This window comes from Bemisia tabaci, chromosome 8 (assembly GCF_918797505.1).
Source record: "Bemisia tabaci chromosome 8, PGI_BMITA_v3".
NCBI classification, from domain to species: domain Eukaryota; kingdom Metazoa; phylum Arthropoda; class Insecta; order Hemiptera; family Aleyrodidae; genus Bemisia; species Bemisia tabaci.
In genome coordinates, this window is record NC_092800.1 from 11,107,170 (window position 1) to 11,162,030 (window position 54,861).

General features: G+C 38.8%; 1 protein-coding gene and 3 non-coding genes across 4 annotated transcripts; 2 read left to right on the forward strand and 2 right to left on the reverse strand.

Moving 5' to 3' along the window:
• Positions 1 to 2,829: 2,829 nt before the first annotated feature.
• LOC140225261 (glucose dehydrogenase [FAD, quinone]-like) lies at positions 2,830 to 49,010 on the reverse strand. Its single transcript, XM_072303523.1, has 9 exons — positions 48,692 to 49,010; positions 35,831 to 36,102; positions 23,662 to 23,824; positions 17,811 to 18,149; positions 16,129 to 16,433; positions 14,612 to 14,859; positions 12,199 to 12,513; positions 10,582 to 10,858; positions 2,830 to 5,603 (listed from the first exon to the last, which is right to left on the reverse strand). The coding sequence occupies exons 1-8, from the start codon at positions 48,714 to 48,716 to the stop codon at positions 10,606 to 10,608; spliced, it is 1,920 nt and encodes a 639-aa protein (XP_072159624.1). The 5' UTR covers positions 48,717 to 49,010; the 3' UTR covers positions 2,830 to 5,603; positions 10,582 to 10,605.
• On the reverse strand, positions 11,547 to 11,619 carry TRNAV-AAC (transfer RNA valine (anticodon AAC)). Its single transcript has one exon. It is a non-coding gene; the product is annotated as a tRNA-Val (tRNA).
• On the forward strand, positions 25,370 to 25,442 carry TRNAA-AGC (transfer RNA alanine (anticodon AGC)). Its single transcript has one exon. It is a non-coding gene; the product is annotated as a tRNA-Ala (tRNA).
• Positions 31,196 to 31,268, forward strand: TRNAA-AGC (transfer RNA alanine (anticodon AGC)). Its single transcript has one exon. It is a non-coding gene; the product is annotated as a tRNA-Ala (tRNA).
• Positions 49,011 to 54,861: the final 5,851 nt, after the last annotated feature.

Here is a 54,861-nt window from a genome sequence, read left to right on the forward strand (position 1 = left end):
TTTTTTTTTCGCCAAGTGTTTCACATCTTCTTGTCATCCACATCTCATTATCATAACCATTGTAAGTTATCATTTTTCATTACAATATGCGGAAAAATATTGCAATGTATCGAGTGAAAGACTTGAGAAGAACCGGAAGGACTCGCTTTTCTCCGCGAAGCTCGCGACCCGCTGGTTCACCCACATTCCCGTTCCTTCAAGTCATCCAAATCGGAGCAGGGATGCAACAAGCTCCGTTCTATCATCTGAGGAACACGGTTTATCGGAGGAACAAGGAAGAAGACTTGGAGAGTATCGGAGATGACTCTGGATACAATAAGAATGACGGGACAAGATTTAGGTATAAACAGCTAGAAACAGATTATTTGCCTAATTTTTAAACTTAAATATTAGATTGTATATTCATATAATCGTTTTATTTTATTAGTTTTACTTTTTTCCGATTACGTATTAAAATAATTATACTTTAAAAAATGTCATTTATATAGCTTGCTTATTACAGTAACGGCTATGTTTTAACAATCTTTTTTTCGTGTACTTATTCGCAGGATTTTTCATAATGTTTATTCTTCGTGTTTTTTTTTCTTTTCTTTCTTTTTGCATTATTTGTCGTGATTCAATTTGAAATGATTATTCGCAATGTTTTTCGTGTAATCTGTTCGAAACGTCGATATTTTTCGGTGGAGAGGTATTTTACTGCGATTCAAAAGATTTATTCAACAAGGAACATTTTGTATAATTCTAACTGTATCCTCAGCCCTCTCCAGCAAAGGCAAGGGTGAGTTCCGAGCTGTCTTCTCCGCTGCTCCATGGACATACGTTACAAAATAGCCGTTCTCGCCTCCAGTCATCTCGAACATCTCCACCTCTGCCCTCCAGCGGGTCGATTGTTGAATCGTCCATCGAATGATCCTGATCGATAGATCCCTATCTTAGCAATGCTTTTTATCGATCATGGTCATTCGATATCGATTCCACAATCGAATCTTGATCGATACATCCCTATCCGAGCAATACTTTTTATCGATCATGGTCATTCGATATCGTTTCTACAATCGAATCTTGATCGATTCATCCCTATCTTAGCAATGCTTTTTATCGATCATGGTCATTCGACATCGATTCAACAATCGGGCCGCAGTCACGAAGCTTGTCGACGCTCACTTTCCAGACGATGGGTCTTTCTTCCTTCAATTTTATCATCTCATGCAACACGATCCTTGCCTTTTCTGCGTTGGTGCTAAGCGGCATATTCCTCTTCTATATATTAAAAATGACTGTAAATATATATTGGTACATTACATTGACAAATATCTGATACTCCTTGCCATATTTTGTTACTTTCCTCAGTTTTAGAACACCTCACAAAGTGTCTTCCTTCTTCTCTAATTTATGTAAATTTTCAAGGACTACACACCAAATTTTTATTGGTCTCACTGGAAAAAAAAAACACATTGGATCTAGAGTCACTAGAGATCACACTCTTGAAAACATTGACAAGAATAAGGACTCTTGATTCAATTAGATTTAAGTTTAAATCAAAAGGAAATCCGCTCAAATTAAGAGGCTTGGTTCTTGATTTAAGCTTAAATCTGATTGAATCAAGAGTATTTTTTCTTTTTGATGTTCTTGAGAGTCTGGACTCTAGATCCAATGTGCTTTTTTTTTTTTTCAGTCCTCTTTTCCCTGGAAAGTATTTTTCCTTTTGCAAAACGCATTCTCTTTATCTGATCCATGTTTGCTATATCGTGGCAAAACTGATGATATATTCGATCATTAAGTCATCAAAAGCAAAAGCAACAGGCAAAAGCTTTAAAGATTCAAATCGCCCATTCCTGATTCGTCGTATTCTGCAAGTCTCCTTTGTATTCTCAATTATGTAAAAAACCGTTGTTCTTAATCCTAAATAAACATTATATTTATGTATTTTAGAAAATACACTGCACATTCTATCTTAGGCGAGCGATTTGTTCATGTTTCTTCCCCTCGTTAACAAGTTTCGCTGTACAAACAGCTTGTGAAAATATTATGCGCCTCGTTAACGGTGCCATGCCACCAACACGCAAGAATGAAGTGTTGACTAGTGTGTGTATTGCAGGAGCTTTTTATGTCTCGTTGAATTTAACTCTCATCATGGCAGAATAAAAACCACCAAGCTTAGTGACCTATTGAAGAATAAAATGAACTCTAACGTTGAAAATTACTCTATAATGTGGATAGGGATTTATTTTTTAAGGGAATTATAAAAAGAACCCGCAAGTTTTTGCCTCTAGCGGCGTGGCGTGCTTTGCGATGTATAGATTGATCTGCCATAAGCGTACGGAAAAGGATCGATAAATACGGTGTTCCCAACGAACACCCTGTGTAATAATCGATACTTTACCATAGCTCAAGATGGGGAATATCGATAATCGATCATACATGCCTTGCCTCTAGTATTTCGCTTGAAAATGCCCCCCCCCCCCTTTGTACTCACTATGAACCAAAACGCACCGGTCATTCGAATGTTGTTTCAGATATTATTAACTGGCTATTTATCTGTATTTTCTTATTATTTAAATTAATTTTTTTACTTCCAATATCAGTAGGTAGGTCAGGCAACTGCGGTATATAACGGGACCTAAAAATGTCTTTGCATATTAACATTGGCCGCATCTTGTTGGTTGCTCTCAAATTATCTGATACGAAATAAAGGAAATTAGCATTAACGTTTCGATTACCATCACGATGACTTAATGGCAACACAAATATCTATGTAAACATGAACGTAAATTCAACTAACATCAGGATTGCATGCATAATTAATTTGAATTAAAGAATAGCACAAAGTTTCACAGTTTTTAATTTTTTTATTTATTTACATTTTACATAATACTTAAGAGCTACAACGAGATATTCTTATCTTTCCTACTTCGGGGAATTCGAGGATCCATGAGGTCTGGTGAGGGTTTAACCTAGAGCAAACAAGTCTCTTAGTTCTTTTGAATCGAAACTTCTGGATTTTCGATTAGAAAGCAGTAAAATATTATGTATAATTAGTCCATCGATTAATATTGTTTGTTCGAAATTCGTAGTTTTTTGACTGAATAAAACGTAATTAGAAGTGAATTTTATAAGAATGAAGAAACATTTACAGCTTTCTAGAAAACTTCCACTCTTTCAATTCTGCACGGAAAAAAAATTGCTGATTCAACAATTCAATTGCTAAAAACAGTGAGTGCAATGTTTCAACGCAGATTTTACAACAAAAACATGCTACTTTAACCACCCCCGTGGTTAAATTAGTTTACAATGTGGTTAAAGTAGCATTTATTTTGCTACTTTAACCAACCCCGTGGTTAAATTAGTTTACAATTTGGTTAAAGTAGCATTTTTTTGTTGTAAAATCTGCCTTGAAACATTGCACTCACTGTTTTTAGCAATTGAATTGTTGAATCAGCAATTTTTTTTCCGTGTGAATCATTTTGTTTTTAGTTGAGATACCTCTCCAGATGTCGTGATAATTGGACTCAATCAATCGAAAACATAATTAGTTTCAAATAAATTTGTATTAATTTACTATGAACTTTTTAAATTTGAGGATTTTTTCGTCAATTTTTTTGTGGATCACTTGATGAATGGTACCACTATTCACAAACTCAATGCAATTCCATCAAATACGTCACATTTTTAAATCGCACTCGTAAGTGACGCTAGTCTAAACTCAAAAATGGTTGCCCAAATTTTGAAACAAATTTCATAGGAATTGCCCTTAAGTATTATTTATCGTCAACCCAACTGGTTTCAAGCAGTAAAACTTTATTTATTGTAATAAGATCCGAACAAACGTGTACAAAAACAAATTCTTCACTACAGTTTACAATTAAATGACTAGATTACAATCTATTTGACTTTGGTTGTTTTCTACAGTGACTCCTCATTCAGCCGGTAAATAAGGTTTAAGGCACTGTTACTACCCATCGCAATCTCTCGCAGAAAAGCAGCGGCGAATGATTGATTATCGATATCTCCCCTTTTGAAGCTATGGTAAAGAATCGATTATTAAGGAGTTCGTCGTGAACACTTTGTCTATCGATCCTTTTCCATAGGCTTAAATGACAGATCAATCGATATATCGCAAAGCTCGCCACTGCAGAAAAGATACAACCAATCAGTAAAAATCAATCCAAGGGGTAGGGCAAACCCAAACCTTTTTCACAGGCTTCTTGAGGATCTGAAAAACCAACTGCACATTTCTTATGTTGATGCGTGCTTAAGGTGCCTTTCTGGGGTCAAACACCTGAATTTAGGGTTCGTACAACTATCGGCACATAACAGAGTACTATATAATGACTAATGACTAAATAATTGACTTCAGCGACCAAAATTGACGTACTTAACGTCGATAAATTCGTAGGAATTTTGAGGGAGGATTTTTGGACCCTATCTCAACATGATTGGGATTGTGGCATGAGTGTTCAAATGCGGGGTGATTTTTGCCCCAAATATTAAGGTGATATTTACTCCAAATTGTTCTGCCACGTCAGGAAAGAGAATCTTATCATCGTTACGGTGTTACTTCTCACGCAAAACATTTCCGAGCAGTGGCGAGTCGTACAGGATCGATCATCGATTTTTCCCCATTTGAAGCTGTGGTAAAGAATCGATTATTAAGGTGTTCATTGCGAACACCCTGTTTATCGATCCTTTACCTTGCGTTTAAATGGTAGATCAATCGATGTATCGAAAAAAACGCTACGCCACTGTTTCCAAGAAGAAAACCGGAGAACTTGTCGCATGTTAGGAATATTTTTCAATTTCATGATAAATTCCTAAATGTGTAGTAAAACAACTGATCAAAACTACTAACACAATAAAAAATATGTGTGTTGTCCTGAAAAATATTTTGTGCTCGAAGGAACTCTGAAACATTTTATGTAACTGACTTGTCTATTGCCTCTGTCTTTAGACTGAGGGGAAGAGAGACCAATAGCAATGGGTTTCGGGTCTTGGGAGGTAAGGAACTCTTCTTTGCCTTTATGATCATTTTCGTAGCGTGTCATTATCGATGAAATAATTGGACTTCATTTTGCAATTAGGAACTACAATTTCTGGCTCATCCGAATAAACACTTATGTGCATAAGGAAACTAATGGTCCATACGTTGTTTTTATACTGAGCACAATCTTATATTTTTTTATTGCAAAATGTAGCCCAATCGTGAGCCTGACCATGATTGCAGTCACCTGTTCCCATATAATACAAAATTAAACGCCATCTTAGTACTGGGATTTTCTAGGATTTTGCGAAAATTTTTCTTGTCCTATGTTTGTGTCAAAAATTTCATCTGAAAATATGAATAGCTTGGCGACTGTACATGGAGGCTCTTCATTTTAATGTTCTATATATATGATGGCATGAAGAATAATATCGCAAAATGCAAAAATTCTCCCGCTCTCTTCAAATGAATGACGACTAGAGTCCTAATTGTTCTTGTGCAAGATCGACTAGTAATTTTGATTTAATTATTCCTTCCATCGCCAAGGGCCCCCCACGTGTAGGCATTTTTTGATGTTCGGATCTCCGCAATCGGATCCCATGTTGATTTCTTCAATCAGCAGCATCTGAAAAAAAATAAAATAATTTAAAAGTCTTATGTTTCTAGATTGTAAGTGTAGGTGTTGAGTCTCTAAAATATATTGTTTCTGCTTTGAGTGAAAACTTTCATATTTTGTTGATTTTTTTCTTTTTTATCAGGATTTATGATAATTTTTACCTGCTTGCTATTTCTGATCTCCTTGTTTTGTCCCATTTTTTTATTATTGGACGATGACTATTTCGGAAGATGTGTTTCTCATCTTCAGGTCTTTCGTTTCTTTTTGATCACTCCTAGTGAGGTTGTTTTGTGCTTGAGCTTCATCCCTGGTTTTGTTGAGCCGCGATGAGCTTTGTCGAGAGAATAAAATACGATAAAACGAAAATAATCAAGCACGATCCTACACCTCAGACGAGTTTCATGTGTTCGCGACGATTCACTACCAGGAATGAAGCTCTAACACAAAGGACGTAACAAGGAGTGATCAAAAAGAAACTAAGGACCTGAAGATGAGAAAACCCTAAAACGAACATTAATATTAGCAAAGTAGGGGTATAGAAGAATATATTTAATAATTTTGAAGTGCTGTACTAATAAAACAGCACTTAAACATATTTATATTAAGGTGATTCGTCAAGTTCAAGTGACATGGTCGAACTGACATGTGATATATATATATCATCGATTAAGTCAAAAATATCGGCGGATTTTGGATTCTTAGCAAAAAAAAAAAGGACGATAGCCCTTGCGCATAAGCCTAAAGAATCATTCTAAACCCAAGAATCGGCAAAATTTAGAGAAATGAAAGCAGAATAGTGTGTGGAAAAAAACCTCGCATTCGAAACAGATATCGATAGCTGTATCGAATGCGAGGTTTTTTTCCAAACACTATTCTGCTTTCATTTCTCTGAATTTTACCGATTTTTGGGTTTAAATTGGACTACATTTTGCAATTCGGAACTGTAAATTCTAACCCGGTTTAAAAACAACGTATGTGCCATTAGTCTCCCTATGCGCATAAGTGTTTTTCCAGAAGAATCAGAATTTATAGTTCCAAATTGCAAAATGCAGTCCAATTGGTTCTTTATGCCTATGCGCAGGGGCTATCGTCCTTTTTTTGCCAAAAATTCAAAATCTGCCGAGATTTTTTACCTATTCGATGCGATGTATCGCATGTCAGTTCGACCACGTCACATGAGCTTGACGAATCACCTTAAGAAATGTAAAAAAATAAATTGCCAACTCCCGAATGGCCATCGTCCAATATTAAAAAATCGGACAAAACTAGATCAGGAACGACAAGCAGGTAACAATTCCAAAAGGAAACTTTCGTGTTGCACATTAGTCGAAGCTCTTTATCCATGAATAATTCAAGGAACTTGATTCAGGATTTTCTCCTATAAGTTAATTTTTTTCTACTGAACTTGTCATAGCATTGACCTTTAAAATTTCAAGTACTCGTCAAGCCATGCTCACGATTAAGGTTCGATGAATGTAAACATGGGAACTGTGGCAACAAGACAGGTAGGTACAAGTCAGCACACGGAAACATATGCGACTTATCGCATCGCGTTTTATTGCCCCAATTTCTCGCGAGTCTTAGTTTCCTACTGGTTTATTGTCCGCGTTATTAATTAACCTTAAACTCCTCTCGTAAAATGTTTTGCGTTGAATTGTTAAACTGGGACGGACCAGAAACAGTCCGCGGTGCCAACATCAGATATCCCGCTATGAGTTGATGCTTTACCCTCACTCTCAGAAATTTTTGGCGGTTTCGTTGGTTATTGTCAGTCTGTTTTTGGGGTGAATTTAAATTGTAGCTGCATAGTCGTCGAGTCAACCATACTTCTGATTGGGGCCGGTGCAACCGCACTTTGGACCAGTTGCGCTGGTCTTAGAATCCTGTTTTGATGCTTGATTCTCGCAGATCATCCAAAAATAATAAGATTTGTCCTAACAGCAACTCTCTACGTTGAATATTAACCGAGATATCGCGCCTTGACAAATTCGGTTTATGGTGTCATTCACCGCGGTATTGGCACCCTAGGTTTCTTCCACCTTGCTTTCATCAGTCAGGGAAACGCTTATTTTCAGTGGTTATTCAACGTGTAATTCGGATGAAAGCAAGGTAAAAGAAACCATGGGGTGTCAGTGGTGTCACTACCGCCGTGGATGACGTCATAAACCAAATTTTTCAAAGCGCGATATCTCGGTTAATATTGAACGTAGAAAATTGATGTTTGAACAGGTCTTAATATTTGCAGCTGATCGACAAGGATCAACAATCAAAAGACGATTCTGTGATCAGCGCGAATGACCTATTCTGAGTGGCGCAAAACTCAATCAGGAATATGGTTGAAATCATCCGAATTTTTTTCTGTGAGCTGATATATCCACCGTAAAGCATCTAAAGACGAAGGAGCATGCTGCGTTTCAATTGATTTTTCAGCCCGTTTTAACGCGATCGATTTGCATTCATGCAGGTGATAGGATCAGCATAGAATAAATGACTTCAATAATTTTTAGTGTCTCTAAACTTTTATCTCCGAAAAAGAAAAAAACTCTCAGGGGTCATTAATCGTAATCCATCATTAATCGTAATCCATCATTAATTGTCTTATACTTTTTTAAAATTTTGTCTAATATCTTTTTAAGAGCTCAATGTTGTTATTGGGCGGTTGACTTGCGTAATTTCCTCCCAAAATGGCAATGAAAAGTTCAGATCAATTCCATACAATGAATTCAATACCACCAAAAAAAGGTCATCCTCAACCTTACGCAGGAAGGTGAACTTATAAATGTATGAACCATAAAACTTTTAAAAGATGAAAAGATGAAGAGATATTACTACTTAAACTTCTGAACTTTTTGAGGCAAATTAGCCCATGGTTCCCTCCATAATGCACCTTTTGCATGAGTTGGCGGGGTGAGGGAGGGGGTAGTTAAACCCATCCCATGTAATTTTAAAGAGGGGTGATCGGTTGTTTTACAGGTCGCTTTTATGGGAGAGGAGGGTCGAAAAATTGCTAAGGAAGAACGCCGTATGAACATTCGAGAGTTGCCAAATTTTCTTCGATAAAATTGTTATTTTTTAGGAGAGTCATGAATATTTTTCCTTTGAATTTTCAGAATCTTTAGGTAAACCTGAGAACTAAATTATCTGAAAAACAGGAAGGAAAATATTCATAAATTTACTCTAGGAAATTCGCGTTTTATCAAAGGAAATTTGGCAACGCCTGAAAATTCATACGGCGTTCTTTCTCAGCACGGCCGCATTGACTCGATCCACCGTGCCACTGGAAAAAAAAACACATTGGATCTAGAGTCCAGACTCTTAATAACATGGACAAAAAAAAATACTCTTGATTCAATCAGATTTTAGCTTAAATCAAGAACCAAGCCTCTTAATTTGAGCGGATTTCCTTTTGATTTAAGCTTAAAACTGATTGAATCAAGAGTCCTTTTTCTTGTCAATGTTTTCAAGAGTCTGGACTCTAGATCCAATGTGTTTTTTTTCCCCCCAGTGCATGCGTCATTGCGGCAACCCTGCACACGCGGCTGGCGGACCAGTACTTCATAAAGTTTTTGAAGGTAAGCGACGGTCAATGCTGCTTTAAAGAGATCAAGCGGCTTCGATTCGGATTCCAGTGGAATTTTCAAGTGGATTTCAGGAAAACTGGAGCGAGCATCGAGTGTAGAAGTCACCAGTCGACCGGAGCAATTAAGAGCAGGACTAGTTGTGCTATGCTTTGAGATTTAAGCCTGTATGACGTGATTTAATTCAAAACTGATCGCAGCATTGGCGATCGCGTTGCGTCAGGCCAGTAAAGATTTCGGGTATTTTTACTCGGTGTTACATCATCGTGTCATGACCGTTGCATAACCATTCCGCCCAGTAGTCCGAAAATTCCCACCCTCTTTTCAACAGAGACGAGATATTTTAGAGACCCCACACTAATTGTGTGATGGTTCCCTGACTCCTCATATTATACATTATAATGATATTTGGATTGCATTCTGCAAAAAGGAACCACAAGCATCGCAATTTTGCTAAGATTGGTCAACTTCATCCTCTGCAATAAAATCACTGAAATCATGCAAAATTTGAATTTAGATGGTAATTTTTGTCTTAAATTTTTAGAGTTTAGGGTGTAACATATAGGAACTGTTTACAGATGATCATGTTTTTTCCAAGACAAAAGGAGTTGCATAATCTTGTCAACATTGTAATAATCTTGGTTCCTTTTTGCAAAATGCAATCCATTGAATCATAAGAGTATCGCGTAAGGTTTAAACCCCGGTTTCTGGAATAGGAACAGTAGCTGGAATCTCTCTGAATATTTGGCTGTAATAAGCTTTTGTGACAGGTTAGTGGGTAGGACATTATGTTTCCATTATCTGCACACAGAGGACAGAATTTTAAACCATCAGTAGTGTGTGTGCGTTTTTTTTATTAAATTTTTTATTAAATTTATACCATGCATTCGAAGTGACGAAGGTCGAATTTGGCCAATGAAAGTACCACCGGCATTTTGAATGCATGGTTTATTAATAAAGAACGCACACACACTACCGATGGTGAAAAATGCTGCCATCTAGTAGATAATGATCTAGCAGATAATGGGGACTTGATGCCCTGTCCACTAAACCTATCACATAGCCAAAAATTCAGAGAGATTCCAGCTACCGGTTCCATTCCAGAACCCGGGGTTCTTACCTTAACCCATAACGTATGAGGCGCAAAGCGCTTCGGAGGGTTGGATCGCGGAGCGGCCGGGGGGCGCACCCCCTCGTTCTCAAAAAGTCAGTACTGCCAATACTAATCAAAAAATCATCAAATTTGATCCGATAATTGGTCAAACTGGTGGAAAACCTCGAAATTCCGAGAAAAATTCCGGAAACAATTGGAAAATCCAGGAATTTCGAAAATTCCAAGTAAAGGTCCAAAATTTAGGATTAATTTTGGGAAATGGCAACACTGAAAAGTGCAAATCAAAGCAACTGACCTCTCATCGGCCGTAGTGGTGGGGTCATTGGAGCCTCATCCAGTCCTGTTTGATGAGATCGGAGGCCTTCTCGGCGATCATGATGGTGGGTGTGTTGGTGTGTCCCGTGACGACGTCAGGCATGATGGAGGCGTCGATGACGCGCAGCCCCTTGATTCCGTGCACCTTGAGTCGGGCGTCCACGACGGAACGGGGGTCCGACTCGGGACCCATCTTACACGTCCCCGACAAGTGGTAGATCGTCTGTGTCAAGTGCTTCGCCTGACATCCCCAATAGCTAGAAAGGAAATAGGTTGGTTGGTAGATACGTTTATTTAAATGTGCTTTTAACATCCGGGTCATTACCAACTTAGAGAAGAGATCAAATAGTGTAGTATAGAAATCTAAGAAATTTAAAAAGTAGGGGTCACAAAAGGGTATTACACAAAATTGAAAGACAGGACAAGGAAAGAATGCATTAAATTTTTTGAAAAAGAGAGGGATTTCATGAAAAAACTTTGAAAGTATGGTATTGAGATCTGAGAGTGAAGAGAAAATTTTGGATCTCAATTTTATATATAAGAAATGCGTGGATAAGTGTAAAATTATAACTCTCTTGCACCGCGGTAACAATATTTTTTTGCACTTACGAATCGTCGTCCCCCTGACCTGACGTAAGGGCGTATCCCTATCTCTACTTAAGCCCTGAAAAGTATGGAGTTATATGGAAAATAGGACTCTATCGAAAATTGCTATACGTCCTTACGTCAAGGGGACGACGAAATGTCGTTTAAATAAGGCTAAAATCAACTATCACCCGCAATTCCGTTAAATTTTTAAAGTTCATCTCTAAAATCCCATACTTTCCAATAATCGGAACAGAGCCGAAAATAAAATTTCTATTTTGTCGAACGGAATGGAGTTTATCATTTGAAACAGATTGTTGTTAACGAAAATTTTAAGTTGGGCCTTAGGTATAAAAAGTTTGTTTCCGCCCGGGATCGAACCGGGGACCTTCCGCGTGTTAGGCGGATGTGATAACCACTACACCACGGAAACTGAGTGAGCGGCGAGAATTCAACCGATATCCAACAGTATGCTCACTGTTGTTATGATGAGCGAGTGAAAAGTTCATTTTGTAATTGAGCGAAAGTTTCAAAACGCAAACCGTCTCTAACGATCTAGCGTGTTTTGCATCGCAGCAAAATTTTCGATTTTCCTCATGGAAAAATGTACGGTTTCATTTGAAAATGCTGGCAATCTCTCCAAAATAACATTTCGATTTAATCGAACGCGATTTTGTAAAATTGGGACAAGATCGAGAATAATCGCTCAAATCGTCATACCTACCGGCTGTAGGTTCACAAGTGCCATGCCATGTTTCAAAATTTCCGCCGCCATTTTATTTTTGTACAGAGAAATTGTTGTTTGAATCTATTCGAAAATTTCACTGAATTTTATCGGCAGCACAAAGAAATTTCAGTGAAACTTTCGGACAGGTTTGTTGAAAAATTTCTCTGTAAAAAAATAAAATGGCGACGGCAATTTTGGAACGTCGCATGGCGCATTTGATACTTTGGCCGGAAGGCGAAGGTGACGATGTAAGAATAAGTTTTAGATAGAAGGGTTGATACTTACTTGTCGGTGTCGAAGCCGAAGTGCTCGCACTGGGGGATGGGGATGGAGTGGATCTTGGCTCCGTACTTCTGCATGGCCGGGGTCTCGGCGACCCTCTGCATCCAGCGGACGCCGCGGACGAGGGTGTCGACGTCCTCCTGGACGGTGAGGTAGTTGGCGAAGAGCAGCGGCTTGGCCATCGGGTTTGCCGAGCGGAGCATCACCCGACCGGTGCTCTTGGGCCGCATCAGCATCGGGAACACCATGAACGCGTCCTGGTTCTGGATCGGCAGGAACACCTTGTTGTACAGCGTGTCTTCGATCCGGAATATGTACCTGTAGAAATCCATGTCGTCGGATATTAAGTGAAACGATAAATGATTGTTGGGCGTGCGGTATGAGAATGAATTAAAGGCGCTAACTCTGGTTTCAGCTTGCCGAGGAGAACCACTGCAGAGATTTTTCCGTATTCAGAGTATTCAGAGTCGTTCCCAAAGCAGTTCTTTCCCTCAGGAGATTCCAACACAGTGAGTAAGGAGGGTTGAAGAAAATCCTTTGAATACCCTCACTGGAAAAAGAAAAACTTATTGGACCTAGAGTCCAGACTCTTAAAAATATCGACGGTAAAAATACTCTTGATTCAATCGGATTTTTGCTTAAATGAAGAACCAAGCTTCTTAATTTGAGCGGATTTCCTTTTGATTTAAGCTTAAATCTGATTGAATCAAGAGTATTTTTTCTTGTCAATGTTTTCAAGAGTCTGGACTCTGGATCCAATGTGTTTTTTTCCAGTGCTTTTGTTGAAGAAGAAGAAAGAAAAAAAACTACAGTTTTTATAAAAAAAACTCTTGTAAAGAAATTCTCTCGGCATTTTCCCGAAATAGTGCTAAAGATACGTATGAATCTACGAAGTTGCCTCTCAAATTATGGCATGATCAGTTTGCAGAGCTGTTTCATCAATATTTTTCACAGATAATTAGGAAATATCTCGTTACACCATGAAATTACAGGCTGTCTTTTATCGGTGTGAGTGGCTCTAAGTGGAAGTCATCATACCTGGAAATTTTCAATCTGGAATTTTCCGAGACGAATTTTGGCGAGAACTCTTCTGGAGATCATAAATGCGGATTGATGATACTCACAGCCTCGCCTCACCATTAAAATTTATCGTGCGGGCTACTAATTCATGGCGATTGAGAATTAGCAATATTCGCACTTAACGATAACTGCCTATAATTTCATCGTACGAAGAGTGCCTTAATATTTGGTCTCTGATTTTCTCGGTAATCACAAATTTACAATCCAAATTCACGACCTCTTGAGCGACATTAGCAGGAGCAATTAAAGAGATTTTGCTCGAAAGTATGTATGGACTAGGAGTTTGAGTGCGAGGCACTTCAATTCGATTGAGTTATTGAGTAGTAGATTGAGTGCAAAGATCGATCCATTTCCATCTACACTTGAAATGCAGGAAAGTATTCCAGAGAAAATGTCCGTACATTTTCTCTGGAATACTTTCCTGAAACCTAAGTTCCCGAAGAACTTCGACCTAGAGGCAAGACACGTAAACATGGTAATGACTCGCACATTTTGAAGAGCCAACAGGAATGCTCTTGGAAATTTCCGTCATCATTTCTGACACTCGAGAAACTTTAATCCCTAATATAATTGAGCGGCTTGCAGTTAAACAGAATCGCCTCAAGTAGCATTTCAGATAGAAATGTTTTAGGAGTAGGTTCTAATTTAAGTAGTCGTTAATTTTATCCTGGAAAAACTCAAAGTTTAGAAAAATATGTTTTGAATGCGAATTTTGTCGTTAAAATTTGTTCATATTAACATGAAAGTCTTGTATTGCCGTTGATGTAAGTACGTATCTCGATCTCCGCATGAGCTCCAGAAAGCGTGGCTTTATACGTAAAACAGGGTTCAAGTAAGTGGAAATTGGACGTATTTCTATTAAACGGAACTAAGCGCCAATTTGAGTTCCTTTTGAGAAATTTAGAATCCCGGATAGCGCGTCCTGTCAAACGGACCTAAGCTCCATGGAAAAGAATTGCGAGTATAGGACGGAATAAGCCGGACGCCCGATTCCGCCGCCAATCCAAGCCCTCCTCTACCCTCCTCACCCTATGGCGCTTAGGTCCGTTTGATAGAAATACGTCCAATTGAGGTACGGCCTTAGGTCAGAGGAGCAAGAAGTTGTTGATAACTTTAAGACTCCTTATTTTGGTTAAACTCGTTGCGACTTGATGCGCGCCTGCTAAACTCAATCTATCCAAAGCTTTGAGTTCAGAGTGTTTTAAACTCAAAAAGCGACTCGATGATTTTTAAAATGCGCGACAGGTGCCAAATCGATCCCAAAAAATGGAAATAAAATTTGCCCGTTTTTAGACGTAGGGGCTTTGAAACAATACAAATATAAATTGAAAAATACCTGTGAAGAGGGTTTGAGGGGTAGCTTCCTCCAATGAAGAGGAACTCAATGTCGGGGTAACCGTCGGGGTCAAAAGGTCGTTTTGTGTCTATGAAGGCAATGGCCTCGGATCCACTGGGAACGGCCAACGGTCCGCGTTTGTATAAGGCATAGTCGTTCAGGGCCTTGGCACTCCGCAGTATCCTCTCCATCTTGATTGAGACAGTACTGTTCACCAGGAAAGTCAAGCCACCAAGAGCAATGTGGTCCTGTGGACAAGGAAGAAAGCGTCTTTAAGAATACCAAAATTAAAATGAATAAATCTTTCAAAGGAGGGGTATAGATGAGGACCTTTTTTGGATCCATCACTGAAGAAAAGTATCTCGATCCCAACCATTTTCCTGGCTGATTTCGCTAGCCAGAGGTATGGCTGACCCAACCACACTTTTGACGGACTCAATCTTACCCCTGACTGGTGCAGCTACTCTTACATCTGCCGCCAAAATCAGCCAGGAACATAGTTGGGATTGTGATACTTTTTTCCGTGGCACCCTCGCTGAATTTCCGCACTTCTGTAATGGAGATGTTGCATGTGTGAGGAATTTACGATTTAACCATTGATTCTATTGTAAAAGTTCGCGAGAAACACGATGGCACCAATGGTTTTCCCTGAAATCAACTCTCATGTTGGTGCCGCAGCAGTGATGCCGTGTTTTCAGTTTTAGAGTCCCCAAATATAGTGGCAGCCCTGTCAATGTATTTGCTGCCTATCTTTGCATGGAGAGTTTGCCTTGATGTAGACGTGGACTCTCAGGATAGCGTGGGGTATTCCCTCCTTTTTGGCCTCAACTTGAGAGCGTTTTTTTTGAGCTGGGGAGTTGATTTCAGAGAAAACCAGTGGCACAATCGTGTTTCTCGCGAATTTTTACATAAGAATCAATAGTCAAATCGCAAATTCTTCACACATGCAACATCTCCATTGTTTGCGAATGGAAGGTTTATATTTTACGAAATATATTATGATTTGGTCAGTTTTGGTCTCTTTTCGGGTCCAATCACGTCCTGAACATGTACCGAAGGTTTGATTTTTGCGAAATTTTACGTGGGGTATAGTATTTAAGTTGTCCATCTCCGTGGTATGCTACACGGAGAAAAAAACTTTGTGCTTGGGACCCGAAGTTTAGGTCATATGGATCTCTGAAGTTTTCGGATTGAGCATCTGAACACTTTAGATCTAGCTGTCGAGGTTCAGATCACACATCTGAAACTTCAGTTCTTACATCTGAAGTACTTCGGTTTTCACATCCGATAAACTTCGGTTTTCACATCTGAAGTACTTCAGATGTAAGAACTGAAGTTTCAGATGTGTGATCCGAACCTCGACAGCTAGACCTAAAGTGTGCAGATGCTCAATCTGAAAACTTTAGAGATCCATTTGACCTGAACTTCGGGTCCCACCCACGAGATTTTTTTTCTCCGTGTACAGCTCCATTCTTTGCCGCGTATTTTCTATCAATTCATAGGATTTCGATGCCTACCTGAAGGTTGTATCCGACCGGGAGGTCCTTAAGCAGGGGGATGCCGAGCTCCTTGAGGTGGTCCTGGGGCCCTACCCCGGAGAGCATGAGGAGCTGCGGGGAGTTGACGGCGCCGGCCGAGAGGATAACCTCGCGCGTGGCTTTGACGCGGAAGCGCTGCGAATTGCGCACGAACTCCACGCCGCGCACCTTCTTCGTCTCCTCGTCGATGATGATCTTCGTCACCAGCGTGTTCTTCAGCACGTGCAGGTTCGGCCGGTTCCGCACCGGGTGCAGGAAGGCCCGAGAGGCGCTCAGTCGTGTACCTAGAAGACAGATGTAGGGATTAGTTAGGAAGTCACAAATGGCTATCAGGGTGTTCTGGGCGCTACGCGATCCAACGTCAGTGGGCATTTTGTGCCTTTAGAAGGTCATTTTGAGGCAATGAGAAACGTGGATCTTGAAAAGTATTAGTTATATCGAAGAAACCTAAAACTTGGAAAATGGACGTCAGTGGTTTGCGCCTAACCCGATGGATGGTGTGGACCATTCCAATCAATTAATTGTGGTACCTAGTGCAATACTGGATTGCATTTTGCAAAAAGGAACCACTAGCATTGCAATGATGATAAGATTGTGCAACGTCCTCCTTTGCAATAAAATTGCGGAAATCGTGAAAAACTATAAAATTTAGATGGTAATTTTTGTCTTAAATTCACAGTTTTTAGCGAGTAAAATAGAAACTATTAAGGGATACTTGGGTTTTTCGTCCAAGACAAAAGAAGTTGCACAATCTTACCAACATTGCAATGCTAGTGGTTCCTTTTTGCAAAATGCAATCCATGTAACTTTCAGAAGTCAATGCTCAGATTTTCCTAATAGTGACTGATGACCAAGAAGTCGAGCAATTGGTTAAGTGAAGGCTCTTCTTCACGCACAAACTGGGGCTGTCAAGCTTGCACTAATTCTTTGATTTCATTTCTCAGCCAGTTTAAGCACAAAATACCTTGAAAATCTCAAGATCCGATCCAGGTTGCTTTTCTCAATTTGTTAAAAGATTACAGGGATGATGCCTGATGTTGGTAGTGAGGGACTTATGGATCACCCATTATGAACGCACTCTTGTTGTCATGTTGTCATCCTCCGGCCAAAGCATCACAAGCGCCACTCTACGTTTCGAAATTTAATTTTTTTACAGAAAAATTGTTGGTTTAATCTGTTCGAAAATTTCACTGAATTTTATCGGCAGCAGAGAGAAAAGTCGGTGAAATTTTCTATTTTCAATGTTTTTCTCAATTTCTGACAGAACGCGCTATCCGGGATTCTAAACTCCTCAAAGGAACTCAATTTGGCGCTTAGTTCCGTTTAACCAGGGTGTCTACAAGTCTGGAAATAGTACTGACTTTTTAAGGACAGTCTGGAAGTACTGAAAAAGTGTGGAAATTTCGCAAAAAGGTCCGGAATTTTTTAAATTTTTTGTCATTTTAGTCGCAATTTCAAATTTTGGAAATGTTTCTAATTTCGTCAAATGGAGGTACTGAAAAAGTACGGAATTTTTCTGTTGGAGGAGGTACTGAATGTCCTGAGAATATACTGAAAAAGAAACTGTAAAAGTACTTATTTTTGACCAGCCTGATTTAGTAGACACCCTGGTTTAACAGAAATACGCCCAAATGCTTTAGGGTCCTCGAAGGGCTTCTTACCGTTTCTGATGGTAGCCTGGATGTAGGAGAACCCAGAGATACTTTCTGCATTGTAGTCTGAGATGTTGAAGCCGGCCTGCTTGCCGCCGCGGACGAAGGCCTCCGCGAGTTTTGTGTGGTAGACGGGGTAGGTGATGGTGAAGTAGCCGCCGACGGAGTGGTACTTGGTGTCGCGCTGGAGCTCCGGGATCTGCATGTCCTCGGACTTCTTGAAGTAGGGCAGGAGCTCCTGGTAGGTCCAGCCCGGGTTCCCGGCGTTGGCCCACGCGTCATAGTCCCGCCGGTCGCCCCGGGTGTGGATCATCGAGTGCAGCACGCTGCTACCGCCCATCACTTTCCCTGCCAACAAACGGGGGAGCAGAGATTTCAGTTTCAACCCTCGGGATATCGAGGGGATGCACCACGGTAAAATAAATGGAGCTCTTGCATGTCAGCGGGCCGATTATTGAAATTGATAGACAAAGCCATAGACAAAGAAGACAAAAGAGATATGGAGGGATCCTATTGGTGGAAACATGTGGTTGCAATGGACAAAGGAGGAAGGTAATAGACTAACTAACGGCAACCCACGAGGGACCCGATAGTTAGCCCATCATTTTCTCCCTTAGTCCATAGGAACCACCCATTTCAACTATAATAGGATAGCTCCACACTCTCTATGTCTTCTTTGTCGATCGCCTTGTCTATCAATTTCAATAATCGGCCTGCAGGGTTGCCACAGTCAGGAAATGTCAGGGAATTTTAGAAAGTCGGGGAAAACCGGGAAATGTCAGGGAAAATGACGAAAATGTCAGGGAAAATTTCTTAAATCACCTTCATTTGCTTTCTGGAATGGGTTTGAGATTTTGAACAACAAACTTTGCCTGAAAATTATTTTCAATCATGTCTTTTTCAGGGTTGCCACAATCACAAGTTTGCCGCGAAATGTCAGGGAATCGTGAAAAGTCAGGGAAAACCGGGAAATGTCAGGGTAAATGACAAAAATGACGAAAATGTCAGGGAGAATGTGTTGAATCACCTTCATTTGCTCTCTAGAATTGGGTTCGAGTCAAAACAAATTTTGCCCGAAAAATATTTTCAATCATGCCTTCTTAACCATCTGTCACATCTTCAATTGTCAGGGAATTTCGCCAAAGTGTGTTAGGAAAAGCAGGGAAACGTCAGGGAATTTTATTTTCTAAATCCTGTGGCAACTCTGTACAGATTCAGTTTCAACCGTCGTGATATCGAGGGGATGCATCACGGTAAAATAAATGGAGCTCTTGCATATGTCAAGGCCTTTAAGAGCCCTGTTTTGGCGGACTGCAACGGGTGCGGCCATGACGGAACTCGGTTTTCCGAATCATGATGAAAAGTTCTGTCGATTTTGAAAACGTCATCCATTTCCAAGTTAGATACAAAAAAAACGGCAACCTCCCGGTCTATGACTTATCATGGGAAAAACTCAGGCATCAAGTCAAACTCAGTTTTGGGGCCGATGAAAGCCTGATCTTCACCTTCATATTTTGGCTTAAAGCCTGCTGTGCCTAATTTTTAAGTAGTACATTGCATTGAAGCCTCAATGTATTGTATTTTTGTCCATTACACAATTTTGTCTAACTTTGCCGTTTTCTCTCTTGTTTCAGGTATGAGATTAAGCGTACTTGTGCTGTAAATCTGTGAGTTTTCTTAATTGAACCCGCAAAAATTTGCATGCTCCTGATTTTAGTGAATTGAAAAATGTATTCTCACTTGGACGTATTCCTATCTAACGGAACTAAGCGACATAGGGGGAAGGTAGAGGGGGGCTTGGATTGGCGGCGGAAACGGGCATCGGCATTCTGCTAGTTCCGTCCTATACTTGCAATGTTTTAGGTAGATTTCGAAGAAATATCTACCTATTGCAGACGGTACGACCTCGTAATTTTCCGGAATTTTCGCTCAAGGAGCATCGATCCTGAAGCCCTGAGTTGAAAAATGTGGGTCATAAAAAAAGTAATTAATATATATATATATATATATATATATATATTATATATATATATATATATATATAAACTGGGATCTAACGAACCTTTGCGACCGTTTTTTTCCGGAACTATCCGTACGATCAAAACGAAACTATGCATGGTTCTTCACTGCTATGAGGTCTAGATCAAGTTTCCTTTTTCGTGAAAATCGGTCCACCCCTTATCCGGAAAATCTCGAGTCCCAAGGGGGATGATTTTTCAAACTCGTCCGATCTTGATCAAAGATACGTCAAAAAACTCGTCTCGTCGTGGCCTTCAAAACAACCTATCTTCACCTACCCTCTAAAACCACCCCTTATCCGGAAAATCTCAAGTCCAAAGGGGGATGATTTTTCAAACTCGTCCGATCTTGGTCGGTGATACGTCAAAAAACTCGTCTCGTCGTGGCCTTCAAAACAACCTATATTCACCTACCCTCTAAAACCACCCCTTATCCGGAAAATCTCAAGTCCAAAGGGGGATGATTTTTCAAACTCGTCCGATCTTGGTCGTCGATACGTCAAAAAACTCGTCTCGTCGTGGCCTTCAAAACGACCTATATTCACCTACCCTCTAAAACCACCCCTTATCCTGAAAATCTCAAGTCCAAAGGGGAATGATTTTTCAAACTCGTCCGATCTTGGTCGGTGATACGTCAAAAAACTCGTCTCGTCGTGGCCTTCAAAACGACCTATATTCACCTACCCTCTAAAATCACTCCTTATCCGGAAAATCTCAAGTTCAAGGGGGACGATTTTCCGACCTGTCAGGCTCATTAGGCGCTATTGTTTTCATAGAAACGATTAGTCGAAATCTACCTTTCGTTTCCACTGTGGCTGGAAAGCGTTTTTTTCCATGGCGCTTAGTTCCGTTCGACAGAACGCGCTATCCGGGATTCTAAATTCCTCCAAAGGAACTCGAATTGGCGCTTAGTTCCGTTTGACAGAAATACGTCCACTTGTGAAAGTTCTACTAATGTGACGTATGGCGACTTTGAAGCAAGTATTACATAAAAAACATAACTTCTACGATCCAAAGATTACTTGCCCGGTATCGATGCAGCGAAGCTCACTGAGAAATGTTGTTACATGTTATTTGGGGAAAAAACAAGAAACTCTGCTTTTTACGAATGAATGATGCTATATACTCTCAAGAAAGAATATAGCTACTTCCTTGCATAAGCAGAACGCGCCATTAATGTAATATGAATGTAGTGCATGTAATTCGATTTTGTTTTTTTTTCTCGATGCGATGTATCTTACGTCGTTCTGACGCAAAATATAGAGCGTCCGTCAGATTACCTTAAAAAGTACCTTATTGGTACACATAGAAGTGCTTTGCGAGTTCGTGCCTCGCGCCATCGCGCCTTCAATTTTGCAGATACAACTGGAACATCCATCAAACACGAATAGTGGTATCTCAGCGCCGTCATCAACGTGCATCCTCTTCTTGCTCTATTTCCATATTGTGTTGGTTCCGTTCGTCTTATTTGTAGTTGTGCTTCAAAGGCTAGTTGTGAGAAACACAGCCAATGATAGGAAATAATTTATCGAGCCTTGTTTTTCAACTTTCCTCTCAAATTTAAGCGACCCCTCACTAGCGGCATAGAGCAGAACATTGTGAGTTCACGTCTCGCGCTATCGCGCCTTCAATTTTGAGGACGCAACGCGGACATCCATAAAGCACGAATAGTTGTATCTCTACGCCGTCATCAACGCGCGACCTTTCTGTCATATCATTGACACGCGTTGAGGTGAATCTTATGTTTGAAAATTGAGAAAAGTTCAGCTTGAGTTTGCTTAAAATATGCTATGATGTGTTCGAATCAATAATCATTTGAAACAAAAAGTGAAAACTTGTTTAAATGTCTCTCAAGGGCTGTAAATGGCGCATCTCGGAAAATTGGTATTTTGGCGAGAGTTGTGTCGTGTCAGGGAAGTTTTTTTCTTCTTATTCTTTTTTTTCGACGACTATCCCTAAAAATTACAAGGTCTGATCGACCCGTAAGTAGATGCATCGATTTTGATAGTTTTCGAAATATTATCATAATATAACAGTATTATTATTATTTCGACTATCTCCTCTGAGGAAGTTACAGATGGCGGATTAAGATGGAGTGGGGGGGTGGAAAGCAGCAGTATGTAAAACTTCAAAGGTGAAAATTTTCAGAAAAGTATCTCTTACCGCCAAAAAAAAAACAGACAATACTTATGTAATACTTCGAAAAAATATCAAAATCAATGTACCTAATTACGGGTCACTTTGGCCCGACTTGGGACTTTGCGTATGATAAAAGTTTAATACATCTCAGGGTTATGCAATTGTTTTGTGATAATCGGCAACGCGGATTAGGGTAAATTAATCGGTGCATTATTTAATCTAGAGGAACGAAGTTGATAGGGGGGCGACTGGCGCCAGAAATTTCTGCCAAATATCTTCACACATGTAGAAACCCCTCCTAGGCACGTTGAAAATGTAATTAACTCCCAAAATTTAGTTATCACCCTTTTGGTCTAAGCCACATCCGGTAAGAAAAATTCGGATGGTCTTTTCCTGAGTACGTTGTGCAAGTTTAAGTTTCGATGGGTAGGTGTGAACTCCTAGACTGACCACACTTAAATGGTGAATTCCTAGACGGCTGAAATCATGGAATTGTAAATCACTTTTTCCATCAAAACGCGACAACTATCCCTGACTTTTTGATAAACTTTATCTTATTGTTTGTTTTTCTCAATTATATGACACTATCAAAGCGAGACACATGCGTAAAAAATACCGTTGAGATGAGACTCATCAAAAGATGAGAACAGAACAAGTCTCTCGAACTCACACGGCTCTTTGATACCACTATTCGTGCTTTATGGATGTGCTTGAAGTATCATAAAAATTGAAGGCGAAATGAGACGTTTTGTTTTGACTCCGGTTTTGTGCTGCGCTTAAGGCTTAAAGTCGACCTTTTATCATTACAACAAGACAATCATTCTGGTATGTGAGCATATCAACGGCAAAACTACAAAACTTTGCAACTCACTCTGCGATGTTGCTAATTTCCCGTCGTATTTTTATTTTCCGAAATATTACTAACCGTGCCAAATACAGTCCAGTCGTTAGGTGTTTTTATGCGGTTTGAAAAGCGGAACCTTTTTTCGACCGGATTTCTCACTCATGGAGGGTCCTAAACGATAATCCCCCCCACCCCAATTAAAAGACTCCCCCCGAAACCCCCAAAATCTAAAAAAGGGCAGACAATCGACGATTATTTTATGGGTTTGACCGATAGCTCGGAGTCGGTTAATATTCCGGGTATTTGGATGGTACTTACTTGAAAGGAGATAAAATTGCGGCTACTTTCAATTCGATTGCATTTTGCAGTAAGGAACCACTATCTCTGGCCCTTCCATAAAAGCACCTTTCTGCATAGGTAAACCAATGGCATTTATGTTCTTTCTAAAATGAGCCAAAAATCGTGGTTCCTTTTTGCAAAATGTGGTCAAATTCAACCCGAAATTTCTCGGTTGTAAAATGTGCTTAGAGCCCGATACCAGTTGGACTGCATTTTGCAATTTGGATTCTGGCTCATTTGAAAAAACACTTACGTGCAGAGGGAAACTAATGGCACATACGTTGTTTTTTAACCCGGCCGGAAGTTATAGCTCCTAATTGCAAAATGTAGTCCAATTCGGCAACCCTGTGCTCGTTTATTTCGGCTTTATGGAGGAATTCACACGGATGAGTCTAGGAATTTGTTTTTGAATATTCGCGTCTAGGAGTTTTTATGACCAGACTATGAATTTACCGGTCCCCTCCTGTGCCTGCGATATTGCGTATTGCGTATTTATAAGTGAAATTCGTTGAGTTCTCACCTCGGGGCCAGGCGCATCTGCCACCCTTCATACCCAAGCACCCGTTGGCCTGCGGCTCCGGCGTGTAATTCCAGTTGATGGCGTCTGTCAACTGGAGAAACGATGTCGCCAGCGGAATGTCGAACAAGTAGTTCTCGTTTCGTCCAGCCTCGATCAACAGTACCTGAAATCACACAACATATTCCTTGCTGTAAAATGTCATCCTCTGTTAGATTAGAAATTAATAGAACGCCTTGCCAAAAATTGCAACTTTTCACTAATATCATACCAAAGTATACGACACAAACTAATTGCGGTGGACGCACGGGTCGTAAGACGGTATGTTGGAGTTTTTTAGCCAACGTGCGTGAAATTCAGCCTAAAGCTGATATCTCACTACAGACGTGCTATCTGCGCTGCACTGAGGATTGGCCCAACAAGGCCAAAACGCGTTGCAGTTGCCTTCCTGAATGGTTGTTACTAGTGTTGCACCAAACAGCGTATCTCTTTGAGGGAAAATTGTGCATGTGTGTGAGCTTTTTTCCTCTGTAGTGAGATATCAGCTTTAAGCTGAACTTTTTACGCACGATGGCTAAAAACTCCAACAGAAACTATACGACGGAGAAGAAAAAGGGTTGAACTATTCTTCTTTCATAACATTTAAAATGAAAAATTAACTCCAGTTCATTTTTGGATCCCTGCATATAATTTGTTGGTCTTCATCTTTTGGCAAGAGAATGTGATGTGCTCATTGAGAGTAAGATTAGACTCGCTCATAATGGATGCGTGTTCGATACACCGCACCAATTAGACATTCCATCGCTGAGATAGTATCGATATCGATTGGTTCAAAATATAAAAATAGCCTCAAAAGTCAAATGAGTTATCTGTAGGAACCGGTTTTCGTGATTGATTTTTGATCCTTATGAATATTGCAAGGCAATGAACAGTGATATTTCAAGGAATTTATTCTTTTTCAGCTTCTAATATTGAACCATCATCGAATACGATCCATTCATTTGTACTTTCTCACTCCCCTCGCGGGCACAGTAAGTATTGTCATCTTCCAAGAAAAAGAAGGAAAAAAAAGTTGAAATTTCATCATTTCTACATATTTTAATTATTTTTGGCATTGTGATCTGGCTCCTCTCCAGGTAATTCGTTTAAAAAGAAGTTTGACTGACACTCCTTGTTAAAAGTAACTTCAAATCCATGTCCTGAACACCAATTGTATAGCTTTCAATTTGATTTGTTAGTGGAGGCAAGTGTGATGTGTACGAAGTACGAATCTTAAATCTTCCCAAATCTCTTTCCACTCCAAGATTTTTACGAGTGCAGTCAATTCGCTCTTGCATTCGGTGCATTCCGCGTGCACCGTTGCACCGCGCCACGCGTCATGACGTCACGGACCGCTCCGGCTCCGGAGGACCGAACCCTCACGGGTGCCCCCCCCCCCCTCCTCGGCCGCGCTCCTTGGCCCCGCCCCACTCCATTCATAACTCGGTTACTCGGTCATCAGCCGGCGCCCTTTTGCCGCCTTTTTTTCCGCGTCCGTTGACACGCTCGGCCCGGCGCTGACTCAGCTCGATCTGGTTTCGAACGAGTGAACTAAATATCAAGGTAACGTAAATGATTTTTGCCGCCAGCGGTGCAGCTCTCTTTGTGAGTCGCACTTTTACTTCTTGTGATCGGTGATTTTATATTGGTGTTTGCGTGTTTGATGCTAATTGGGGGCGTAGCTCAAATGGTAGAGCGCTCGCTTAGCATGCGAGAGGTACCGGGATCGATACCCGGCGCCTCCACTATCCAAATTTTGCGTCCCCATTATCAGGGAAGAAAAATGATTCCACGACCATAGCATTCCCCCCGAAATTAGGCAAGATTTTGTACAAAAAATTGTCGAATAGCATTCATAAAATGTTCTGACGAGATCTCCCGGCAAAATTTTTAGAGTTTAAAGTGAAAATATTTTCAAAATATATTGAAAATATTTTCAAATTATGTTGAAAATACTTTCAAAATATGTTGAAAATATTTTCAAAATAGGATGAAAATATTTTCAAAATATGTTGAAAATATTTTCGAAATATGTTGAACATATTCGGATAATGCAGACAAGATTTGGATACTCCCCGGGAAGAAATATCTAAATGTTTTGAAAATATTTTAGACCTTTTTTTTCAAAAATTGTAAGGAATATGTTTTTTAACAGTTTCAAAAATATTTCGGCGCACATTGGATGCGATTTTGCGGTATTCTCCTAAGCCTGCCTGCCCGCCCGCAGTTTTAAATTTTTTCATCCATTTCCACGTGGTTCTTTTTTATTTTATGCCTTTCGGATTAATACGTATTCTCGGTATTCTCTCTGTACGGTCAATTAAAAGTCTCAAAAAGGGAATGAATACCAACACCAAAGTAAAATTGTATTTTGAACTTATTTTTAAAGAGATTTGTATGTACGGGCTGGGCCCAGCCCAGCATCCTTTAAAATTGTTTGTAAGGGGCCTTTACCGTACAAAATAGATGGAATATTTTGTACTTTGTTGCTAATAAACAAGTATTAACAAGGAGGAAAAGCAAAGTAACAGAAAAAAAGACACGAGAAGAAGAAGAAGAAAATCCATGTATCAATTATATAAGCCTATTAAGTGTCATTTGTTCGGTCTCGGCCACTTTACGATAGCTGGACCAGTACATTAAATAATCAACTCTTCAATTAATAGTATCGTAATAGAATTCATGCGTGTATTTTGATAGCATGAATGCGAACTCAGCAGCGAAGTCTTGGCGCGGCGCGGCGTCTAGAGATAAAATGTTGCACACACGTCGTGTAGAAAGATCCATGAAAATTCTCTGATACAGAAAACTGAAAAGGAGATGAAGTGAAAGAAGAAAGACGAGGACAAATGAGGAGGGAGGAGAAGAAACAGGGACGAGTAAAATGGAAAAATCCGAATCTGCCGTTGATTGTGAGTCTTGTTCAATCATTATACGGAGTCAGAAGGTATGGAATGTGCAGAGAAGCAAAACAACCCACAGAACCTGATTGGGTAGTTTACGGAGACTTACATGCGTATAAAGTATTTTAACGGCACGCCCCAGCGCTCTGCGACACGAAATTGCCACTTTTGGTCATTTTACAAGAGAGAATGACATCTTATTTTATCTTGAGTGCGCTGAGAAAAAGCTATGACTTATAAACCATATGGAACACCACTAATAGTGGTAAAAAAACATATAGTAGTTGGTTGGTTACGCTGATTTTTTAAGGGCGGTCCGGAAGTACTGAAAAAATGCGGAAATTTCGAAAGAAAGTCCGGATTTTTTTCCATTACTGTTGCAATTTGAGCGAGAATTTCAAATTTTCGACATTTTTCGAATTTCGTCAAATGGAGGTACTGAGAAAGTACTGAAATTTTCTTTTGAGGAGGTACTGAATTTGATGGGAATGTACTGAAAAAGCACTGTAAAAGTAATGATTTTTGGCCAGCCTGTTTTAGTATACGCCCTGTATATTCCTCTTAAAATAATATTTTCTGTTTAAATAATATATTCCTTTTAAGGTAATCTTAATCCTAATCCGTCGGTTCACTATTTGTAATTTTATCTCACAGCGTGTCATAAATGGAACATCACTCATGATTTACTCCCGAGCTCAAATTGGAAAGAATGCGGCAGTAGCCGCTTATTAACGGACCACTGAAGTGTGTGTGGCACAAGTTCAGTGTGAACCACCTCCGTGTGAAATTTCAAGTATAATTAAAAGACAAACTAATTGGAGCTATAAAAAATTCGTCAGGTTGACCTAGGTTAGGTGTCAAGACGGTTGTCTGATCGCTCCGAATAAAGCAGCCATTAAAAATCGAGAGTTGTCAGGTTTTGTGTACGTGTAGAAGTCGAATGTAATCACATGGAGTGGCAACACAATTTTTTGTAGCCAACTTGATTTCGGTTGCCGAATATTTAATCAGAATCGATTTTTTAACCCATCAAAAATGGACGGTTCCTCTTTTAAGTTTTTTTCGATTTTAATTGATAATTTTTTCAATATAGACCGCGGAAAACCGAACTAATTGTTCTAATTTTTTTTTTTTTTTTTTTTTTTTTTTGCAAAATCAAACTAATATTAATGCCCTCATATATTTTATAGGAAGTTCCATTGCTGAATCAGGGTCTCCAGTGTGTGATACAAAATCGCGTTTTGATAAGTAAACATGCCAGGTCAGACGAAGAGAGAAAGTCTCGTAAAATTTTACACAGTACGGTCTGATAAAATTTATTTATATCTAACTTTATATTCTTTCTTATTTGAACGTGTATCTTACCTTCAACTGGTGGCTCCTGTTCATAATCAGTAATAAATAATATTAAGTAAAGTAAATTAGAATTAAATTCAAGGTATCGATCTCCATAGAGATTTATTGCAAAATTCACCATACATACAGTGAAACCACATTTTTAAAAAAGAAATTGATATCATTTGGATTGCTGTCACAATTAATTGTGCAACTGTGGGTATCTTGTGCAAAAAAATTCCTGAAAATTTGTTCAATTTCGATTTCTAAGCTAAGAAATGTTTTCTAAACCTGTTTTTACTATATGCCTCACCTAATATATTGTAAACAAAGAGGTTGCAAAATCTTGGTAAAATTTCAATGTTATTAGGTCCTTTCCGCAAAAAAACAGTCCAAGTATATAACGACTTAATCATTCTCGGTTCCAAAATGTTCTTGTTTAATTTAAAGACAATAATCACGTAATCGAGAATCCTCAATTCTTCACTCTTTCAATTACGGTTTACCTTAAACACCATTCATTGCCTGCATATATTTTCTCTCTGAATACAGAAATAAACTTCGCAATATAACGGAGTTTTTTTTCCAAAGTTTCCAAAATTCTTCGATAAGCGACCTACGGTAAATTAGATGGTATACTATTTGCTCTTTCAAATTCTTAGAAAAATTGGCAACTTGAAATTACTTTCAATAAACGTCAAGGCTGGTCGAAAACCGGCTAGTTGAGGAGACAAAAAAAACTATTTTTTACTCGATTATCAAAACAAATAACGTGTCGCCCTCAACCATAGACTGGATTTCTGAGAACCTCTAAATGCTTATTAGTCTTATAGGGTTCGGTCAGCAAGTTTGTAGCTCGATTTAAGGTTTAAGACATTCCGTGCACGATCGCAAGTTCCAATCCTCATTAATTTTATATCTTTTAAGATCGTTGCGAAAAATTCTCAATTCTGGAGGTGTATTCCACTATAAGTGTATATTGGACTACATATTGCAATAAGAAACGGCATATTTTTGGCATTTTGGCTCATTTACGGAACGTTGTCCGTGCCATTAATATCCCTAAAAAGATAGATGATCCAGAAATATTAGTTTCGTTTAGCAAAATGTAGTCCAATCGACCGTAAACTCATATCTATACAACCGTGCTAAGGGAAAACGCCGTATGAACATTCGAGAGTAGCCAAATTTCCCTGGATAAAGCCGTATTTTTAAGGAAAGTCGTGCATTTTTTTTCTCGAGGTGTACAGACATGTTAGATTAAATCGCGAACAAAATTGTTAGAAGAATTTGCAGGAACATATTCGCAATCTCCCAGTAATTCGGTTTTTATTTAAGGAAATATGGCAACGTCTAAAGGTTCATACGGCGTTTTTCTCCAGTACGGCAGTGTAGTAATAAGAACTTCGACTATTTCCTGGAGGGAACGTTCGGCAATGGAATCTTCTAAGAGCAATAGAGCTAGGTTCCACATTTTTTCTATCGATCAATGATGTACATCAATATATAGTTTCCAGAAAATGGAAATTTTAAGAAAGTAAAGTGCAATCAAATTACTAATCATCTAGTGTATTCTTATTTTTAAACTTTTTGGTGTTAGGTAGACACTTAGTAATATCGAGGCTTAAGCCGAAAACCGGCTTAAACGTGATCTCTGGCTTTTTTCGTAGAATTCGGCAACTTGAACGATTTTTACAGATGCCCTAAGGCGGAGGGTGTCAAAAAAATCCTTCTTTGCACTTTATTATTCTATGCATTATACGTTTTCTCACGATACGATTTGATTTAAGGCTGAGCCTTGTCGTCCGTCAAACTCTATGCTTTCCTCGGCTCAAGTAAAACATAAAAATGAGCTACATCCGGCACGCGGGACCATTCTCTCTGGCATATTTTAGGGAAAAAAAACTTATACGCCTCTCGTTTTCCTATGCAGATAGGTGCTGTGATGGAAAAGTGGGTCCTTCTTCTGAAATGAAGTTACGTCGATTAAGGCTACACTATGCACGATTGGGTATTAATATTTCTGGCTCATTTTAGAAACAACGTTTGTGCCATTACTTTCCTCACCCAGATAGGAGCTTTTATTGAGTACACCGAGAAAAAAGGGAAGTTGATTTAACATTCTGGATGTAAAAACAGTGTGAGAGAACTTATAGAATGCTGAATTACCCGCTACAGCAGTTACCTCAGCAATGCCAAGATGTAAAACTAACTACTGTGGCGGGTAATTCAGTATGTTATAAGTTCTCGCACACTTTTTTTACACCAAATATGTTAAATTAACCTCACTTTTTTGCGGTGTAACTTACGATACTACAAAGTTCCGTATTGCAAAATATAGTTCGTTTAGCCGATTGACGAAACAACGAAAAAGGAGAATTTAAAGAAGGGAAACACCGAAAAAAAAAGGGAAGTTGATTTAACATTCTGGATGTAAAAACAGTGTGAGAGAACTTATAAAATGCTGAATTACCCGCTACAGCAGTTACCTCAGCAATGCCAAGATGTAAAACTAACTACTGTGGCGGGTAATTCGGTATGATATAAGTTCTCGCACACTTTTTTTACAAATATGTTAAATTATTAACCTCACTTTTTTTGATTGATTTAACATTCTGGATGTAAAAACAGTGTGAGAGAACTTATAAATGCTGATTACCCGCTACAGCAGTTACCTCAGCAATGCCAAGATGTAAAACTACACTGTGGCGGGTAATTCAGTATGTTTATAAGTTCTCGCACACTTTTTTTACACCAAATATGTTAAATTATTAACCTCACTTTTTTTTCCGTATTCCAAAATACAGTTCGTTTAGCCGATTGACAAAACAACGAAAAAGGAGAATTTAAAGAAGGCAAACACCGAAAAAAAAGGGAAGTTGATTTAACATTCTGGATGTAAAAACAGTGTGAGAGAACTTATAAATGCTGAATTACCCGCTACAGCAGTTACCTCAGCAATGCCAAGATGTAAAACTAACTACTGTGGCGGGTAATTCGGTATGATATAAGTTCTCGCGCACTTTTTTTACACCAAATATGTTAAATTATTAACCTCACTTTTTTTTCCGTATTCCAAAATATAGTTCGTTTAGCCGATTGACGAAACAACGAAAAAGGAGAATTTGAAGAAGGGAAATCCGCACGTGCTTCGCACGTGTCAATGTTTACATGCCATCTATGCCTTCGTAGCTAGTGTTACTTGCTCTCGTATACAGCGGCGGCGCTAGCATCGCGTATTTCGGCCCCTTTCCTCAACCGGGGGCGTAGCTCAAATGGTAGAGCGCTCGCTTAGCATGCGAGAGGTACCGGGATCGATACCCGGCGCCTCCACTTACTTTTTACTCCGATTTTTCGACAATTTTCTTGAAATTTTTGTTCCTCTCATCAATAGACCCACTTTAGGATGAAACTAATGCAATCTATGAATTACTAATTACTATGAATTAAGTTAATTAAGTTAATTACTATGAAGTTATTTTATTTTTAAATTTATGCTGTTTCCTTATAGTATATTTTCATTTTTCCTTATTTTTTATCTTTTGCTTTGTTTGGTGATTATTTATGAAATTATTATAAAAATGTAGGATTTTATCTAGTGCACAAATCAGTATTTCGGTCCCCGTACTCACGATACCATTGCTTGTTTTTCTCTATTTTATAATTTAAGTTACTTTTTTTAAATGTATGATACACATTTGATTTTGTTAATAGTTCGTTTTTCACCTTGTCGCATCTCTCTTCCGTGAAGTTAATCATATTTAAAATTCTATTATACTTTTTTTTTATGTATTATTTTTTTTATATCACATAATTATCTCTTTTTGACCTACCAAACATTTCCATTCTTACTCTATCCGTTTCCCTTGTAGTATGAAAGCTTATTTGTGGATCTGTTCTGTTATTGGCACCCTATTTTTATTTTTTCAATTTTAATTTTTATTTTTTTGAATCCCTGGCAATATGCTTCTACTTTCCCAATAGTTCTCGTGAAAAATTAAACGATCTTAAGATTATAAACAAGGAAGGATTGATTAATAGACCATCTACTTCATTAAAGGGGAACCAAAGGTAACAGTGTGATCATAATATTTCAATAATACCCGCCCGGCAAAATTACGTTGTGGCAACGTTGCCAAAACGTTGCAATTTCGCCATTTACGTATTCGGGCAACGTTGTGGTAACGTTGCCACAACGTGTAATTTTGTCAGCTTGCATGAACGTAATTGGCAATGTGTCTGCAATGTGTTTTAGCAACATAATGGGAATGTTGCAAAAATACGTTTTAGCAACATAATGGGAATGTTGCAAAAATACGGTGAAAAAATTTCGGTGATTTATTTTAGGAGTACTCTGCATTTTTACTCCTAGAATTCAATGTGGACCGCAGAGAAGCGTTTCTTAGGCACCCGAAATTCACTCTAAGTCCGATAGTAGCCGCGCTCCGCCCGGGTTCCCAAGCGGGCTCCCATCGAAGTACCAACTACGCCCGACGTTGCTGAACTTCAGTGATCGCCCGTGTGTCGCTGCCACTCAGCTACGGACGCTCGCGTGATAGAGTTTGGTTATTTAGCATTAATAAACATCCCTAGATCTGGTTCAATGATAGAAAGCAATGATATTCTTGCATTTCTGTGCATAATTCTACAACGAAGGATACTGAACATAATATTAGGAAGATCAAGTTTTTAAAAAAAAAGGAGTATGAAAAAAAAATTAAAAAAGAATTGAATAAATATATTCATTTTATATAAATAAAATTATTATTATTTTAATTATTTATTTAATTATATTATAATTATTTTTTATTATTATAATTATTTGGTATTTTTATTTTGTATTAAATTATTTTCTAATTATTTATATTTATTTTTTTATTTTATTTTTTATTTTTAAATTATTTTTTTATTTTTTTAATTTTATCTTCATTTGTATATTTTTATTGTTAATTTTTTTATTTTTTGAATTATCTATCAATTAATTTTTGTTTATTTTTGTATATACATATACATATTTTTGCGACATTGTATGAGGGCGCATTCCCTTATATTGATTGGAGAAAATCATCTGTTGAGAAACAACAGAAAGGAGAACACCTGAAACAGTGGAAAAGTGTCCCCTCCGATTTGCAGCACAGCATCTGCTTGACCTCATATCTGAGTTCTACGACCAAAATTACACAGGGATTGATACCTCACATGACACTATATGCGCATTTTAAAAAACCGAAATCCCAGAGGCCTTATTATGGCCGCCATTTTGAAATTTAGGCATTTTGGGGGGTGTTCCGGGGTCGGACCGTGGTAAACTTTTGGTATGTTGTTCAGGAGGACCTACTGATGACGTTTACATAGGAAAAGTTTGTTAAGCAATTTGTTCCGGGTCAAATCGTGTTTCTCCCTGACTAATAATGTTTAACGACGTTGTCACAATATATCTAAGAAATATTTATTGAAACGTTTTTTAATAATGTTCCAGAAACATTTCTAAAAACGTTTTGAAAATATTGTCTAAAATATAATTTCAGGCAACATTGCTGAAACATTGCTTAAACGTTGCTGCTTTACCTTTACAAAGCAATATCATCAAAAATGTTGCCTTGCAACGTGGACGTACACATTGCTCCCTTGCCGGGCGGGTTAATAAGCTGAGCGCTAGAATGGCTCTTTCTGTTGGTAACGTGGGTGACATCGAGAAAACTTTAGACTAATCTTTCATGCGTACGTGTTGGTATCTTAAAGCGCCCCTCAGCGTATTTTGGGACATAAAATCGCCGTAAAGCATTTTAAATTTTGTCAGAAGTGCCAACTAACAGTCGAAATGAGAAGGGATGCCGTATGCATTATTTTTGAACGGATTCAACCATAATCAGACTCGATGCATTTCAAATCGCGTTTTTCCTTTCTTCCCTATTTTTTGGACGAAAACTGATCAACATAATGCCATAGAATTGTCTTTGAATTGAATATATTTCTGAAATTTCAAATTATATTAACGCTTGGTATTCTGAAAATGGGGGGGGATGTATCGAAAGATGAGAAATTGGGGGAAATTAGGTAACTACTGATGCTGTTTAGCTAATTCTAAATAAATCCGTATTTTTAATTGAGGACAACGCACTTTAATTCGCAGTTTATTTCAACATAGAGCAACTATTTTAGCTCCCAGAAGTTCAAATCTCATTTCAACCAAATCAAAAGAACTTCGAAAAAATTGCACTAATTCATGGCCTAGCTGGCAGTCTACTTGATCGCGCCGATTTCTCTTGATCGCCGTTCGTTTTGACTACAAGCAACTATTTTAACTCCCCGGAGATCAAATTGCATACCCACCGAACCGAAGGAACTCAGACAAACTACACCAATTCATAGTTTAGCTGCCAGTCTACTTGATCTCGCTGATTTTCTTTGGTCGCCGTTCGTTTTGACCACAAGCAACTATTTTAACTCCCCGGAGATCAAATTGCATACCCACCGAAGCGAAGGAACTCAGACAAATTACACCAATTCATAGCTTAGCTGCCAGTCTACTTGATCTCGCTGATTTTCTTTGATCGCCGTTCGTTTCGACTGCAAGCAACTATTTTAACTCCCCGAAGATCAAATTGCATACCCACCGAAGCGAAGGAAATATGACTTAACACGCTAATTCATGACCCAGTAATCTACTCGCGCCGACTTTCGGTGATCGCCGTTCGTTTCGATTTCGAGCAACTATTTTAACTCCCCGGAGATCAAATTACATATGCAAGGAATTGAAGGAACTTCGGAAGAATCCTGTAATTTTCAAAATTTGATTATCTGTTTCGGTTTCAAATTTTGACTATCTGCCTTTGTTTCGAAGTTTAACTATCTGCTGAGGCATGTGATTAAATGATTAATTCAACTAATTGGCTGCTATGTATTTGTATGATAACAATTTTTTTTCTTAAAAATGTCTCTTTCCTGCAACTATTTCAGGAGATGAAATTGCACATGCAACGGAATTAAGATAATTTCGGATGAATGCTGTAATGTTCAAATCTTGACTATCTGTTCCGGTTTCAAAGTTTGACTATCTGCCCTTGTTTCAAAGTTTGACTATCTACCCTTGTTTCAAAGTTTGATTATCTGCCCTTGTTTTGAACTTTTATTATCTGCTGAGACATGTAATTAATTGCGTAATGTAAATAATTGGCTGCCACCAGTGTTCGAAACTCACCTTCGAGTATTAGGAGCCATGTGCCGCACCAAGCCCGATTTTTAGGCGCCATTGAAGATTTTTAAGGGCCAAATTGACTTTTTGCCCATATTATTACGGCGCATTTAGTAATAAGTCAGACGCAAGATGTTTTCGTAACAGAACTAGTAAGTAGCTGTAACTTTGGGAAGACAAATGCACTAAAAGTGAAATCGTGAAGAATAGAGAAAGCTTTCACTTAATTGTAGTGCTGAAAATTCTGAGTTTTTTTTAATTCAAATAGATTTGTTTTTCTTTCTTTATGAGACTTCCTATAAAAATCCAGATTTTCAGGGGGCAATTTTTAGGGGCCACGTTGGCGCAGAGCCTTCATTTTTCAGGCGCCATGGCCGATTTTTTAGGCGAATTCGGCGCATTGGTGCCTGTGAATTTCGAACACTGGATAAAAAACACATGGGATCTAGAGTCCAGACTCTTAAAAACATCGACAAGAAAAAATACTCTTGATTCAATCAGATTTAAGCTTAAATCAAGAACCAAGCCTCTTAGTTTAGGCGGATTTCCTTTTGATTTAAGCTTAAATCTGATTGAATCAAGAGTATTTTTTCTTGTCAATGTTTTCAAGAGTCTGGACTCTAGATCCAATGTGTTTTTCCAGTGCATATTTTTACGATACCTTTATTTAAAAAAATGTTGAATATGAAATTGTACGCACCTTCCAATCGGGTATCTCGGAAAGCCGGCTAGCCATGACGCAGCCCGCGGATCCAGCCCCGATGATGATGAAATCGTAGGCGGATAAAATCCTCCTCGTCTCGGGGGGCTCGGAGCGGTAGAACCTCTCGCCGTCCAAAAACACGGCCCCGAGACCCTCGAACAGCCGCAGCTGTTCTTGCGACTCGTTCGGCCCGTACTGGCCCATCGAGAACCCATTCTCGAAGGAGCATAGTGTCAGGATCCCGAGGGCCACCTCCAGAAACAGTTTGCCTGTGGATGAACGGAACCATTATTATTATTATTCATTCAAAGTAGGGTATCCAGCAAATATAGCGGATCCAGAGATGAATATGTTGCATGTGTGAGGAATTTGCAGTTTGACTATTGATTTTTATGTGAAAGATCGCGAGAAACACGATGGAGCATTGCGCCAAATAGTGCGGTTAGCATGAATCTCGTATAAGCGCCTACAAGACGGCATGAATACTTCACGCATTGCGCAAACGCCACGGTGCGGTGCGGGGTGCGCGCTTCGCTTCAATCCTTCAATGTTCGTAATTTCTCGATGTCAGACCTGCCGCCCGCGGTGAACACAAATCTATAGATGACCCATTCTGCTGTGCTAGGGAAGAACGCCCTATGAGCCTCCAGGCGTTGCCAAATTTTCTTCTATAAAATACGAATTTCCTGGTAAACATAAGTATTTTTCCTCAAATTTTTCTGATAATTTTGCCCGCAATGGAGATGTTGCATGTGTGAGGAATTTGCGATTTGACTATAGATTCTTATGTAAAAGTTCGCGAGAAACACGATGGTGCCATCGGTTTTCTCTGAAATCAACTTCCAAGCTCAAAAAAAGCTCTCAAGTTAAGGCCAAAATACAGGGGATATCCCACGCTATCCTGAGAGTCTACCTCTACATCAAGACAAACTCTCCATGCAAAGATAGGGAGCAAATACATTGACAGGGCTGCCACTTTATTTGGGGACTCCAAAACTGAAAACACGGCAACCCTGCTAATGTATTTGCTCCCTATCTTTGCATGGAGAGTTTGTTTTGATGTAGAAGTGGACTCTCGGGATAGCGTGGGATATCCCCTCCATTTTGGCCTCAATGTGAGAGCTTTTATTGAGCTTGAGAGTTGATTTCAGAGAAAATCAGTGGCACCATCGTGTTTGTCGCGAACTTTTACATAAGAATCAACAGTCAAATCGCAAATTCCTCATACATGCAACACATCTCCATTGTCAATGGTGGATTCCTTCCATTGAAACCTATGATAAATAATCGATTCTCGTCGGAGCACCTGGCTCCTCCAAGAATCGATACATGTCCATAGGTTTAAATGGAGGAAAACAGTGTCGCCAGTTTGCTGGATCCGCCGATGTCCAATGGAGAATTTGCAGGAGCCTGAGCTTTGATGAGATTCGCGTTTGAGTAGAGCGACTGAGAGAACTAAACACGAGGATACCTTTGGTTCATAAATTGAACAATTATTGGAGGAGATATAAAAAAATGATAGAATTTGTTAGAACACAAAAACATTTCACATACATACGATACATACGCACATTAGGATACATTTTGTGTTTAAAGGGAAAATCCGTAACCGTCCGTATCCGTAAGCCATTTTCTATAAAAATAACCTTTTTTTTCTCTTGCTGAAGTTTGCAATAGGCCCATTGAAAACTCGGCAACTCGGAAAAATGAAAATTTTCAGGAGACACACGTGAAGGTGAAGGAGTTGGTATGCGAAAAAGCTTTCAACTTGTCAAGGATATTCATAAACAAGTATATTTATCTCAAATCAATAGTACTAGTTGAAATGCGCATCCTTTTAGAATCGGCTCATCCCATATTTAGCGTCTGATCAGCCGTAACTGTAACAATTATTATCGTGAGGTGGCGCGGAAATCGCTCTTGGCGCAGTCTAATGACGTCAGAAACAGAGCATGCGACTTCGCTTTAAATCCGAGCCTGCAATTAATTGAGAAATAAAAGCTCTAATCTTTCCCCGGTTGCCGAATGTCCTACTAATTAGTTTTCTTGTCCTCTCGGAGCGGAAATCCAAGGTGATCCTCCACAAACTGGCAACACCTCTCCTAAAGATCTGTATTACAGACGGCCAAAGTTCCGAGACCTTGACGAGTGTCAATTGGACGTCGTTTAAAAAAAGCGATCCATGTACTCGAGAATATTTGAATAAAATATGCGTCTCTTACGGCGGGAAAAAGGTTTTTCTAAAATTCAATTCTCCGAAAATACTCGTATTTCCTAGAATTACAATGAGCCTTACAAAGTTTTTGAAAAATCCGAGAGGGGTCTATTTTCAAAGGAAGTTTTAGAAAACCACGCATCTTTTGTAGCTATGTATTTTTTTTTGTGTGTTGCGCTATATGCGTAAAGAGACCGCATGACAAAACCTCGAAAATTTAGTCTTTTGACATATTTTCAAGAGGATCTCTGAGCTAAGTTTAAAAAAAAGACCCGAAAATGATTTTCTTAATCTTTTTTCTGTATCACGATGATCCAGGGTTCACTGAAAAAAAAAAAAAAAAAAAAACACATTGGATCTAGAGTCGAGACTCTTGAAAACATTGACAAGAAAAAATAGTCTTGATTCGATCGGATTTTTCCTTGAATCAAAACGAAATCCGCTCAAATTAAGAGGCTTGTCTCTTGATTTAAGCTCGAGTCTGATTGAATCAAGAGTACTTTTTCCTGTCGATGTTTTTAAGAGTCTAGACTCCAGATCCAATGTGTTTTTTTCCAGTGTTAGAATGCTTGATCACGTAGTTTGTGATTTATTTGTTAAAAAATGTTTAAGTTTCCGATGGTTATAGGCGCAGATAATCGGAAATTCTGGAGTATACACATATGCCGTTTTTTGTTGTTTTAAGACGTCTTGTGTCAGAGAGAAGTCTTAAATTTCAGAGGTTAGTCACATTGCTCTTGCTTCAGGCGGTATGAGGGTCGTCAATAGGACCTATTTTAGTAACTCATTTTCTCGCAGAAAAGCGTCTCCAAGAGGTCATCGCTTTTACCCCTTTCAATGTGATTTTGCGGGTCCCACTTAGCAAGAAATGGACGTATTTATGCTAAAAGGACGTATGTACATAGGTTTTTCTTATACGACATAGTTCCTTTTAGCATAAATACGTCCAAATGAGGGTGCGATTGTAAAAAAAACCAGTCCGCGCATTTCCTCAGGATATGGTGAATAATTGTTAGACCTGCGCTGCCAATTATAGAGAATTTTTTGTGTTGCTCAGGAAGCACGCGTGCCGCAAAATCTCGTCCAAGCAATGTGAATTTGGTGCCGTGTTGCCATGCTTGCGGACGCAAACAAATTATTTTAATTACCCCACGAAAATGAACATACTTTTGGCACAAATATTCGTGAGAATATATCTGCAAAAGCAGGAATAATGATTGTAAATAGGGTACTAAAAAAAATAATTTAACTCTCTTAACAGGCATCCTGCTAGCCAGGCTTGATTAGGGTACTTCATCGAACTACCCCTCAAGCGTTGAAAATTTGATATCTCTCCATAATGGCTGCGAAAAATTTATTCGAATGGGGCAATTTTTTGTTTGATTCATGAGGTGGTGGTTATTTCGAAGGTCTCATCGATTTCTTAATTTGTAGGAAGACATCTACAAAAGAAACTTTTCACCAAAAAATTAAAGCTCTCATGTATGATCAATGCAGAATTTTGATCCCACTTTAAAAACTTTCCAAAACTTTAACTTTCCGACGTTTGAAACAACGGTAGGTTGGGTTAAAAATCAATATAAAAATGATTTTTTAAATCCTGTTTTGATTTATATTTATCAAAATATGTAGAGGCTTTGCCACAGCAAGGAGAAACGTCGTATGAACGTTTAAATGGTGCCAAATCTCTGCCGATGCAATAGTTACTTTTTTTTAAGGAATTTTATTTTAATATAACGTAACTATTACAAGTCCAATAGCTACTATTGAGAAGATTTTTGGACTATTTTTTTTTTTTGAGTTTTCAAATATTTGAGATCGAACTGCGACTAAAAGTCCGTAAAAAATTTAAAGGCAAATATTTATAAGTTTCTTAGAAATTCTGTGACTTATCAAAGGAAATTCGGCAACTTCCGAAGGCTTATACAGCGTTCTTCCTTAGCACGGCAACACTGCTCTCTGAGAATATTTCATTGATTCATTCCCTTCTATTTTTGGACCCCCAAAACATTTTCCCATCAAAAAGAAGGGTGTCTCCTCAACTTTTTTACTTTCTCGCTCCCATAGGTAGAGAGGAAGTATTGTCATCCTCCAAAAAAAAAAAAAAAAAAAAAAAGTTGAAATTTCATCATTTCTAGACGTTTTAAGGTCCCAGGAGTAAAAATAACCATACTTGAAAAAATGTGTGTCCGTCCGTGTGGCGTCCCCCAAATCTGTCTACAGCGATATCTCAGAATCTATCTGTTCGATTTCATTCAAAATTGGCACAGGACACCATATCTATGGTCTCCTTATGCACGTCCAACGATTTTGAGGTACGCTAAAATTTGGGGGGGCTACGCTCAATTGTCCATTTTTAGCAAAATCACACGGAAAGCTCATTTTGAAAGACTGTAAATTTTGAAAAATGTCTTTAATTCTTTAACAATGGGCATCAAGCACATCACCTGGGTCATTAATTTAAGTTCCAAAAAGATCTTTGGACTAAACTCAAAATTCAAGAGATTACGAGGCCCAAAAGTAGGCACTTTGCTCCGCGAAACAGCTCATTTTCAAGGACTGTAAATTTTAAAAAAATAAAAAAAATAAAAAAAAATGCCTTCAATTCTTCAAAAGTTGGCATAAGAGCACCACCTGGTTCATTAATTTAAGTTCCTACGAGGTCTTTGGACTAAACTAAAAATTGAAGGGTTACGCGTCATATAGCGAGGAGAGCACTTCGGTCACACGGAGAGCTCATGGACTGTAGATTTTGAAAAAATGCCTTTAATTCTTTGAAAGTTGGCTCAAAAGCACCATCTGAGTCATTAATTTAAGTTCCTAAAGGATTCATGGACTAATCTCATAATTGCAGAGGGGCCGATAGGAAACGCTCAATTCTCTGATAAATGAGTCGGAGCGCTTCTAGATAATAGCAGCAAACGCTTTGAGTCAGGTGAAACCTAGGAATTCAAATGCATTATATAATGCATCATATACTATTTCCAAAATTACTCCGTAGGTAATCACAAAGCAAAATTAGACAACTAATTAGATACATACTCACATTACAAAGGTACTATGAATCATCAAGCTAACGCCAAGAACTGACACTTAGATCTTTATTAAAAACTAATATGTTTGTTGTTAATGAATTTAGAATCCCGGCAGATTCCATCTTTTGCGGTTCCTTTTTACGAGGTACTAAGCACAAATATAATGTAATAATTCGGCACAAATATAACTGATTTAATGCTTGTTAATGAAGGAGGTTATAATAGTTATAACGTGACGTTTGTTGACTTGTCTCTGGTTGACGTTTGTCGATGGCGCTCTCTATTGTTTTCGCTTTAAGTTACGGGGATACGCGGTAAGGAGATGGCGCTCCTGGCGGGCGTGTCGTGAACCTTCCAGCAGGTAGATTCGCCCGCCAAATTTAAAATTTGGGAGATGCTAAGCGAAAACCGTTTAGTTTTAAGACTATTTGAACATCGAATAGTCATTCTACCCATTCAAGTAGATATTTGATGGCTTTTGACCGTGCTTAAGGAGAGATTATAATATAAAATCGTATCTGAAGTATGATGTCAATGAATCTAATGGATCCTAATGAATCGTAGAAAAGCTAAGATTTTTACGGATCGCCATCTTTGACAGGAGACTTAGTTAATCAATTACATATTTAATTGAAGATGCCTCATAAAATCAACAAGTCGAGTCCGAATATATGAATTCACCACATATCGCGAAGACATTTACAATGAAGTTCAATGGTTTGAATAAAAATTTCATAACTATTATCCTGTGATCAAAATTCCAATCAAACTTTATGATTTTGTAAAATTGGCAGTATTTTTCTAAATATTCCAGTAAAAGTGTCTATGCCGGCGCGAAGCGCCGGCTCGAGCGAGAAAGTCCCGTGCGGTCCCCGCACCAATCCGCTAAGCGGATGGGGGGGCGAAGCCCCCCAAATGCCGGCGCGTAGCGCCGGTACGCGGCGCGAAGCGCCGCGCATAAATTGGCCGGAGGCCAATTTTTTTCTTTTATCATCCTAACCCATCATCAATATCCCGTGAGACGAGATAGTTTCAATCACTTTATACAAATGCCACTTTACTTGAATTCTTTACACATTTTTAAGGAAAAATTCTCCCTCTTGAATAACGAGTTTCTCGCTGTAGATGTCCGAACAGGAAAAACTGAACCAAAGGAATGAGCCGGCCCAGACATAGAACCAATCTATCTCAAATTAGTCTAGTCAATATCACTAGTTTGAATCATAAAGTGACCTTTGATGGGGGTGAAAACAAGTTTTCAGATCTAAAACCGCGATTCTGTAAAAATAAGTCTCCGTTTTATCACTCCTCGTGTTATAGAATAAAAGCATTCAGATCATCATAAAAATGTGAAGATCGAACACTATCACAACCCTAGACCTCGAAAATGCCAGCATTTTTGTCACCTTCTTCAATTTTTAGTGCTCGCCCTATACGTTTGCTTCTCTTTTTCTATCAAAATAGACGTTCGGTGGCGCAAAGTCAAAAAAATCGTGGATTGTCTCATTCCAATACGTAAATTCCAGATGCATCATTCTGTAGATTGACAAAAAATGACAGAAAAAAAAATTGAGCAGTGGTCCAAGTAAATATATTAAATCATGACAATATTCTTGGATTGTGATGATTTTAAAGGTGGGAATTTCCGAAAGTAAAACTAAATCATCGATTTGGAATTACCCTATCGCTCAAATATGCTTTGCATGGGGCAATATTAAAATTTTAGAATGGAAACAATGGAGGCGGAAGGTATGGTTCACGTTAAGGCAGCTTAAAATAAAATGAGAATGTTTAGAGTTGAATAACATGCGCCGCGATTGCACTTTTCAAAGTTTTTGTTTTCGCTTTGTTTTTATGAAGCCAAGAACTGTTATCTTTTCTAATTTTTACAGAATATCCTGTCGATGTTGCCGAAAAATCGGTGAAAGAGTCACGAGATACAATAATCACCAGTTTTCTTTAATGAAAAAAAAAAAAAAAAAAAAAAAAAATTACAAGAAGTATCTACATCATCGCCAATCCAGCTATTAGTTTTTTTTACCTCTACCAATCTAAGATTAAGTCGCTCTTATAGACAAAAATTTTGTACAGTATTTGGGTGTTAGTGAAAGACCGCAACCGAAAATGGAAATTTTCAAGAAATACAGGGTTTGAAATTGATCGGCACAATTCTGCCGTGCTAAGGAGGAACGCCGTATGAACATTCGGGAGTTGCCAAAATTCCTCCATTAAAATTTTATATTGTAAGGAATGTTATAAATATTTTTTCTTGAAATTTTTAGGTAATTTAGATCTGAGTACAAATAAAATTCCCCAAAAAACTCGAAGGAAAATATTCACAAATTTCCCAGACAATCAATATTTTATTGGAGGGAATTCGGCAACATCTGGCGTTTTTCCTTAGCACGGCAGACCTAATGTTCCACGAAACTCTAAAAAGCAGGATGATATAGATGAGGGACATGTTCAGATAAGAATCACCTAGAATGCTTTGAAAAAAGTAGTTTTCAATTGCGGGAACCGAACAACAAAACGAAAAAAATATCATAATCAGCAACTTATTCGTACGTACTTCCCCTCCCCGCTTGGCTTTTGACCTTAATTTCTTGTTGATGTCGCTAGACAATTTTTTCTAGCAAGATTTTTTTCTGTTTAAAACGACTCTATGTTCGACCCATCAAAATTTCTAGAAGTCCCGATCTCTGAAAGTTTTTATCAAAATTGATCCGTGAATTTTCTCCATAAACAAATGAGTGTTGATGCACTTAATATTGAAACTCAGTGTTGAAGTTGTTGAAGTTTTGAAGTATTGGCTTTGACTATGGAAACACGTCTGGGAAGGTAGCACCGTTAGACTGAAGGAACATCAAAAGTTTTATTTGGAGCAACTATTCCATAAACTTTGAACTAACAACTTTGCTTCAATCCAGGCCCACTTGAAAGGTTGTCTCTCTTTTTGAAAAGTTTTTAACCATGGACAAGCTTACACGAAAAAGTTCAGGCCATGCCACTAATTGTGAATAATGTGCGTTAGTCCGGGCTATTCTACATTATAGGTGCTGTCACAGTTTCATTACTGTGTAGTTTATTTCAAAGCAGTATCGGGTTAGAACAATGCATTGAAAAGGGCACTCCTGATGTTTGGACCCTTTAGTGGATTGAATAAACAGAAAGTAATCAAGCTAAATTTTGGCAAAAGACGAGTGGGTAATAGTTCCAAAGTCAACTTTTTGTACATTTTTCCTTCTTCACAAATCCAATGACGAATAAAGAAAAAAACATTAATCTGAAAAATACGTTAAACTTCATCTTCACCCTTTAGTGGATTGAATAAACAGAAAGTAATCAAGCTAAATTTTGGCAAAAGACGAGTGGGTAATAGTTCCAAAGTCAACTTTTTGTACATTTTTCCTTCTTCACAAATCCAATGACGAATAAAGAAAAAAACATTAATCTGAAAAATACGTTAAACTTCATCTTCACCATAGAGTCTTATGTATAGATATATAGTCTCAAATCTCTGTTTTCCGTTCCTGCATATTGTGCCTTGGTTCATATCTGCTTAACTTGAGATTATTTTAAATATCCCAAGGATCGAAGGAATTCATTCATCGCGTCAAACAGTTGCCCTTTTTACCCTTATTTTTTTTCATTTATTTTTTAAGAACAGCATGCCACACGAATCGCTCCACCTATTTAAATTAAACTGTAGGTAATTTAAAATCTGCATCCTTTGATCAAAAAACTTACAGCAGCTCCTTTCTGACCTTGGACACTGGAATCTGCGACACTGGCTGTCTCTTTTTTCCCAATTATTGTTAACTCATATAAACAGTACAGAAGTGTCGTTTGTGTATTTTTGAAATAATAATGATAATCGGAATATTAACGTCTCTTTAAAATACTTTTTAAGTCTTATACTCTTTTTCACGCGGAATTTTTTTACTAGTGTTGGAAAAAACTTATTGAGCTCGTTTTATTTCTTTTTATTTTGACTTAATGGTTCCAAGCTCTCATTTGTATTTCGTTGCGTGAACTTAATTTAAGCCGATGTTCTTAGCTGGGAGGTTTTTTAGATTCTTTCAACATGTATTATTAATAGATCAACATAAAATTTTGATATAATCACCTGCCTAAAATTCATTGCTGTAATTTCAGTGATTCCATGAAGGAGGACCCATTATTGAGATCGCATCATTATTTATTGATGCTAATCATATCCAAGATTTTAGTATTTACGCAGGGAAAATTCCTTCTGGTCACAAAAAACGCATTTGAAAAAAAAGAAGAAAAAAATACGTTTTATTGATTTTTTTCGTTTTTAATGACGTGCTTGATCGCTGTGTCAATACACGCTGAGCACTGTTTTAAACGAGCAATTAGTATCTTCTAAATCCATTTTTTTAAGTTTTACATACATAAAAGTCGCTCCTATAACGTACTCTGGAGGTTCTGCGACACCCAAACGCCACATGTCACAGGTTCATCTTCTCAGAGGTTATCGGGCAACTGAAATTGCAACATCTCTTTGTCATCCTGGCGCCATCCCTTCACAGGGCGTCGCGTCCCCTTCTGTTAAGTTTTGAATCGCAAAAAAAGTGAAGCTCTGCAGTCAGCGTTTATGGGCGTTTGACATAAATTATTACGTCAAAAAGTGATTCCATTAACAGTTGCTCTAAGCTTTCGACAGAGTGTACTTTTTTAAACGCATTCAAATTTATTTTAAAGTAATTGAACCAGCTCAATGATGATTACTTGTTAACTCTGTCACCTTGTTTGAGAAATTAAGAAGGAAATGAAATTCCCTACAACTGATCTGCGTCCAACAAAATATGACCTCAGTGGATTCTCCAGTCTTCTTAAAACAATTGACTATTTTATAAGAATTGAAGAATGGTTTTAAAAAAATGTATCCTCTTTCATGACGTAAAAAATCCAAATTAAATGATTAGGAAAACATGTGCTTGGTCTCAAATTCAGGATCATTTACATGAAAGTTACGCAAAAGTTACCCCAAAGTCGCAAAAGTTATTCCAATTTCGCGAAGTTTTCGCCTTTGAGAACCTCTCTACCGTAGACTTTAACATGACGACCATATTATACTTGACTCATTGAATGTCACTTCCAACTATTCCATCCATAGACTCTCAGAATTTGCTGACCATCATGCGCATTTATGAAACTGGAGATGGACCCTCTGCCCTCTGAGAAGCCCAACCTCTCAAGGCACGAAGCGCCTCTTCGTGTAGGCTCGCGGCACAACTAGAATCTCCTGCGACGTTTTTGTTTACAATGACGACTGTCGATGTCAACAACGACTTTGTGTCGAAAAGCTGCGTCAACGTGCAGAAACAGAGTTCTACCAATCATTACAAGAGCATTTACCGGCATAATTGGAGAAGTACACACCGACGTAAGTGGTGGCCTTCCTCGCCAAATTGAAGTGACTTGGATCATCTCAAGTGCGAAAAATTGGAGCAACAGGGACGAACAGAGCTATGTTCACTTGTTCACTCGCAAAATGGCAGTCGTATGGACCAAAAAAACAAGCAGGAAGCTCCAACGCATTCGCGTCGGAAAGCGGCTCTGGCGACGGTAGTAGTTGTTACGCGTTTACGGTTTCCTTGGTAACCTTTGTTTGCTATCAGCTGATGTCGAGTAGTATGACTAGGAAGCTCCAACCACGGCATTCTTCGAAAAAAGCGCGAAAACTTATAGATTTGAATTTTCAAATTTTAAACGTAAAGTACATTTTTTCCAGTGCGAGATTAAAGCACAGACCCGGTTTGAATTATTGACAGTATCACCATGATTCCAAAAATACACTACACAACATAGCATTCGCTCACAGGAAAAAGATATCAATTAAAATAAAATCAGTCCCCCCTAAACAGCAGAAAATGGCGCCGATTCCCATCTACCAACGCGCGGTCTCTCCAATGTAACATGGTCCAATGATACTCCCCAGCTGGGACCGTCCGGAATAGCAGCTCTAGTGCAAGCACCAGAGCCGCTAATACGTTGGCTAGTTTTATCGGAGAAACGCAACCCAATCCAATACGTGTTTACTTTCAGTTTTGCGCGCAAAACTGAAGTTACATGGACCAGCTTTAGTGCGTTTACGCGAAAAATTGGAGTCACATTCACGAATATAAACGCGTTAATTCGCAAAATTGAAGTGACAGGTTCTGACATAGTTGCGTTTACTCACAGAATGGGAGTAATACCGTAAAAAACACATGGGTTTACTCGCTGTGTATCAGAGTGACACGATCCACTACTACTAAGGGGCTTAGAGAAAAGGCGCATAAGTGCAGTTTCTGGAACTATTGAGGTTTTAACGATTTCAAGTATTTCTAGTTTTAATGCGCAACCTGTGAAAAATTCGCTCCCAAAATCCAATTTTTAAGCATCAAAAGTCAGTTCGAACTTTCTCTCCGCCATAAGGATCCGTGTAATTTCGAAACTTCAAACACGTATATCTCGAATTAGCAAAAACTGCACTTATGCGCCTTGTCCTCACAAGTCCCTCAATTGGACCGCGTTTCGCGAAAAGGAACCAAGTCACATCAGCTTTTACCAAATTAAACTGGCAATTGAATTTTTTGTACGAGAATGTTTTTGCAGATTCATTTGAAAATTTTAATTTTGCTTCGTACCAGCAAAAAACTCACTGAAATTTGCACAAATATCTGCACAACCCTTTTCATGTAAAAAATTAAACCTCCCGAAATAAATTTGGCAATACCTGATGTGACTTGGCTCCTTTCTGCTGAACGCGGTCCAATAATGCGTTTGTTTTAACACGGACCAACACATTCGCTGAAAATGTCTAATACTGTGATATTCTTTGTAATCTTTTCCTTTTCCCCCAAATCATCCCGTTTTATAAAGACTTATGCTAATTTTTGTACTTTTATCCCAATTTCTTGAAATTTAAATTTCCCGGGGATTTTCATTTTCGATAACGTTTTCTGATCGGTTAATCAAACGATCAATAAGAAAGCTTGGACCGAAGAAAATTTGGTTTTGATTTTCTCGGCCATCATGTAGTCTACAGATTTCTATTTGGAATTTTTATATTTTAATTGTATTCTTCCGACTGAAAATGACTCAGTTTTGGGCCGAAACGTTTTGGATGTGTAATTTTTAGCCATGTTTCCCGTTTTTTCTCCTATATTTTTGATATCACCACTATCGCGGGCTGCTATTTAAAAAAGTATAATCCATGAGAAAGCAACTCGACACAGACGTACACGCCAGAGTGGCATGAAACGTAAGAGAAAGTCGAAAGATTGGAAATTTCAGTGAAATGTTTCATGATTTTTCATGAGTCTGTGAAACATTTCACATTTTTCAGCGGCTAGAGTATGCAACCCGCACACAAACACAAAAATAGAAGAAAGTCACAATTTTTACATTTAGCAAAACATGAGAAGGAACCGGTATTTTCCAATATCGCTCATACACTTCCGAAATTTCATGGAATATTTCGCGTGAAATTACAAAATTTTATTTTTCATGAAATTTTGCCACCCTAGTACACGCAAAAAACGGCTCATATTTTTTTAATACAGTAAGAAAAGTTTTCAAAATGGATGAACTTACTGGGAGACATAAATCCATGAATCATCGCTCGCCACCGAAATCACAACGGCACCACACTCCGGATCGAAACCCCGACGACTTTTTCGAAATCTTTTTCGACTTTTTCGAAAATGGCGGGCGCACTCGCAACTCGCGGGAACGCGACACTACGCGGCGCGGAAAACGGCTCGGCAGTCACTGGTCAGTGTCAGGGTTTTCCTTTCCCGGGGGAGGGAGGGGTTGTCACTACTCGTCGAGCGTGGAACTAGGTCTAGTTCGCCAAGCAGACCTTGATGCCGTCGCGACCAATCCGAAACAAGCGCTCGGCGATTTTCGTCTGCCCTATTTCACCGACTCGCGCGAACCGCTCGCCACTCGCCACTCGCCGCGAGGCTTTTTTCTCCCCCGCCCCAAGACGACGCGCGAAAAAACTCCCGAAAAAGGGCGTAACTCCGTTCTAACATGAGCCTTGGTATCCCTATAAAACCGTGCTTCGCACGGTTCATGTCTTAAGAGAGTTACGCTCTTTTGTCATCACAGTGACCGGAACCGGTGTAGCATGTGATGTTGTTGCATAACCGCGGGGAAATTGAGAAAAGTTTCCAGAAAGGCCCGCCTTTTGAAACTGAGGCGTCATTTGTTGCTTTGCATTTTTATTTACATTCGAATTTTTCAATCGAGATCGAGTATAATGAAGATTATTCCATGTAATATGAAATGAATTATGCACAAATATAATTATGCACGCGTACTTTTTTGATGAAATTGAGGCGAGTCTAACGAAGTGAAGTTACGCCAAGATTAATTTTAGAGTCTAATCAAACGTCGCTTTGATAATAAATTTTTTCGATGTTTGAAGAAATGTTTTTTCGTTCTAATTTAATATTCGGCCGAGAATGGTTTTGAGAATTTAAGTATATGCAATCACAGTGCCAGCGTTGGGGGTGGGATGCTTGCTTTGGATATTCAACAGTGGCGTAGCGTGCCTTGCGATATATCGATTGATCTGCCATTTAAACCCATGGAAAAGGATCAATAAAATAGGGTGTTTGTAACGAACACCTTAATAATCGATTCTTTAGCGTAGCTTCAAATAGGGAAATATCGATTATCGATCATAAGAAAAAAACGTTGTTCTGTACATTGCTCATAGTGGATGTCAGGTCCTATCTACTCTCCTAATTGAAGTCATACATGTTAGCATCTAAAGCTGAAATCCAATCAAATCGTGATATCATTAGTAATATCGTGAAAAGACAAGATAAATTGAGGTTTATGACTGAAGCCGCTTGGTCAAATCTGAATTTACAAGAAAATTTGATGTTTCACCATTCGAATAGCGATTTAATTGATCAGATCGCGATTTGACTAATCAGCTCGCGATTTGACGAGTCAGCTCGCGGTTTGACTAATCGGCTCGCGATTTGACGAGTCAGCTCGCGGTTTGACAAAGCAGCTCGGAATTTGAAAATATACATCTAGGGACTAATCAAACCACAAGGACAAGGGTCGTACTAGTGATTACTAGGTTTTGACCAAGATTTGACTGGTTTTTGACCCTAGACGGTAACCTACACAATGTCACTTCAGTGATGACAATCTTGTCGATCAAAATAACAATGAAGTGTCGTTAATTGGAACTTAAACATTTGTCACCACAAAAGTAACATTGAAATTCACTAACAGGAGCTGCGCGACATTGGTCCACTATTGCAAAGTTCGCGTCTTTCTCGTGGTGAAGACTGTAAGCGCCACCCCGTGACTCATTTTGGCGATTATCTGTGGTGACCACTTTCCCAATGAACTCGCGGCTCTCTTTCAGTCATTATCAAATTTGACCCGACCGCATGTTTGTCTGGCTTTCTCTTCCAATGTTTGAGAAGACTCCCCAGGCGCCTACCGGCTCACATGATCGGCTTTCTAATCTACCGCGTATTTTGATACTCCAAAATCTTTGTGTAAGTCAAATCTGCGGGTTAGATCGAAAACAACAGCTGCCGGTCATCTCTGTAGAAGTCGTTTGAGTCCAACCTCACCGTCTTCTTCGAATAAAATTGGCATTTGGCTACATCGCGTGGCTGAGTTTTGACCTCTTTCGTTCACAGTTAGCTCCATTCGGAGATAAAGCATCTCCTTCTTCCTGTAAAAGTTACTTTCCGGCAACAATACGAGTATTTACCTCCTGATGACTGGCTCGTAACGTGTTGAGCAATCTGTTTGATGAATAAATAGGTGTGCGCAAGTAAAGGATAGGGTGCGCCTGGCAGTGGCTCACTCGTTTGGGCATGTAACTAAATCTACTCATTGGCATGTGGGTCGACTTTAACTGAGGGCTGATTATTGAAATTGATAGACAATGCAATAGACATATGAGATTAAAGGGAATCTGAGCTTATCCTATTGGTTGAAATAGGTATAGTTGTTTTAGACTAGAGGGAAAAATGATGGACAAGCTAGAGGATCTCTCGTGGGTAACTGTCAGTTTGACCGCGTGAAGCACAAAGGAACCACACCACATCAGCTATTGCCAAATTAAAAAGGGTAATTTAATTTTTACATGAAAACGGTTGTGCGGATTTTTGTAAAAATTTCAGTGAATTTTCTGCACAGCACGAAGAAAATTCCTTACAATTGTTTAGGAATCCGCACAAACGTCCTCTTTGTAAAAAATTAAATTGTTTAGTTAAATTTAGCAGTTTCTGATGTGGTTTGGTTCTTTTCTGCTAACACTGGGAAAAAAGTCGCTTGGATCTAGAGTTCAGACTCTTAAAAAAATTGACAAGATCTGATTTCTGAATCTGATTTTTCCTTGAATCGAAGAGCCGAGCCTCTTGAATCAGACGGACGTTCTTTTGATTCAAGCAAAAAGTTCGATTGAACAGAGAGTATTTTTTCTTGTCGATGTTTTATTTTTTTTCCAGCGTAACGCAGTCTAGTTAGCCTATCACTTACTTCCTTCGCCTCTAGCCACTGCTCTGACCAATAGGATCTTTCCATTTCCTTTTTGTCGATCAATTTAAATAACTAGGCCGCAGCAAGGAATAAGTATTTTGGCATATAAGGGTTGCGCTTGTTCGGCGCCTCGAAGAACTACCTTAAGCATCAACATCCATCAGGTTCATTCATCCAGCTCTTTTTGCATTTGAAAAAGGGAAACCGAAAAATGGAAATTCAAACGAAAATAGTAATTTTCGCAGCGATTTTTCCCCTGAGAAATAAACACGCTGAGTTTGTGCCGTTTATTAGAATGTAATTTTTCGAGGGAAAAGTTTTAGGAAGTGATATAACGAAGTGAGCAAGATGTAACGCCTGTAACGGTAGTGCTGATTCGGGGGCGAAGCGTGAATGATCGATTATCGATATATCAAACTCACTGTCTATCGATCCTTTTCCATCAGTTTAAATGGCAGATCAATCGATAAATCGCATGTCGCCATGTGTCGCCACGTAACTATCTGATTTTCCTTTGGCGCGAACAGGACCGCATATAAAATCCACCAGCGTATCTTTCGGACTACCCTCGTAAAATTTAGCGAGATAGTTATTGGCGTCCGCGCGGCGAAGTTACTTTTTTAAGCACACGTTAATATCTATCATAAAGTCTCGTTCATCAAATTTAAGCAGTGCTACGACCGTTAATACCCGGAGCAAAGAGTTTCACAGCCTCAATCAATCCATGATTGGTAGTTGATATGCTTAAAATCGAGCTTAAAACTGAAAACACAGTCGATATTTGCAGTTACACTCCGTCAAAATTGTTTAGGCTGTGTATTATCCGATGGCAGTGTAAATAATGTGACCAGCAGGCTGATTATCGAATGGGATGGACAAATCGATGGACAAAGGAGACAAAGGGAAAAATGGAACGATACATTTGGCCGAAACGGGTGGTTGTTATAGACTACGGGGGAAAATTATGGACTAACTATGAGATCACCAAGGGGTTGCCGTTAGTTCGTCTACCACTGTATCCACTTATGTCCAATCAGGCAACCCCCCCGCTCTCCAGCCAATAGGATTCGCTCTAATATTTTTCTCTGCATCTTCTTTGTTTATAGCTTCGTCCATCAATTTCAGTTATCAGTCCACAGCTCCATAAAAAGGTGCTTATTTTTTACGAATCACATTTCAGGAGAGTTGAAATGAGGGAGTCCGTGGCAATAGGACTTTCTGCAAAGTTCAGGCGATAATTGCGACGGGTCCCACGGAGAAAAGAGAACGAAAACACACCAACTCGGTAACTCGAAAATGCTCAAGTTCCATTGAAGACCGTTAATTTACATGAGGGTCATTGACGTCAGCGCAACTGTTCCAACTTGGACCTTTAAAGTGTCTATAAGTGCTTGTCTTTCGGCAGCAAAAATTATTTTTCTTAAACTAACTTCTCCACCTATTCTGGAGTTTTGTGTGTGTATTGATTATTTTCATTTTTCCGGGTTGGTGTTGTTTTTCGATCTCTACTGGAAAAAATTTTCAATAAATAAAATGGCAATTAAATAAACCTCTGAGAGTAACTTCTACCTCATTTCATCACATCACAGTTTTTGAATTTCTATTAAGGGAGTGTGTTCATAACATTTTGCATACACAAATCAAGAAGGTTCGATATTCTCCAAAAACCTTGGAATATTTAAGAAATATATTCACAGGAGTAAGAAAAAAGTTTCTACCTTTTCTCCTCTGCTCCAATTGTAAAAACTCAACTGATAATTGAATCCATTTTTTTAACGGTACTGTTTTATATTTTGATTTAACTCTTGCTTGAAGTGTCATCCCAGAGAAAGAAAAGAATGTTATTCATTATGCGATAACTTCGGCTTTATGCGTATGTAAAACCATTCTTTTTCATATTTGTTTTGAATAAATAAGTACCTAATTAAATGTCGACACTTTTTTCTTATTTATTTTTTTAAAAAAATCGATGTGTGTGAAAAACGGGCAAATTTTTCAAACCTGGTCCTCGTTTTACTTCTCTATGAAACAGTATGCAGAGCGTATAACGAAAACAAACTCTCGTTTCAAGCATTTCGTTTTTATCCAGATAATTACATTAGTAAAACGGCACAGTGAGCTGAATCTGGTCAGTTTTTTTCTTCTCTTCTGTATCAAGAAGAGCTGTGTCTCCCTGGTGGAACCGGTCAGAACCGTCTAATCAGCTGCGTAACTTTTTTCGACTCATACTTTTGCATCTATAATTCTTCACGCAATAATGTTCCAAACTACATCGGTACAACTTAGAAACATTGTATTGTCGTCAGTCGAATGTGGAAATGAGTAATGTGAGTTAAAACCATTTATTGCGTTAAAACTCCTCGAGTTCCTAGATTGGGAGGGTATGAACAAATCGTTTCATGGATTCTTTAGGATCCAATAGGGCAGTCTACATTCCCAAAGAACTATCCGAAACAGAGTCCTCACCAACCTTCACATTTAAAAGGAAGCAGGCTGGCTGGGTGGAAAGCGATCACGAACTGAAAAGTTGACTCAAAAATTGTACGAAAATATGCTCTAAGAAGACTTCTAATTAGTCAAATTTGATCGAAAGTGTAATGCATTTTATAAATCCGCATTCAAGCGATCCTGCGCACCTACCTTAAAATTTACAGAACCCGCAAGAGATTTTCTTTCGTATTTTTCAGGGCCGGATTTAGGGGTTGGCCACATGGGCCGCAACCCATGGCGGCAAATTTAGGGGGCGGCAAATTTTGCAATTTTTGTAAATGTAGCTATCAAAAAAAATCGAATTCAGAGAAAAAATTACAAACGAGAAAAAGTGACAAAATCTCTCATTTCCTGAGAGTATAGTGATTTCTAATTTTGTCATCTTTCGGTGATACAAGAGACAGCACCTTTAATTCGTCGAGTAAAGACTAAGAGAGAAACCGAACACGGAATTTGGCCTGGAACGGCGCGGCGCAGAAAGCAATGATGAGAACTTGAGATGAAAAGGAGAAACACTCGGCGCGGCGCGGCGGTCGGCATGTAACACATATTAGCGCCTACAAGACTGCATGAATACTTCACGCATTGCGTCAAAGACAGTGCGGTCGCTGCGGTCAGCAGCGGGCGGCAGGAAACGCATAGCGCCTACAAGACTGCATGAATACTTCACGCATTGCGTCAAACACAGTGCGGTCAGCACTGTGTTTCAGCAGCTTTCTAGAGCACACCCTACCTTTCCCAACCGTCTC

Coding starts and splice junctions, on each gene's coding strand:
- LOC140225261 (XM_072303523.1), bottom strand. CDS start 48,716: ATGATTCATGGATTTATGTCTCCCA. Junction 16,434..17,810: donor CCAGGCTACCATCAGAAACG/GTAAGAAGCCCT, acceptor TCTGTCTTCTAG/GTACACGACTGAGCGCCTCT. Junction 14,860..16,128: donor CGGTCGGATACAACCTTCAG/GTAGGCATCGAA, acceptor CCTTGTCCACAG/GACCACATTGCTCTTGGTGG.